At 35.6% G+C, this 72,089-nt stretch overlaps 1 pseudogene; it reads right to left on the bottom strand.

The window, feature by feature from the left end:
• Positions 1 to 51,344: 51,344 nt before the first annotated feature.
• Positions 51,345 to 51,783, bottom strand: LOC127550058 (mitochondrial import receptor subunit TOM20 homolog; annotated as a pseudogene).
• Positions 51,784 to 72,089: the final 20,306 nt, after the last annotated feature.

Raw genomic sequence — 72,089 nt, 5'->3', positions numbered from 1 at the left:
GATAAATGATTCTCTGAGTAGATTACTGAATATAACAGTAGATGTTCGGGAGTAGAATTTGGCCTCGTATATTAACATATTGTGGGATCTTGCAGAAAGTAGTCATGCTGTGAACCATATGTAAAATGGCTGTAATTCTAACACAGTTCTTTAAAAAGAAACTCTTGGACTGAAATTATTTTGCAAATTTAGTAAAATTCCATTAAACAACTACTTAATATTACATAGATTTGTATATACTTCAAGTCAAATCAAATCTCACTAAATAAACATGATCATATCAGTTTCCCAATGAGAGAAATGATTATAAGTAACCAATGATTTGAGGAAATTCAAATTTCTCTTTTCTTAGTCCTCATGTCAAGACCTCAGTCCCTGAAGGTTGAGCTAACCTCCTTTATCTTAACTCTACCCAGGCAAGGCAGCCATTGTGTCCTGCCCAGGCTTGGGGGAGGCATAAATTCTTTGAGGCTGTGTGTGTGTGTGTGTGTGTGTGTGTATGTGTGTTAGGACCATTTAGAAGTGGACCAAAGTTTAGGTCCAGTCCCTCAATGTGATATTTATTCTCTCCTTAACTGCTAACCAATTAGAGTTGATTGCTACTCTGGGGAACACCTACTCTTTCAAGAACATAAAAATTGTGAGCCCATTACACCATGAGAGAGATGGCCAAATGACCTTCCTTTTATTAAAATGCTGGCTTTATTAATAGAATGACTAAATTATGTAGAAATTATGTCTCTTGAACCGTTTTTACATGTCACACCACCTAGAGATGTCTGCAAATGGAATGAATTGCTTTGGAAAGTTGTGAATTCTCCATCATTGCATGGCCTCAAATAGGGGCCAGATAACCCATATTGGAATGCCATGGATGGCACCCCATTTTGGGGAAAGGGTTCAGCTAGATGACCACTGAAGTCCCCTTCAACCCTAGAATTCTGATTTGACATAAAGGATATTATTTTAATATTGATGTTGTAAAGGTCTTCCAGTGACTCATGGGAACTTTGGTACTTTCATTGCACTGTAAAAGATGCCAAATGCCATGCATTATTATCAGAATATAAGCAAACAGCCTGATATTTAGAAAGCAGAATGATACTGAATTTGAGGAAACTGACCTGGGCTGAGACAAATATTTTTACAAGTGTCTGACTATCATCCCTTACTAATCATTGCTATAACAATCACTTTTCACCACCAGGCAATTTGATGCCCCTGTTAGCCTTATGTGTTCTGCCTGCCGGAAGCACCTCTGGTGCTTGCAGCCCAGGCAGATCAGACAGTTGGTCTTACAACAATAATCTTTAGATCAAGAAACTTTGCTCCAAATGTTCCTAAAGCCAGAACAGTTCCCGACTCTACATTAAAAGGTTAGAGAAAGATCACATTGCAGCAGCTGTTTGTGTGGATTACCTAGTCTAGCCATCCTGCCAAGGCTTAAAAAAAACATAAACACACCCATACACACACACACACACACACACACACACACACACACACACACACACACACACCTGTCTGAGCTGCAGAAGGAAAACAAATCACTGAAATATCAAGCAGAAGCTTGCAGAAAGAGAGATGGGATTTCTCCAGCACTGATCCTTAAGACTCAGATGCACCGAATGTTTGTGGCAGCCCTCTTTGTAGTGGCCAGAAACTGGAAGCTGAGTGGATATCCATCAATTGGAGAATGGCTGAATAAATCGTGGTATATGAATATTATGGAATATTACTGTTGTGTAAGAAATGACCAGCAGGATGATTTCAGAAAGGCCTGGAGAAACTTACAAGAACTTATGCTGAGTGAAATGATCAGGGCCAGGAGATCATTATATACTTCAACAACACTACTATATGCTGATCAGGTCTGATGGACCTGGCCACCTCCAGCAATGAGATGAATCAAATCAATTCCAAGAGAGCAGTAATGAACTGAACCAGCTACACCCAGGGAAAGAACTCTGGGAGATGACTATGAACCATTACATAGAATTCCCAATCCCTCTATTTTTGTCTGCCTGCATTTTTGATTTCCTTCACAGGTTAATTGTACACTATTTCAAAGTCCGATTTTTTTTTTTTTTTTTTTTGTATAGCAAAATAACTGTTAGGACATGTATACTTATATTGGATTTAATTTATACTTTAAATAGCTCTGCCTTCAAGTTGGCAATCTTTGTGGACTCATTTGAGGGTTTTTTCGATAATTGTTATACCAGCAATCACCAGGTTAATATTTGATATCTTTTCAGCTCAGAATGACTTGCTAGTATAACTTTGAAATTCCAAAGTCATCTTTATAGTATGGTGAGAAATCATACCAAACCAAGCCATACTAAAATAGCTCTGTGTTAGTCTGTTTCTAGACCTTAAGAAATTGAACGATAACCTTGTAATCCTTCCATCTAAATATACAGTTTATTGATAATAGGCAAACTACCGAGGGGTACACATATATGCATATGTGTACACATGAAGAAAAAGGATACAAAGATACATCTTCTCAGCAGCTTTGTGGGTCACCCATCTTCTCATATTTTAATATCTTGAGAGGCAAAAAAGCTCACAATTTAGTTAAAATAAAATAATCTCTGCCTAGTAGGCTTCATCTGAGCATCCTGTGGCAATTAAGTTTAACACTATTTTATGCTCAGGAAGCACAAAGGAGATGGAACCCTCTTAAAATGCACCTTTTTTTGGGTAGTAGCAGTAGCAGCAGCAGCAGTAGCAGGAGGATGAGGAAGAGTAATAGTAGTGATAAAGACTCTTAGTTTCACAAAGTACTTTGCAAATATTATCTTATTTGATCAGCACAACAATCTTACAAGGTAAGTGGTACTATTATGTCCATTCTACAGTTCAGAAAATTGAAACAGATAGAGGTTAAATGACTGTCCAGGATCACAGAGCTAATAAGTATTTGAAATAAGTTTTTGAAGGGGAGGTGAGTTGAGATTGGAAGAAAATATGATGAGATTTGCAATGCATTTAGTAAAATATTGATTGGTCATCCCACTGGCTTATGGGTATTGCTAAGGAGTTCTTAGTTTTAGTCCCTGTCAATGAATACATTGACAATACTGAATGATAAATACTATAGCCAGGAGGTAATGTGGTATGGGGTTTGTGTTCACTGGTTTGGGGAAGCGGGGAGCCACAAAGGGGAAAAGGATTAGAACACAACTTTGCTTAGGGCACTGAACTAAAATCATATGTAGGATTTTATTATTTCTCTTGATGTTCTTGACCTTTTTCCCCTCTATATGAGTTTTGTTTCTATAAAATGCTATGTCTAATTCTATAAAATAATTATTTGTTATGGAGTTTTATCTACAAAAAATTTCAGTATTATTAATTATATTAGCATAATCCCACCAAAAGCAATTAATATCTCTTCTGTTATTTCTCTTCCTTTATTTCTAAGTAGTGAGTACCTTCTGGTCTTATTCTCACAGGACTAGAAAGACTCTATTTGTGCCTTAGGATTCTAGGATACCCTAAAGCATTTTGGGGAGTATTCTTCTGTCTACCATTGGTTTGAGTTTCAGATTATCACTGAAGCTGGCTTCTACAGGTTTACCAATTGTTAAATTTTCAGTGTAAGCATTTACATTTCAGAATTAAGCAAAATTAACAAATCAGGCTTGAATTATTGATTTGCTGATTATCTGGATTTAAAGTGATGAAGAAAATGGTGATAATGCAGATTTAATCCCAAAGTGTACAGCATACTTTCCCTTCCCCACCTTCCTCCCCCTTCCCGAGCTGGTTGTTAATTAAATCCTCCCAATACATCCCTATTTGAGCCTCATCGTTTAGTTGTGTTTGCATTCTTCCCTCACTATTAGGAGCAAATTATTATGCCTCAGTTTTATTCTATCACATTTACAAAGCAATATGTACTTCTGATATATAGTAAGTCAGTTAGTTAATCAATAAGCATTGTTTACTATTTATAAGACATGGTGCTAAGCCCTGGGGGATGCAAAGAGACAAAAAAAAAAAAAAAGGAAAAAGAAGGAAAAAGAAAGAAAGAAAAAAAGAACCTCCTCTCCAGGAGCTTACAGCAAGAACAAGACATTTCCTTGCAATGCCTTGGAGGCATACACTCCCTACACCACCTCAGTCTCTGGGAGGAGTAGATTCAAAATTTAGCTTAGTTCCTACATAGCATTGGTCCCACCAATTTCACGTCCAGATAGAGCATGACTGCCAGATGAATCCTTGTCTCAGTTTCCACTGGTCTAGGTCCAAAAAGACTGGTTTCCACTAGTCTGATCCTTACTCCTCCAGGCATTGATACTGGGCAGGCTACAAAACCCTGCCTGGACTCTGACTCTCAGAATTCTGTGGCTCAAACTCCTGACCTTCATAGTAGCCTCCTTCACCTAAAATGGAAAAGAACAAGCAGCAGCCAAAAGGCAAGATCTTCTCAGGGCCAGATGACCTTGCCAGGGAGAAGGCTCTAAAATGACTGAGGTAGAAGAGATAGTAGAAGCTTTCCAAGACTTTTGGAATGGTTTCAGAGTTAATCAAAGGGCCTCTCATTCACCACCTTTCAGTTGACCATTATCAGTTACAAAATGTCCACTGTCTTCCCACCCTATTTTTCACATCACTGTGACACTCTTGAAAACGGGCTCCTTAGTCTCCCCACATAGACACCTTTTCAAGTAGTCTGCACATGTATGAGAGCACTATTGAATCTATAAAGTGCTTTGTCATTATAATTATGTAATTCTAGTGTGTGTCTTGACAAGTGGATTCCTGGGTATTTATACATTTTGGAGTTATTTTAAACTCCATCCCCATGTTTCAATAGGTTTTCTTGATAATATAGGAAGACTAATAATTTTGGGGGGTTCCATTTTATATCTTGTTATTTTCCTGACATTTTAAATGTTTCATAAAATTTTTAGTTTCATCACTGGGGGTTCACTATCATATTTTATCACGTCATTTGAGAAGTTTACTCTTGGTCTATTTATTCTTGGTCTATCTTATTTCACTAATTTTCTTTTTATAGTCCTATTTCTGTAGCCAGTATTTCTAGAATTATATATCAAATTACAATGGTGACTATCCTTTATCTTAATCTTATTGATATCTATTAGTATTTTTTCATTGTAAATAATGCTAACTCTTGGTTATCACATATAATGTTAATTATTTAAATAAATTAACTGTCACCTTATTGAGTGTAAGAAACAAAATAATTTACCAATAACTTCACTGACTCACTGATGAATAAAGAAAAGATTTTTTACATTTTTGCAAGATTTCCTATCCTGAAATGCCAGTCTCTTTCCACCTCATTCTCCATCAATAGTGTTTACAGAATGTGAATCTCCACTCTTCATTACATAGTCAGTTCCTGTCCCCAAGAAGCTTACATTCTTAAGGGAGAAGATAATCCTGAAGGATAAGGGGACAAAGTCCAAAAGGTTCTTTTTTAAATCTGATCACCACCCTGATTACAAAAGCCACTTCCTCCTCCCAGGAGCCAACATTCTTAGTTTAAGCGGAACATATATGGGAATTTTGAGGCTATTGGCTTTAAGTGATCTGCCCAGGGTAACACAACTAGTAAGTATTGTGTCTGAGGTTGAATTTGAACTCAGGTCCTCCTGATTTCAGGACCAGTGCTCTGTCCACTACACTTGCTGCCCCAAGAACCTACATTCTTACATTCTTTTGGAAGATAACTCAAAGAGGTAAAGAAGGCAAAGTCCAGAGGACTCCTAGGGTCCTGATGACATCCTTTGATGGATCCCAGCTTTCCATTTCTTAGGCAAGTTTCTAATTTGAGTTTTCTTGCTCCAATTCAATTTTTTGAATCTGTGAAAACTAAATGACCCTAATTCTCACATTGAAGAAAAATGCATTTATTCCTATACCTTTTAACATAAATGTATTGTATTTTGTTAAAAACTTTCTCTGCTTTTATATGAAAAAATGCGATTATATTGTTTTATTATTAGTGTTGTCTATTATTTTACTATAATTTATATATTATATATATTATATAATACATAATATTATATAATTACATTATATAATATATATTATAATTTTCCAAATATTGAACTACCTCTGTATTTATTTTTATTTATTTATTTTAGGCACCTATCCTATTGTCAAATCCTGCTTTCTGATTCATTTTTTATCTCTTCTGATTTATGGGCAATTTTATCTTATTCACATTTACAGATATAATTGACTATTAATTGTATTTGTCCTCCATAATATTCTCTTTGTTATTCTCTTTAAGTTATTCATTGCTATCTAACCCACTTCTAATAATGGAGGAGATGAAAAAACTTGGTCATTGTGTATAATCTCTTAAAAATATTGTTACAACTTTTTGCTATTATTTTATTTAATATTTTACATGGATATTTGTTAGAGACATTAGTCAGTAATTTTATTTTTCTGCTTTCTCTCTAGCTTAGGTATCAGGACCATGTCTATGTCAGGTGTTTGCTAGTTTGCCTTCCTTCCTAATTTTTAAAGTAATTTATGTAATTTTAGAGTTAATTGTTCTTTGAATGTTTGATAGAATGCATTTGTAAATCCATCTGGTTATGTTTTTCCCCCTTTGGGAGTTCCTCTATGATTTGTTCTATTTTTTTCTGAGTTTATATAATTGAAATTCTCTACTTCTTGTTCTGCTAAGCTGGCTATTTTTAGTAACTATTTACCCACTTCATTTAAGTTATAAATTTGGTAGATTATAATTGGGCAAAATAGTTTTTAATACTTCCTTTTCTTTCTTCTTTACTTGTGATTTTTTCCATCAATTTTGATTTTTTGAAATTTGCTTTTTTTTCTCTTCTAAATAATCAAATTTTAGTTCAATACACTTTACTTTGTCATCTTCCTGTTCCCACAAAAACTCTTAATTGCATCGATCAAATTATTGTGGATTTTTTTTCCTGTTTTCAATTTTGTTTCTTTGAACCTTCATAATGTCTTATTTTGTGCCCAGTTAGGTTTTTTAATTTGTTGTATTTCTATTTTTAATTGAATACTCTATCAATTTATTCTTTTTCTCTTTTGTTGATGAAAGTTATAAAGCATAAATTTTCCTTGAATAATTGCTTTGGTTGAATCCCAAAAGTTTTGGTATGTTGTGATTTTTTTTTTGATGGTATTATCTACTCTTTTATGATTTATTCTTTGACTCACATTTTCCTTTCAATTTAGTCTCCATTTAAATTTGAATCCCTTCCCCTGCCCCCTCCTTCCCCTGCCCAAAATGCACTGCACTGATGATTTTTATTGTATTGTGGCTAGTAAAAGATGTTATTCTTTCTTTCTTTCTTTCTTTCTTTTTTTTTTTAATAATTGGGGTTAAGTGACTTGTCCAGGATCACACAGCTAGGAAGTATTAAAGTATCTGAAGCTGGATTTGAACTCAGGTTCTCCTAACTCCAGGGCTAGTGCTCTACCAAATGTGCCATTTTGCTTCCCTTAAAGGATGTGTTTAATATGTATACTTTTTTGCACATACACAACAAAAAAAAATATTCATACTTTTTTCTACTCCCATTTGGTAATTGCTAGAGAACTGTCACAGTTGGCTTTTCTAACATTTTGTTTCAGTCCTCAATTTCCTTCTTGTTTATCTTTTTGTTTGATTTGAAAAGAGCACATCAAGTTCCCAAATAGAGCTTTATTGTCTTTTTGTCTCAGCAATTCAATTAGTTTTCCTTTAAGTAATTAGATGCCATGCCATTTGGTAAATAAATATTCTGTATGAGTATTATTACATTATTTATAATGCCTTTTAGCATAATATATTTTTCCCTTTTATTTTATTTCCCTGTGTCTATTTTTATTGCTTCATTGTCTTAGATCATAATTGCCGCTCATGCTTTAATTTTTTTTTCTTATGGAAAGGAAAGGACTAAAAGGAATAAGCATTTATATGAAATGACTATGTGCCAGGCATTGTCCTAAGTATTATGCAAATATGATCTCATTTGATTCTTACAACAATTCTGTGAGATAGTTGAAAAAAACTCAGATAAAAAGAAGTTAAATGATTTACCCTAGTAAATGTCTGGGGTCAGAATTGAAATCAGGCCTTTCTGAATCCAGGCCCACTACCAATTACTTCTATGAGATTTTTTACTTCAATAACTTATTGTTAACTGAGCATGAACCTTTGGTTCAAGTGTTTTATCTATTTATTTACTTTAGACATCCTACTGCTACATCCTGCTTTCTGATCCATTTTTTACCTCTTCTATTTTATGATAAATTTATCTCATTCACATTTACATATATTATTGACTATTAATTATATTTTTCACCCATCATATTCTCTTTGAGTTATTTCTTTCATTGCTCTCTAACCCCTTTTTAATAAAATAGAAGGAGATGAAAGAAGTGGGGGGAAAAAGATTTGCAAGAATATACTATAATTCAAATAGTCTAATCCCATGCCATTGTCTCTCCTCTCTTTACTTAGTCCAAATCCTTCTCAATCATTCTTCAACTTTCTTTCTCCTTTTAATTTCCCTCTTTTTGATCTATTTTCTGCATAACTTATGCAGTTTGTTTTGCTTAAGTTCATTCACTTCCTCTTAAACCCTCCTCTCCATACTCTTGTCCCCATGTTTTCCCCATCCTTTGTCCTGTTTATGTATAATTTGGTTCATGAGTTGCCTATTCCCTCCCCCTTTTCATATATTGTTCTTCTCATGAATCTCAATGATAGGAAATAGTAAGTTGTTTCCTTGTTTCCCCCACTGTTTTCCCTTTTTAAAATCTCTTTTCTTCATTCCCTTAAAATCCAAAACATGCATTCAGTTGAGTATATCTTTCCCTTTCTCTTTTACTTTTCACTTTCCTTTTTTCCTCAACTATTTGTAAAGCCCATCAGATAGTCATTTTGCTTTCTTGATCTTCTTTTTCTTTGGAACGTTTTTTGTTACTCCCTATTGTACACAATAATGTGAACTTCTATCTATACATAATTCTTTCGAAATTCTATCTATCAGATCTAATTCCTTAAATCTATTTGTCATCTCTACTTCATAATCATAAGAGATGCATTTTTGGTTATACTCCTATGAGTTGATGGTTTTCCCTATCTTTAATTTATGTCTGGATTTTGCAACAAAATAATTCATAATCTGAACCAGTCAGTTCAGGTCTGACTGACTATATAGAGTTTCTTCACCTTTGACTGTAAAGTATATAATCAATCTGGTTTTTATATTGCCCATTTGATGATGATGTGTAGAGTTGTCTTTTGTGTTATTGAAAAAGAGTGTTTGCTGTGATCTGTGAATTACTCGACAAAACTCTTGTTCTCTTCTCTGCTTCATTTTGTGTTCCAAGGCCAAATTTGCCTGTTAATCCAATTATTTTTTAATTCCTTCTTCAGCACTCCAATCCCCTAAAATGAATGTGACAGTTTTTTTGGGGAGTGGTGTTATTTCTAGAAGATGTTGGTCTTCCTGGAGCTGATCACCTTTGACTTCTTTGGTATCAGTGGTTGGAGAATAGACTTGTATTATTGTGATATTGAATAGTTTGTCTTGAGTTTGAACAGATTTGTTCTGTCATTTTTGAGATTATATCCCAGTACTGCTTTTTGCATCCTCTTATTGACTGAAAAAGGCTACTCTCTTTCTTCTAAGGGATTCTTGTTCACAGTAGCATGTATAACGATCACCTTAATTAAATGTACCCATTCTTGTACTTTTTAGTTTCCTGACATCCAAGATGTTGATGTTTAATCTTTCCATGTCCTGTATGACAATATCCAGTTTACCTTGGTTCATAGATCACATTCCAGGTTTCTATGTAATACTGATCTTTACAGCAACATCCCTCTCAGCTTTGGCCAAACACTTCATTCTTTCTGGAGTCTCTTGTAGTTGTCTTCTATTCTGTCCCAGTAATTTGTTGGACAGCTTTTGAATTGAGGAGTTCATCTTATATCAATTTCCTTTTTATGATTTTGGTACTATCCATAGGTTTTCTTGGCAAAGATGCTGGAGTGATTTGCCATTTCTTTCTCCAGTGGATCACCTTTTGTCAGAACTCTCTATTATAACTTCTCCTTCTTAGGTAACTCTGCCTCATATATCTCATAATTTCTTTGAGCTATTCAAGCTCTTCTGCCACAACAAGGCAGTGATCCAGAAGAAAAAGATATTTATGATGCTTTGCAAATATCATAGTATTTAAAAAAGCATCCTGGTATACTGGATTGAGTATTGGACTTGGCATCAAAATGACCTGGATTCAAGTCCCATCTTTGATACATAACAATAATAATAATAATAACCTTAACAGTAATAACAATAGTAGCAACAACAACAATAACAAAATCCCAAGCATTTATACAGTTTGCAAAGAGCTTCACAAGTATTATCTCATTTTATTCTCACAATAACTGAGAAGTAGTGCTATTATTATCCCCATTTTACAGATGAACAATTTAAATCAGACAGAATTTAAATGACTTATCTAGGTATGTGGGACAGTAATGTCCACAAAAAAACAATCAGAGTCTCAGAGTAAGAAAAAGCAAAAAGGGATTTGTTACAATCTCTCAAGAAAGGACACCTTCCATCTGATAAGGTGTTTGTCTGCAAAGAAGTGCAAATCCTAAACTGCAAAACGCCAGATTAAATATCCTGAATGCAGGAGCCCCCAAGCCTCCCTCGGGCTGGTCTTTTCTTCTATTGCTTGGGGGAGTCCAGGTTTATATTTCAATCATGGAAATCTAATCTAATCCAGAAACAAAAGAATACAAGTCAATAATAATAAATTCTTAATTTAAGTTCCCCTAGAGAATTGCTATAGAAGCAGATATCCTGGGATAAATTTGAAGCCATCATCATGTTTTAAAGAAGTATTTAAATGCTAATTAAGAGGTGGTGGAAACCAGAGGGGACAAACACCTGCAACTTTTAGCTATAGTTCTATTTGTTATTACAAAGTCTCAAGTCACAATTAAGATATACTTTAAGGATATATTCCCATGAGAGTGTCTATGAGGTCAAATTTGAATTTAGGTCTTTCTTTTTTTTTTTTTAATTTTTTATTTAATAATTGCTTTATATTGGCACTCGTTTCTGTTCCGATTTTTTTTTCCCCTCCCTCCCTCCACCCCCTCCCCTAGATGGCAAGCAGTCCTTTATATGTTGGATATGTTGCAGTATATCCTAGATACAATATATGTTTGCAGAACCGAACAGTTCTCTTGTTGCATAGGGAGAATTGGATTCAGAAGGTATAAATAACCCGGGAAGAAAAACAAAAATGCAGATAGTTCACATTCGTTTCCCAGTGTTCTTTCTTTGGGTGTAGCTGCTTTTGTCCGTCATTTATCAATTGAAACTCAGGTCTCTTTGTCAAAGAAATCCACTTCCATCAAAACATGTCCTCATACAATATCGTTGTCGAAGTGTATAATGATCTCCTGGTTCTGCTCATTTCACTTAGCATCAGTTCATGTAAGTCTCGCCAGTCCTCTCTGTATTCATCCTGCTGGTCATTTCTTACAGAACAATAATATTCCATAACATTCATATACCACAATTTACCCAGCCATTCTCCAATTGATGGGCATCCATTCATTTTCCAGTTTCTGGCCACTACAAACAGGGCTGCTACAAACATTTTGGCACATACAGGTCCCTTTCCCTTCTTTAGTATTTCTTTGGGATATAAGCCCAATAGAAACACTGCTGGATCAAAGGGTATGCACAATTTGATAATTTTTTGGGCATAATTCCAGATTGCTCTCCAGAATGGTTGGATTCGTTCACAACTCCACCAACAATGCATTAGTGTCCCAGTTTTCCCGCATCCCCTCCAACATTCATCATTATTTTTTCCTGTCATCTTAGCCAATCTGACAGGTATGTAGTGGTATCTCAGAGTTGTCTTAATTTGCATTTCTCTGATCAATAATGATTTGGAACACTCTTTCATATGAGTGGTAATAGTTTCAATTTCATCCTCTGAAAATAGTCTGTTCATATCCTTTGACCATTTATCAATTGGAGAATGGCTTGATTTCTTATAAATTTGAGTCAGTTCTCTATATATTTTGGAAATGAGGCCTTTATCAGAACCTTTAACTGTGAAAATGTTTTCCCAGTTTGTTGCTTCCCTTCTAATCTTGTTTGCATTAGTTTTATTTGTACAAAGGCTTTTTAATTTGATGTAATTGAAATTTTCTATTCTGTGATCAGTAATGGTCTCTAGTTCATCTTTGGTCACAAATTTCTTTCTCCTCCACAAGTCTGAGAGATAAACTATTCTATGTTCCTCTAATTTATTTATAATCTCGTTCTTTATGCCTAGGTCATAGACCCATTTTGATCTTATCTTGGTATATGGTGTTAAGTGTGGGTCCATGCCTAATTTCTGCCATACTAATTTCCAATTATCCCAGCAGTTTTTATCAAATAATGAATTCTTTTCCCAGAAGTTAGGGGCTTTGGGTTTGTCAAACACTAGATTGCTATAATTGACTATTCTGTCTTGTGAGCCTAGCCTTTTCCACTGATCCACTAATATATTTCTTAGCCAATACCAAATGGTTTTGGTGACTGCTGCTTTATAATATAATTTTAGATCAGGTACAGCTAGGCCACCTTCATTTGATTTTTTTTTTTTTCATTAATTCCCTTGAGATTCTCGACTTTTTATTGTTCCATATGAATTTTGTTGTTATTTTTTCTAGATCAATAAAATATTTTCTTGGAAGTCTGATTGGTATAGCACTAAATAAATAGATTAGTTTAGGGAGTATTGTCATCTTTATTATGTTCTCTCGGCCGATCCAAGAGCACTTAATATTTTTCCAATTATTTAAGTCTGACTTTATTTGTGTGGAGACTTTTTTATAATTTTGCTCATATAATTCCTGACTTTCCTTTGGTAGATAGATTCCCAAATATTTTATGGTATCAACAGTTATTCTGAATGGAATTTCTCTTTGTATCTCTTGCTGTTGGGTTTTGTTGGTGATGTATAAAAATGCTGTGGATTTATGGGGATTTATTTTGTAGCCAGCTACTTTGCTAAAATTATGAATTATTTCCAATAGCTTTTTGGTAGAATCTCTGGGGTTCTCTAGGTATACCATCATATCATCTGCAAAGAGTGATAGTTTGGTTTCCTCATTGCCTACTCTAATTCCTTTAATATCTTTCTCGACTCTTATTGCCGAGGCTAGTGTTTCTAATACGATATTAAATAATAATGGTGATAGTGGGCAACCTTGCTTCACTCCAGATCTTACTGGGAAAGGTTCCAGTTTTTCCCATTGCATATGATGCTTACTGATGGTTTTAAATATATGCTCCTGACTATTTTAAGGAAAAGTCCATTTATTCCTATGCTCTCAAGTGTTTTTATTAGGAATGGATGTTGGATTTTATCAAATGCTTTTTCTGCATCTATTGAGATGATCATGTGGTTTTTGTTTGTTTGGTTATTGATATAGTCAATTATGCTAATAGTTTTCCTAATATTGAACCAGCCCTGCATTCCTGGTATAAATCCTACTTGGTCATAGTGTATTATCCTGGTGACGATTTTCTGTAATCTTTTTGCTAATATTTTATTTAAGATTTTAGCATCAATATTCATTAGGGAGATTGGTCTATAATTTTCTTTCTCTGTTTTCAGCCTACCTGGTTTAGGTATCAGTACCATGTCTGTGTCATAAAAGGAGTTTGGTAGGACTCCTTCAATCCCTATTTTTTCCAATAGTTTATATAACATTGGAGTTAATTGTTCTTTAAATGTTTGGTAGAATTCACATGTAAATCCATCTGGTCCTGGGGATTTTTTCTTAGGGAGTTGATTGATAGTTTGTTCTATTTCTTTTTCTGAGATGGGACTGTTTAGGATATTTACTTCTTCCTCTGTTAGTTTGGGCAAGCTGTATTTTTGGAGGTATTTTTCTATTTCATTTAAGTTGTCGAATTTATTGGCATAAAGTTGGGCAAAGTAACTCCTAATTATTGCTCTAATTTCCTCTTCGTTAGTGGTGAGTTCTCCCTTTTCATTTTTAAGACTAACAATTTGATTTTCCTCTTTCCTTTTTTTAATCAGATTTACTAAGGGTTTGTCTATTTTGTTGGTTTTTTCATAGAACCAACTCTTAGTTTTATTAATCAATTCAATAGTTTTTTTACTTTCAATTTTATTGATCTCACCTTTTATTTTTAGAATTTCAAGTTTAGTGTTTGACTGGGGTTTTTAATTTGTTCCTTTTCTAGCATTTTTAATTGCAAACCCAATTCATTGACCTTCTCTTTCTCTATTTTATACAAATAGGCCTCTAGAGATATGAAATTTCCCCTTATTACCGCTTTGGCTGCATCCCATACATTTTGGTATGATGTCTCATTATTATCGTTTTCTTGGGTGAAGTTATTAATTATGTCTATGATTTGCTGTTTCACCCAATCATTCTTTAGTATGAGATTATTTAGTTTCCAATTATTTTTTGGTCTACTTCCCCCTGGTTTTTTGTTGAATGTAATTTTCATTGCATCGTGGTCTGAAAAGGATGCATTTACTATTTCTGCCTTACTACATTTGAGTTTGAGGTTTTTATGTCCTAATATATGGTCAATTTTTGTATAAGTTCCATGAACTGCTGAAAAGAAAGTGTATTCCTTTCTGTCTCCATTACATATCTAACTTTTCTAGTATTCTATTTACCTCTTTGACTTCTTTCTTATTTATTTTGTGGTTTGATTTATCTAATTCTGAGAGTGCAAGGTTAAGATCTCCCACTATTATAGTTTTACTGTCTATTTCTTCTTGCAGCTCTCTTAGTTTCTCTTTTAAGAATTTAGATGCTACCCCACTTGGTGCATATATGTTTAATATAGATAGATAGTGCTTCATTATCCATGCTATCCTTTAGCAAGATATAGTGTCCTTCCTTATCTCTTTTAATTAGATCAATTTTTGCTTTAGCTTGATCTGAGATCAGGATGGCTACCCCTGCTTTTTTGACTTCACCTGAAGCATAGTAGATTTTGCTCCAACCTTTTACCTTTAACCTGCATGTATCTCCCTGCTTCAGGTGTGTTTCCTGTAAACAACATATTGTAGGATTCTGGCTTTTAATCCATTCTGCTAACCGCTTCCTCTTTATGGGGGAGTTTACCCCGTTCACGTTTATGGTTAGAATGACCAATTCTGTATTACTTGCCATCTTGTTAACCCCGGTTTATGCTTTTCTCCCTTCTTTCCCCTTCCCCCTCTTCCCAGTATTAAGCTTGTGAGCACCGCTTGCTTCTCACAGCCCTCCCTTTTTAGTATCCCTCCCCCCGCCTTAGAGTTCCTCCCCCTATCTTACCCCTTTCCCTCCCAGTTCCCGTATTCCCTTCCGCTTAGCTTATTCCTTCCCTTTTCACTTTTCCCTTCTCACTTTTCAATGAGATGGGAGAAGTTTCACCATAGATTGAATATGTCTTAAGATTTTTCACTTAAAGCCAATTCTGAAGGCAGTAAGATACCCACTATATTCATCCCCCTCCATTCTTTCTCTCAGATATAATAGGTTTCCTATGCCTCTTCATGAGATGTACTACCCCCACTTTACCCTTTTTCTGGTACAATGTCCTTTCCACATCAATTTCTAGAACAAGGTATACATGTATTCTTTATACATCTATATAGTCAAAATAAAGTTCCCAAGATTAATCTTTAATTTAGGTCTTTCTGAGTCCAGCTTTTTGTCCATTGTGCTACCTAGCTGCTTCTAATACTGTCTTCATGATTCTGCACAAATTACTTAGCCTCTGTGCTTCTCCTACCTTTGACTTTTGAGTGAATAATATATTTGGAGTAAGGGAGAGATTTGAAGTAGAAAGATCAATCAGCAGACTATTATGTAATCTAGGTATAAGGTGACCCTCCACTCTCCCGCCCTAGACTTATCCTGTCTATATTTTATATATGCTTCTAAATGTACCTGGTGTCTTCCTCTATTGAATGTGAGCTTTTTAACGACAGGGAAGTTTTTCAGGACTGTTTTTTACATTTCTGGTGCCTACCACAGTGCTAAGCACATGGCAGTGTTGAGGTTGGGAAAGGGGAACCCCAAAAGTTTGGGATCCTAGACTGGTGTCGTGAGGTGTCTCAAAAGAATTTGCAAGCTTGAACCCATCTCCTAGTCAAGGGACAAAGTTTATTGTAATTTTAATGCAAAGCAGACTGAATTGTAAGGGAATTCAGCAGAGAAACTGAAGTGTGGAGACACATTTATCCAGCTTTTTAGTATTGATATGTTAATTCCATAGCTCTTAGGTAGAAAGGAATTTGGTTCTCATTGACCAGATTATTATTATTGTTTTAGGAGTTTCTTCTTGAGACCAGAAACTATCAGACAGTCAGCAATGAATCAAAGTGGTCTTATTTGAAATCAGACAAATTGTTGTTCTTAGATTGGGAGATAGGAAGTCCCTGAAGCAGATTCAAAAAAGCTAGAAGATTTAGGATTTCTTGACTTATTGTTAAAAGCCCCCCTAAACTCAAGGGACCCTAAAATCATATTACATCAATAGGTTCTTAATAAGCCCTTGTTTATTGATTAGGTTGGTGGTAAAATGTGGGATGAGACCAGAAAGAAAGCTGATGGTGGAAAAATATTTTTGTGTACCAACATACCAACAAGAATACCAGAGTCATGACATCTGTGTCCTATGACAAAATTTTGATTGTACTTCTAAAAGATGTGGAAATGGCACTAAGGTAAATAAAAATGGGAGGAACAGTTAGATTAGAACAAGTAAGTGCAAATGAGGTCTGAGTTGGGGGAAACACAATTTTGAAGCATAGGGGAATTCATTCTTAAGGTAAATGAAATGAATGAAAAAAGATAAAAATGAAAAGGTATAAAGTATATGGGGGGAAATCTCATATCTCATTATTACCAAAAAAAAAAATTATAGGAGAAGGGATGAATGAAAAATCAGTTATCACCCACTCATCTCCCCGCTTTCTCATCTGTATAAAATTTTTACAAAAATAATATATTCTTGGAGGAAGGAAATCCTTGAGAAGGGTATTAAAAACAGATAGACCTCTCAAAAAGATATGCCACAAGAGACCACATTTTCACCATCACAAATATATAATAGACTATAAATATATAGAGAGTTCAAGATCCCACCATATTTTGTGTTTTATTTTGTTTTAAACTATAGAAAGCACTTGATTCAGGAAAAAAAAAAAAAAAAAAACCTGAAAGGCACTCTTCCAACAAGGTATCATAGTCACATGACAAAATTATACAAGATTTCTCAAAAGACATAAAAGATCATATTGTTTGATGACCCCATAATCATTAATATCCTGCAGGGTACAAACCATGGAGCTGTATACTTGCCAGAGGTTATTTCCATGGTCATTCAAGAGATTCAGGGGAGCGTTCAAGTTGAATAAGTATTCCATGTATATGATGAAGTCCTCCACATGCTCCTGTTTGTGGTGTTATGCCACAGTTCTCTTTAGCTGTCCTGACTCAGTTTCCCTGTGTGTTTCCCTAGTCTCAGTTTCCTTGACTGTTCTGTCTCAATCTCTTTAGTTGTGGGTCCCCCTCTGACCCAGTAAGACTGAGGACTATTTGTTCAGGGGTTGTGAATTAGCAAAATAAACAAGGGAGTGGGCCTACTGACTCTTTTGTGTCCTCAAGAATTTGCAATATCCCTCTAAAATATTCCAAAATAGCCCACGATATCTTTCCTTCTTTGTATTCAGACATCTTGTCTCTGGGTTTTCTAGGATTTATGGCCTCCCTATCCTGATAGAGGTTTTCCCTCACTTCTTACCCCTTCCTTTGTTTGGAGAAAAGGTATTTAAGAAGTTGGGATTCCTCCATTCATTGCTGGAGGCTGGCGGCTGACAGCTGTATGCTGGATGCTGGATTCTTTGGGATGCCAGTCTCCTCCAGCCCTGGGACCAACATGAATTCCTTGGTCCCAGTATATCTTTATATCTGTCTGACTGGATAATTCCAAATGAGAGTCTTGTCCAGTCAATCTTACTCTCCCATTAATAAAATATTAAAACTCTCTAATCTCTCTCCTGCCTCAGTTTCTCCGGCATTACAGTGGATGATATTGTGATGATTGCATCTCTCTCCAGAACATTGCAGATACCCCTAGTAAATGTAGTCCAAAATTGCTCTTAGGAGTTTTACTTAACTATTCACACAGGAAAAACCAAACATTTCAAAAATGCCTATTGTTCAGACTGTGATGTGCACTTGGGTAGACAATTTATTGTGTTCATCCATCAGTGCATAGATTTACCTTCAGTCCTGAGAATTAATTACAGTCTGGGCTCAGAATTGAACAAGAAAAGATGTGCCATGGATTACCTTTGGGAAATTTCAATTTTTAAAAGTGACATTAAGCTTCTTCCTGAAGCAAAGACCCATCTTTTAAATACCAATATTCTAGCGATATTATATGTCCATGAGTCATTAGAACACTATGGTCTCTGAAAGTGAACTGAAGTTGAGGTTCATCAACATGATGTAATATAATAATTATTTTGAAGTCCCTTGATTTTAGAGGGACTTTTGTTCTAACAATAAGTCAGCAATCCTAAATCTTCTGGCTTTGGAGTCTGCCTCAGGGACTTCCCACACTCCCAATCTAAGAACAATGTGTCTGATTCTGAATGGACCACTCCTCAGTTCATTGCTGACTGTCAGATAGCTTCTGGCCTCAGGATAGTCCCTGGGACCAAACTCCTGAGACAGTAGTGATAATATGTTGGTCAGTGAGAACCAAATTCCTGAGACTACTTCCTGGCCCTGGCTCTATCTCTGGGCCATAGAATTAGCATGACAATGATAGAAAGCTGGATGAAGGTGTTCTGTCTCTCTTAGCACTCAGCTAAATTCTCTTACAATTTAGTCCACTTGTAATGGCATTATAATTACAATAAAACTTTGTCCCTTGACCAGGAAATGGGTTCAAGCCTGCAAATTCTTTTGAGATACCTCGCACATGGGTCTGTGAGCCCAAACTTTTGGGAGTCCCCTTCCCAATCTCAACACAGAGAGCAAGGGAAAGGAACATGGTAAGTGTGGATAGGATGCCATATATTACAAACAAGGAATTATAAAGGAGGGGTGGTAAAATATATGTCATCAAAAAAAAATATGCTTGCTCAAAAGGTTAGATGGGATGGTTACCTGGCAAATGCAAATGAAAACTGATGAACCACCCACTTGTCCACTGTTGTTCCTCCTAGGAAAAGAAAACTCAAGGAAGATCTCCAAAAGATTGGGATTATATCCTGTATTAATTTTATGGAGGATAAAGGGTGTGGACAATAATAGGGCAGGCAGGGATAGGCCGTGATCAGTTCGCATCATTGGAGAGAGGATGCCTTATTGGTAGGAATCATGCATTCATTAGAGCATTAGAGTTAGATCTGTTCGCATAGATATTACATTGAAAATCACTGACACAAAGAAATGTTATGTTGTTACTATGTGTCGTCAAGAAAGAATATATTCTCTCCCTCTCATACACATTCACATAAGCTTTACATGGTATCTTAAGTATAAATACTTAACAAAGAAGCCAGAAATATAGAACTGGAAGGTGAAATCCACTAGGGCAGAGATAATTTTTTTTAAGTAATTAAAGTATAGTGGATAAGACCTGGCTGTTGCCTCTGACACATTCTGGGGCACTCTGGGGAAGTCATTTAACTCAGTGCTCTAGGCAAATCTATAAATTTTAAAGAAGGTGCATTGTGGAAGAGGGAGGAACACTTCACCTGCGTGTTCTCCCTATTAATGAAATTATAAACCTTTATTCTATTGGTCTCCTCATCTCAATGTCTAGCACTATGTTCTGTGCATAATAGGGGTTTAATAAATGCTTTTTGGATTGAATTGAATTCAAATATAAGTCTGACGCAGGAAACCAAGTTGCAAAAGGAGCCTGAACATTCCTCCAGTTTATCAGCTCAGATGTGGACTTGTCACTTGGCAATAAGGAGGTAACACTGGCAACAGAGACATCACATGATTCTGAGCATCTAATTCCTTCACCACTGAAAGGGAGCCAGGTAATGTTACTATTTGCAGATGAAAGCTGTAAAAGAGGTATTACTATTCCGAGTACCCACATCAAGGAGATCAGAGATCTATTGAAGTATCAAAGAATGGAAGGAATGCTATCCTCCCTGGCCCATGCTCTTTTGAACATCCAGACTTGTGGCATAAGCTGGTAATGGGTTCCCTCCATTAAAAATGATTCTACTTGATGCCCTGACTTTTGAGGGAATGTGACATCTAGCACTGATTTACTTAGAAAATGTCTGTGGCCACAAGGTTATATTAAAGGTACAGTGATAATCAAAATGTGACTTGAATGAATAGAGCAACAACTCCAGAGTAATAAAGTATTCAATATCATATACAATCATTTCAGAAATTGAAAATTTATATATATGTATATATATATATATATATATATTTACATATATGTTTATACATACATAGAGTTATATGTTTGTGGTTTATATCTATAATACACACGCTAATTTTTTTTCTTGATTCTTAAAATTATGTATATGGGTTTGGATGGAATCGTTTGTGTTTGAGTGTGGGGATACAGTGAGAGGAGAGGTGTTACTTACAAGTTTCTATTAATGAGTCCCTCCCTCTTTTCCCAATAAACTTGAATCCTGACCCAGGATCCATGACATATATTTATACTGTGCTCAGAGGGTTTCTATGTGTTTCTACCATATATGCAGCTTCTTTTATGTACATAAAGCATTATGTGACAAGATCAATCTGTCAGATGTGTTACAAGACTAGGGCACTATTTGGGGTGGCTTGCAAGCTGTTATCATTTTTCTTATTTACAATTCTAGATAAAAGTGGGAATCTGAAAAGGGATATAATGGTTTTTCTCCCCTTTTCTACACACATCAACCTTGCATTCTCAAGAACAGAGAATAAGGCAGTATGAAAGGGAGAATCAGATTTATTTAATTAGTGTTGATTTGGAGCCTTTTTTTTCATACGTAATCTGGGTTTCTTCCATTGAGAACTGTCTTTGTATCTTATGCCAATTATTGGTTAGAAAATGGCTCTTATTCTTAGCAACAGATCATTTGCATATATTTCTTGGAAATGATATCTTTATCAGAGAAACATGTAATAATTTCTTCCCCATACTGCACCAGGTAATTATTTCTCTTTCAATTTTAGCTTTATTGGATTTATTTATGCAAAAACTTTTTAATTTTTGTAATGCAAATTGTCCACTTTATGGTATGTGATCCTCTCTTTTTCTTGTTTGGTCATGAAATTTTCTTCTATCCATAGATCTGATAGTAAAAAAGCTGGAAACTAAAGGAATGTCTATTAACTAAGGAATGATTGTGGTATATAAATGTGAGGTAATAGCTGTAAGAAATGAGGAAATAGATTATTTCAAAGAGGCATGTAAAGAAATACGAACTAATGAGGTATCTAATAAGAACCAGAACCATTATTGTAATAAATGAACAAGTTACAAGTCTTTGTTAAACTAATGAAAAATCAAGTGATCAGACTCACAATTCATACAAAGATGCCATTTTAAAACCAAGAATGTTGGAATTATGTTCAATACAATGACTCCATGATTCCAGAAAAAATGATGACTATTCACTTCGTGACAGTTCCTCTACAACTGCCTAGTAAACCTCTAGTACTAGATATCCAGTAGATATCTTAAACTTAATCTGTACAAAATTGAGCTCATTATCTTCTTTCTCAAACTCTCCCCTCTTTCTAAATTTTCTGTTATTGTCAATAGGTTTGCCATCCTTCTTATCATCCAGCCTTGCAATCTAGCTATCATCCTATCCAATTAATTATCAAGACTTGTTGCTTCTCTTTTTATAACATTTTTTCTTCTAAGCCCCCATCTCTGTTTTGACAAGGATAGCAAGGTGGTACAGTGGGAAAGGTGTCTGGTTTTGAGTTAGGTTCATTTTCCTGAGTTCAAATCTATCCTCAGATACTTACTAGCTGGGTAGGTCACTTAACCCTGTTTGCCTTCATTTTCTTATCTATAAAATGATCTGGAGAAGTAAATGGCAAGTCACTCCAGTGTCTTTGCCAAGAAAACCCCAAATAGGATCATGAAGAGTTACACATGATTAAAATGACTGAACAACAACTCTACTGACATCTGTACAGCCCATCACTTCATGTCTGGGTCATTTGATTAGCCTGCCTCTCCCCATTCCAATTGGTTGTCTACTCAGTTAATGGTTATTAACAAGAAGTTAACATTTATAAAGAGCTTACTATGTACTAGGCACTGTGCTAAGTACTTACAATTCACATCTCATTTGATCTTCACAACAAAGCTGGGTGTTATCTTCAGTTATTATTATCTTCAGTTTCTAGTGAGGAAACAGGCAAAAAGAGGTTAAGTGACTTATACCGCTGGTAAGTGTCTGAGATGGGATTTGAAACTCGGTTTTTCTGAGTTCAGGCCCGGTAGTCTAATCTTTATACCACTCAATTGTTGTGTTGATCTTCCTAAAGCCCAGATCTGATTCAATATTGTTCTCTCCCCTGCCACCTTCACTTCAAACAATTCCAGCGCCTTCCTGTTTGCCTCCAAAATCAAATAAAAATTCTTTAGTTAGCTTTTTAAAGGCCTCAAAACCTGGCCTTTCCCCACTTTTCCAGTCGTTTTACACCAAAGTAGCAAAGTTTCTTTTTTTTTTTTTGCTAGAAACTTTTCCTAGATATTATCTCCTTAATCTTAATTCCTTCCTTTTGAGATTACTTCCAACTGATCCTGTAAATATTTTGTTTGTGTCTAAGTTGTTTGAGCACCTTGGGAACAGGGAATGGTGGGGTTTTATTTATTTTTGCTTTTCTTTATATTTCTAGCACTTGAAAGTGCAGAACGAACACCCTAGTTTGCCACAACTTTGTGTGTATAAGAGAGATGTGGAGATTGGTGGGGTGACTACCTCTTCTCTCCTCCCCAGTCCCAACTCTCAAAGCCCAGCTTCATGTTTTCACACTTCTTGGCATATAGCAAGCACTTAATAAATGCTTGCTGACTTAATATTCCATGATCTAGATATCTACCATGGTCAGTATCTTAGTCTTCCTCTCAATAAGGTTGCTCTTTTGTTCAGTTTGTTCCCAGTACAATTTGTGGTTCTCATTCTCTGTGCAAAAATTCTCCATTATAGCCCCAGATGAAATCATTTGAAATGACATTTCAAATTTGAAATGAAATTACCTTTGGCCCATATTTTAAGAATGAAGGACATTCTGACCTAAAGTCACTGTCTCCTACTTATTAGCCTCTTTGTTTTCAGAGGTGAATTCTCTTCTGAGATTTGAATTCTTAAGCCAAATTGATACCCTTCTGACAGGAAGTTTTGTCACTGGACCTTTGTCTTCCAGGTCCTGTCTTCTTCTCTTGTCTTTAATGAACATTTGTATTCCAGATTATTAGAAACTTGAATATGTTACTATATACAGAATGCTTTCTCTCCTCATGAAACAATAATTACATTGTAAAAAACCAGTGGTGTCTGTCTTTTTTTTTTTTTTAATTGTTGCTACTGTTACTTGTCTATCTGCAGTAAGTTTTTTTTTTTTTTTTTCAATCATCCTGCTCATATTTTGGTGTCACAGTTTGTAGATTACTCATTGAAACTGTCAGAACAAATAAAACTGTCTCCTTTTAACACTATTATAAGAGGGAAAAGTCATAAAGTACATCTCAAAAGGGAACAGTAACTCATCTTATTTCTTAAAGATTACAATTTAAGAGATAATCAGGAGTTTATCTTTGTGGTTGTGAAAAGGTCATGCAGCTGTTCAGAGATGTTGAGAGATGTTGGGTTTGGTATGAGGTTTATTCAGTAAATCACCACACCTACAGGATGCCAGGGAATTGATATGGGAGCATTTCTATGAATAAATTTTGTGGTTTTCAGATCTTCACATAATTCAGTAATTTAAGAATGAACTCTGAATTCCACACAGGTGGAATTCAGGTGGAGGGAGGAATACATGCTGTCATGAATCTCGCTGATTTCTGTTTTTGGCTAATCTTTATACAGTGGACAAATATGATTCTGAGATAAAGCTCTTCTTTGGCTCTGTGTGTATGTGTGTGTGTGGGGAGGGGGCGCAGAACTCCCCCTCATTTGGATAGGAAATTAGCGTATCCATCTGTTTGTGGGTGGCAGATGTAGACTGTGTACATGCCTTGCCTTCTTGATCAGATTGTAGGCTTCTTGAGAGCAGGGGCTTCTGATTATCCTCTGCACATCCCATTTTCCTCCTCTGAGTAAGACTAGCCCCTCATTTGAAGGTACTCCTCTTGACTCTAGGCTGGTGCTCTGTCCATTGTACTACCTTGCTGCCCCATCCAGTCTCTCCACTGAGGTCAATGGGAAATTGAGGCAGGGAAAGAGAGAGAGGGAGGAGATAAATCAGAACCACTTAATTTATAAAACACACGAGTTATATTCTTTAAATTATGTTATCATAATTTAGGAGAGAAAAGAATGTGATAAAGTAGACAGAAACGTAACTGGCTTTAAAGCCAAGATAATCTAGGTTCAGTGTGTTCTCTGAATTCTACAGGTTCTGGTATCCTGAATAAGTCTCTAAACTTTTCAGTAACTCTACTCTAGGCAACTCTTTAAAACTGTAAATTAGGAGGAGGGGCTTACCTAAATTCATAAAAGGAGTTTCTTCCTCTAATAGTTCCCTATACTAATAAAATCATAGGTCTAATGCCTGCCTTGTTGTTTGGGAACTTGTTGGCTAAGATCTTATAGACCAATTAGGAAAGAGTCTTTTAGTTGACTGTAAGGGTATTTGGATATAATTGTGAGTAGGAACTAAGGGGTAGTCTTTTCTCTCCTTTATACTCTGAAATCCAACATTTGTCAGCATGTAACTCAGAATCAGCCTAATTATACATATTAATTACTTAGATCCCAACCATATTGCATTTTTTCTCTCTAAAGCAAAGTAAAGCATCCATCCCCCAGGGGATCATATTAACAGTAACTGGCAAAAACTCTTTAGTCTATAAAAAATTGGCTCACAGGGACATCCAATTGTACTCTTTGACTCGAGAAATTTCCCCCTTAGGTTCCTTGCTTTGTTATTACCTTGTTAAATTAAAAATAATATGCGTACATATATTTATATTTATATTATTATATTTATATTGATGTGTATACATATACACATACATGTGTATATAGTAATATATACATTTATTATGTAGATAAAAACACATTTATTATGTAGATGCCCAGACATATATGTTCACACAAATACTGTGCTCTATATAACAAAAGTTCAGTTTTCTTATACAATCTTTTTTCCTGTTTTTTCTTGTATGTTAAATGTGTGTTTATTAGTGATATTAGTGATAATAAAGAAAATGGAAAATAACATTTAAAAATAATTTAAAAGGGACTTGGGTAGAGGGAGGAGCAGGAAAGTTTGAGAGCTTTTAAAATGCCATATAATTGGGAAATGCTTGATTCTTAAAGATAGGATGATAATCTCCCTTAGTCACAATTTAAGGTAATTATTACTCATTATCACATGTGTCAAAAAGATTATTACATAATGAAACCAGAATCCAACCAAAACTCACCTGCTTAGGATTTTGTTATAGCCACACAGTCGGTCTAATTTGTCAAGTTCTGCCAAGATTAGGAATCTAAATGAGTTAAAAGCTTGGCTGTGTTTCCTTGAACCTGAACTGAGCATTAAGGGTGCACCTGGCCTGAGTCATAGTTGGTGAATGAAGCTGTAGGTATACATAGAATGTCTCTAGTTCTATAACATCACATACCCACATCAAACACCACTCTTGCAAATTGCCCAAGAACCTCTTATACCCAACTTCTCAACTTTTTCCTGGTAGAACAGCCTCATTCCTACTTCCTACGATCAACTTTCCATCCCTTCTTACCCTCTCTTCTAAACGTTTAAAATGGAAGTTCACAACTTAAGAGAGGAAAAAACTTCTGGGAAAAATAGCTGAAAGACTCAGAAACTGCCAACAGCCTTGGTTTATACAGCCACATGGCCACATGATTCTGAACATATTTGTTCATAGACTCTGAAGGCTGGGAGGGACAGTAAGAGGTCATATAGTTCATCCTTCTGCTGTTGGCAGCAGCACAGCTGCAGGCCTGGGTACCTTCCTTTGGATCGCAAAGGTGATCACTCTCAATCAGAAAAACACATTTATCTTGGGATTTGCTGACTAGTGCTTTGCCTGCTGTTTAAACTCTGCTCAGCTGGATGAAGCCAGAGATGCCTTTTTGGCTGTTTATCAGTGGAACTAATTCACTTGTAAAAATTATTGAAATGAAATAGCAAAAGTTTTATAAGAGAAGGAGCATTTAAATTGACTACAGAAAGCTATATTTCAATTCTGATATTGTCAGTCAGTCTTGGCACAAGTCATTAGAAGATCTCAGAGCCATTGATCAAGAATTGGAAGGGATCTGAGAAGTCATTTAATTCAATCTCTTCATTTAACAGATAAACAAATAAAAGGCAATTTTTGGTCTCCAGAAATGTACAACCTAAAGGAGGAGACAACACACAGAAAGAGGCAGAAAAGTATGGTCAGGAACTCCAGAAGATAGTCAATGCAAGGATATCTTGTTCCATGGATTTGAAAAACACAACAGCAGAAACAAAATGGAGTGAACTCAGAGGCCAGTTTCTGACCTCTATTAAGAAGGGATTGGGAGGCATTTGGTGTTCTGTCCTACAGCTCTCTAATAAGAGAGAAAAGAATCTGAGAGAGTTGGTATCAGTCAAGGATTGAATCAATAGCATGGTAATGGGTTTAGAGATGATGAGCTTATTGTGGAAGGGGTATCTTGTTTCAAAACAGGTAGAACAATAGATGCAAAGTAGAATGATCCAGAGCAAGTACTTTTCTAGGAGTCCTTCCCCATTTCCTTTAGTTATTAATCCTCACTTCCCTCACAAATAACTTTGTATGTGTTTTGTATATTATTATCTGTGAACATTTTAAATTTCCCCAATATCCTGACAGTGGAATGTAAGCTCCTTGAAGTCTGAGACTATATTACTTTTGTATTTGTATACCTGGATCTAGCATAGAATCTGACACATAGTAAGTGGTAAAAAAAAAAAAAAAAGCCATGTTGCTCAATTAGAAGTTTCTCCATGTTTTAAAAATATTGGAATCAATTTGGAGCAAAATAATAATAGATATCCTTAGTGGCTGATTTTGTTTGTTTCTTGTTTATTTCTTTGTTTAAAACCAGTTTTAGGTCTGTGATCAAAGTGAATTTCTAGATTTATACTAGGGATGGTAGAGATAGAATTGTTTATTACTATGATAAAAGAAATGTGTAATCAGAAAAGGAGGTGGACTGATTTTAGGGCAGAGAGAACAGTTAAATGGATAGTTAAAGTGCTCCAGTGGTACCACTGAAAAAGAAGACTTGGAAGAGGGATCTAAGGGATGGGTAGATCACCTATATAGGATTGCTGGGACAGCACAGAAAAGAATGGCATAGGATAAGAAATTGGGATGGATTGTGGTGTATAACTATGCAGATGGATTGTAGTCTATATCTGTGGAGGAAATAGCACATTGATAAAGTCATGAATCCACAAGAGTAGTACATCACCGGGAGTGGGAATAATGGAAGATGTCAGTAAGGGAGGAGACTTCATTCTCCATGATAGGTTCCTGTCTTCTATTTGTTCAACCATGTGGACATGAAATTCATATTACTAGCAACTTTTGTATGACTCCTGGAATCTCTTTATGTCCCTCCAGTACATTCCTCTTATGAGCTGCATCACTATTCCCTCCCCCAAACATCTTTTCTTACCCTCTTGATCTGTTGTGGTTTCTTATCCAAAGACCCTGAAAGGCTGGAGAGTAGTAACAGCTCACATTTACTTGGATATTGTTATATCCACTTTAGAAATAAAGAAAATGAGACTCAGAGAAAATTAAGATATTTTCATAGTTATATGAATAGGAAATAAGAAAACTGTGACTCAGATCCAGTTCTATTCTTCTTCTCTGTTTTACCATTATCACAAACAGCCATAGCCTTACCTAGACTTAAAAAGCAACTAAGTGGCACCATATTGCACAAGGTGCTGGGCTTGGAGTCAGGAAAATAAGTTTAAGACACCTACTATCTGTGTGACCTTAGTCAAGTTACTAACTTTGCCTCAGTTTCCTCATCTGTAAACAGATCTAGAAAAAGAAATTGCAAAGCATTCCTGTATCTTTATCAAGAAAATCCCAAATGAGGTCACAAAGAAACACAACTGAACCAATGAACATACAACTCCTGACATCAAATGCAGTGCTCTTTCCAATATACAACACATTAGACAACATCAGTGTCTTTAAGTACTGACCGTAGAGTACTGTGTTAAATGCTGGGAGACAAAATCAATGAAGTTTGGTCACTGCCTCCAAGAAGCTTCTTGTCTAAGTCTAGACCTCTCTTTCTCAAGTACATAGTTTACCACCTAACAATTTTTGTAGTTCTTGTTATTGAGACCTGTTGATTTCACTGGAGAAGGGAACTCTGACTGAAAAAATTCCTTGTACCAACTGACATTTGCACCTGCTCTGTAATTTACAGTCTTGGAGAATTGTCCAGGAATTGTTCTTCAATGGTTTTATTCATCTCTAACTCTTCATGACACCATTTAGGGTTTTCTTGGCAAAGATACTAGAGCTATTTGCCACTTTTTTTCTGCAATAAAGAAACTGAGGCAGAGAGGGTCACACAGATAGTAAATGTCTGAGGCCAGATCTGAACTCAAGAAGACAGGTCTCCCTGATTTCAAGATCAGCACTCTATCTATTTTATCACCTAGAGAACCCCTGACTTATTAAAGCTCACCCAGTCAATGTGTCAAAGTCAAGATATGAGCCCAGGTCTTAATCTCTTTGAGGTTGCCTCTCTATTCATTAAAGCATACTGCTTTCCATTTGCTATTGAACTAGTCTACCACCAAGCAGAATGTGGCAGCCAAATCTGCTCCATTGTTGAAAGAGCCATTTACAACTGTCAAGCAGGGACAATCGGCAGAGGCAAGCAGAGTCCCAAGCAACAATTAACTCATAAATGGTTAATGACATTTGGTAAGAAAACAGTGCATGTGTTTCCAGTGTTCAGGATGCCAATGTCTTCTTTTTTGTAGGAAATCCAAAGCACCCACATCCTGTGTAGGGGAAACAAGGAGTGCAAGATGCCCTGCAGGCTTGCCTTGATAAGGCATGCTCCCACAAAACTGTTAACCCTGCGGCTCAGTCCTTTTGGCACCTAGGGGTAGACTCCAGCTTTCCCTGGTGAGCTGTAGGCTCCTCAAAAAATTCTTTTTGTCCCTCTGTTTTTAAGTTAATGGCAGTAAGACAGCTTCATTAGCTAAAGCTGATGAGTTTAGTCAGTTAGGGAAAAAGATTCTCAAGGACTGGGTTAAATTTGGGAGTGTCCCTGAAATGGAGGTTGTCTGAAAATTGGATGTTTTCCTGCCAAGCTGCTGGCTTCATGGTCCCCAAAGCTCTCACTTCAGTCTTGAAGGTCACTCCCCGGACTGCTTGAATTCCTGCAATAAATGAACAAATAAATAAATAAATACGAAGAAAGTCTCCTCATTTCTTTTCCTGAGGATGTATAAGTATTCTTGTTCTTCTCTGGCAGCTAGCTGATCTCCAGAGACACAGTTCTGGAATACATCCAGAAGCAAGTTTAGTGCCTGAGGAGGAACATTGTGAAATCAGTAAGAAAGCAACCTTGCCAGGCCAAGGGAGCCAGAACCCTCCTCTGCTTTGGTAGGTGCTCTGAGCAAAAGGCTTAAGAGGGTCTGACAGCTGAGCCTCCCATACCACTCAGATGCCGTTGCCTTTCATTGATTTGCTTTTCCAATGGGGAAAGTTTGAGGGGATTACTGAATTATGTGCACCATTGAGCCCAGAAATAAACAGGATAGGTAAGCAGGCTGCTTTCTCAAAGGGGACTACTTCCTCATTTCTTTTGACATGTGGGGAAAGAAAGTAGGATTGCCTAATGGATATTATCCAGCTCTTTCCATTTCTGGTCTCCATTTTGCACTAACATTAACTGACTTTGAATCAATTATTTCCAAGAATTATAGCAACTGGAAGAGATGGAATTCATGAGGCCACAAGACACTCTCCCTGGATTTTAGAAAATGCTGCTTCCTCAGCCTATCCCAGAAATCTGGTGCTTATACTTAGTGCAAAAGACTTATTCCCAGGAATGTTGTAGGGATAATTTCATAGAATCATAGATTTAAAGCTACAAGGGACTGGAAATGTAAGTTAGTAAAAACTTCTCATTTTGTGTATGAGGCCTAGAAAGGTTAAGTGGTTACTCAAAATCACATAAGTAGTCAGTGTCAGTGCCAGGATTCAATCGAGATGCTCATACCAAATTTTCTGCTTCTTAAATTATGTCACTCTGCTTTCTCAATTAATGACATAAGAATATTCTGAAGTATCTTTTGGGGGGCATCAATGAATATCTTGAAATACACTAGTGAAAAGGTAGGCTTAATAAAAACTTCAAACTATTCTTTCTTTAAAATATTTCAAAGATTTTAGATTTTGAATCATCAAAAACTTAAATCTTGAATGTGTCTCCCCCACCACTATATAGATTTTGTCAATGAATATTGTGTTTTGTAAGCCACTGAATCTTTATGTTACAGAATTAGAAATGAAGGACTCTAAGAAGCCATCTGATATAGCTTCTTTAGTTAATACTTGAAGAAAGCCCCAGTAAGGTAAAGTTACACAGTTAGAGGGGTGCTATGTAACTGATTCAAAAATTTGAATCCAGGCCCATAGATTGAATCTCAGAGTTAGAAGTGACCACGGAAGGCATCTAGCTCAATACAAATAATACCTGAATACGAATCTCTTTGACATTATTTCAGACAGATGGTCATTCTGCTTATGATTTAAGATTTAATAACAATACTATATTTTATTTATGTGACATCCTTTCCCTAGGGCCAAAAACAGTTTTCAGGAATCATTAAATAAGCATGATTTTATCCTTCCTGCATAAAGAGGGCATGTTGTCTTAATAATGTCTTAGAAACAGATGTAATGGGTAAATCCACAGCATCAATTCTTTCACAGCTATTGTGTCTCATTGTGCCTAAAGAAAGCAAGACCAGACAAGGGAGGGCAGCAGCTCTTTTTTGGAGCATTGAACAGATTGTTCTCTATCTTGACAGGAAGGTGTAACTTTGGCTGGAGGATTTAAGGAGGATTGGGGGTGGGGGGTGTCTGGCAGGAAAGTAGTAGTTTGAGAGCAAAAGGAAGTGGTAGGATGACTTAGATCTTTGGTATGAGAAAGGGAAGAGAAGATCTGACCTGAGAAGTTAGTCTTGGTAAGAGATTCCAAATACATTTATTTGGTGGAGAGTGAAACTAAGAAATGGAAAACTTAGTGATTTGCCCATAGTTATGAACTCTATGACACAGCCATGAATGGAACCCAGAGTAACTCATCACTTTCACTGCATGGCTAGAATCATCAGACCACATCCTGTAGAGAATAGCATTCCACATGCAATACCTTTGTGGCTAATAAGCTAGTTATGGACATAAAGGAGCTTGTGATATGATCTGACATATAACTGGGTTGTCTGGACAAGGTTAATGGAGAGCTTGTTTCTTGATAAATGTCATCTCTCTCTCTCTCTCCCTCTCTCTCTCTCTCCCCCCACTCCCCATCCCTGCCCTGGTTTCTAGAAGAATAATTCCTGAAACCATTCCACCAATTGTTGCAGGTAACTAGGAATGTGAGTAATACTAATTAGTCAGGATTAATTTGCATAGACATTTAGCAAGCAGAGGTGCTTTTCCTGTCAAGTTCCTGATAGTGTTTCTGTGTTGGTTAGTAACCATAAAAGTTAATAGTTAATACCAGATAACATTTCAACAAAATTCTCTTCGTCTATGTGGTTTGACTTTGGTACATACCAAGAAGATGAGTGTGAATTGCAGGTATTCAAATGTTCTAAAAGTTTTCCAGCATTAACCAATTGTTTGGTCTTTGTAGTAATTTTAGATTTCCCAATTGGCTTCTGGCCATTTAGCTCTGTGGGCAATACCAAATATTTATGGAAACTCAGTACTATGAAGATTAAATTCTTTGGACTTTGTACTGTGCAGGGTGAAATACTTCAAAAGTTCAAGGAGTTAATTTGTCAGTGTGGGTGCTCCTTCCACTGGTGCATATTGAGTTCCCTCTATAATTTACTCCCCCCCCCCCCATTACTATCTCAGCAAATTGAGGAGTTTAGATGAGATGATCTACAAGGTCATTTTCAGCTCCAAATCTAAGATCCTAGGCATGTAAGAAGGTCTGCAAGGATAGTGTGACTGAAAAAACAATAACAACCCATCATTCTGTGAAGAATCCAAGTCAAGCCTCTATGAACTTAATTAAGCTGGTCCTCTGGAATCAGTCACGTAAATCAGTTACTTGGACAGTGCCTAAAGTCCTTTTTAACTTAGTAGGATCTTTGAAAATTTGTGCTTAAATGGCATAATTCTTAAGAAGTCATCAGAGTCACTTCCATGAGCAAGAAGAAAACAGGCTATAATTTCAATTTTAAGTAAGATAGACCAGGGAAATGTGTTCCTAACTCATAAATCTTATTCAATTCTCCCCTATTGCTCCAAAAATCAAATATAAACTTTGTTTGGCATTTTAAGCCCTTTATAACTTGGCCCAAGCTATCTCTCTATCCTACACTATTTCACAAAGACAGTGAGCAGCCAACAAGGCCTTCTTACTCTTCCATCTATATAAACTTCATCTCCATTTCTTTGCATTGATAGTCCTACCTAGAAAATATTCCCTATTTACCATTTCTTATTAGGCTCTGGTTTTCTTCAAGGCTCAGCTAATTTTACAAGTTTACATGAAACTTCCCGATTTCCCTAGATACTAGCATCTTGCCTGTCAAATCTAAACTTTTAAACATATATATATATATATATATATATATATATATATATATATAGTCTCACTGGATTGTAAGCTCTTTGAGATATATATTTCATATAACAGTACCTGGCATAGAGTCACATAATAATCTGTTGAAGTTTGGGATACCAAGCACAAATATCTTGCACATAAAAGACACTTATCTATCAAATTTAATTGAATCTAATTATTGATTACTGAATCTACCAATTTGTAGAGAAGTTTCTTCTAGAATTAGATTTCTAATGATGTAATCATTTAAGATAATTTCCCTGATGGAGAAATTCTCAGTCTCACAAAGAAGAACAGAAACTTAAAATCATGACAACATATAAAAACCCATTTTAAAAAACCTCCAAATAATTTTATCAATGGATACCTTGGTTTTCCTATTGCTACTTTAAGATCTCAGTGATCCTATTATTTAATTAGCATGCATCCTCCCTTCACCAGAGGAATCAAAAAGCAGAGAATCTGTGTACAATACTGGAGGCTTTATTCTGACTCTTTCAATTGATAAAGAAAATTAAATTTAAAAAAATTAAAGAAAAAACAATTATAGTTTTTTTTTTTTTGGTCAAATAAAAATACACGAGGAATCTCATTACTGTGATTTTGTTTATAACCTTTTCATTTTCTCTACCCTCTGTTTCCCTAGGATAGCTAGTATTTATACAGTTTCTTAAAGTGTGAAAAGCACTTAACATGTTAGCATTTGATCCTCACAATAACCCTATAAGAGTTATTATGTCCATTTTTGTAGTGGAGGAAATTGAGGCAGTCACACAACTAGTAAACATTTGAGACAGGATTCAAACTTATGGTTCTTGATTGAATGCATGAGTCTATCCGCGGCATTCTTTCTGTAAAATATTTGCTCTCTATCTGCCTCCCAGATGTGTGACGATCAGTGCAAGGTTTGGGAGCATTTTTTCTTTCTTTCTTTCTTAAATTTTTCCCCTCTCCCCCTTTCCTACCTGGGAATACACTTTGCAATTCTGATGCCAAGAACAAAACTAAGCCTTAGAACTGAATGAACAAAAATATTAATAGATCACATTTGCATGATTCTTTTAGTCTTACCAAAAAAAAAAAAAAAAGGCAGTTTCCTGACAATATCCCATTGAGGTCATTATTGCAAGTATTAATCCCATTTGGAAGATGAGAAAAACTTAGACATGAAGTGAGTTTTTCTCATCACATAGCTAGGAAGGAAAGTGATTCAAAGCCATACTTTCATGGATTGTTCCATGCCTTCAATACTTCTATGATTTGTGATATCCTCTGTCTGGATACTCTCTTTACTAATGCAAATCACATTTTCTCTCCAACTTAGTAGATTCAATAAAATTCAATAATTAGATTAAATTAAATTTTACAATTATTGATAAAGTGCCTTCTATATGCAAGATACTGTGTTAAGTATCCCAAAGACTGGATCTGAGGCTGTCCAATTACAATGGTTGCACATTACAGAATAGACCCAGAGAGATTATATAACTTGTCAAACATTACCTAGCCAGTAAGTGATGGTACGGGGATTTTAACTCAGATTGTCTGACTCCAAATGGAGCACCCTCTCCACTATAGCATGCTGCCTTCTTGAGAGACAGAATGATATAGTGAATAGAGTCATGAAATCAAGGAGACCTGCTTTCAAGTCCCATTTTGGACACACATAGTGGTTTATAATACTTAATCTCTTATTATGGGCAAATCACTTAATCTCTCATTTCTCTCGGCATCTTTCTTAGGCTGTATGTTGCAAAGAAGTTGATCAGTTGCATTGGTTAGTGATGGGGGAGAAAAAAGAAATAGTTCTTGCTGATGGTCTTTCTGACTATTGCTATAGCTAAAGAGTACCAAACTAAAGATGAATTTCTCTGAATTTAGTTAGATCTACTTCTCTGATTGACATTGAGTACTTTGGAAAAATACAAAACAAAATAAAACCCTAACAATTTACCTAAGTCTCAGTTTTCCTCACTTATAGATTAAAGATTATTATACCTGTAGCACTTGGCTCATAGGATTTATAGAAGTTTTAAATGTAAAGTGCTTTATTTTGTAACTTTGAGGAATTATATAAATGTCATTTTTATTCTTTTGACACTGTCTAGAATCTTTATGAGAAAACACTCTGATGTGAGATACTTTATAAAGAATAACTATCCATTGTGATAATCGTGGTATTGCTAAAGGGGATGATGAAGGCAAAAGCTAGGAATAAGTCCTAAAGGGGACCACTATGAGGCAAACTTCCTGGGAAACTTTATTCTTCTCTTTTTTCCTATCCTCAGCCTTCTGGAGTCGTGGGATGAGCATATGGCCTGGTCCTGTGTGTGTGTGTGTGTGTGTGTGTGCTTCCAAGTTCAGTGGAACTTCCTTAAGTTACTTCCTGTGTCAGGAATGGCTCTGTGTACTTCTAGATAGGGGTGATTTTGGCATGAGCACAGAGATTTTGTTGTGATCTGTGGGATGAGATGGGTTCAAATATTGTGAAATTGTTATAGAATCCATTCTGTCTTTCTAAACTTTGAAGTGCTCTGGGGTCCTTGTTGGAGTTCCTTCAAAAATAGTGCTATTGCTATTACAAGTTTTAAGAAAACACAATATTAGAAAATGTAAACTTACTAAGCATGTAAGTCTTGATTTTTTTTTTTAATTTGACCTATGATTTCATTGGTGTAGGGCATTGGAATTAAACTCAAATAGAAACTGGGGGTCACTGAACCATACATAAGAATCCCTGCAGGTTGTGTATTGACTTAGAAAACCATTTACAGTCAATTCTCAACATGTCCATGCTTAACTTTCTCCACTTCAAGCATTTGTGTGATTTTATTAGTTAACTTCATTTTCAGTTTCATTTTGGTAACCATGCACATTCATGACTATATGTACAATATTGCATATGTTCATTGTTTGCCTTTAAAACTCAAGTTTTGTGTTGCACTTATGTCCCCAAAGCATAGTGCAAGCCCCTTGGGTTCCAAACCCAATCTTACAGTCAGTGATGTAGTTTAGTGAGAAAATAAAGGTGTTAGATAAACTTCATGGGAAAATGTCTGCTGCCACTTGTTCCAAGAGTTTGGTGTTAACAAATCAACAATTTGTTATATCGGCAAAAAGGAAAAAAAAGTATTCATAATGGTGTTCACAAATCCACTCCAAAAAGTTCTAAAGTAACCACACTAGAATGGGATGAGGGAATTAAAAACAAAAAACAAAAAACAGAATGGGATTATTTGTGGATAAATGAGATGGTGGTCACCTGAGCCAGTGTTCTCAGGGTGGATGAGGAGTGTTCTGTCTCTTAGTTGTTCCTATGTGGGCCTGCCCATGATCAGATGAGAATCCATCTGAGTGAGAGTTTTGATGGGGCCCCAGTTTTACCCAGGGGCATGTACTTTTCATTTGGGAACCATAGAAAAGACAATTAGAGATGGCAGTTTGCCGCCTTCTCTCTTTCCCTCCTTCCCTCCTTTCTTCCTTTCCTCCTTCCTTCTCTTCTTCCCTCCTTCCTGCCTTCTTTCCTCCCTCCCTCCCTCCTTCCCTTTCTCTCTCTCTCTCTCTCTCTCTCTCTCTCTCTCTCTCTCTCTCTCTCTTTCTCTTCTTCTTCTCTCCCTCCCTCCCCTTCTCTCTCTGTCTCTTTCTATCTCACCTCCCCCCCCCCCCCCCTTTTATTTCAGGCTTCTTTTAATGTCACTGTCCTGTCTCTCTCCTCATCCCTTTAGGGACTGTTCCCTCTCTTCTTCCCTGAATTTTATGGATTATTTCATGATTATTAAATTAGGAAAAGCCCATGTTATCAGAATTAATGTTTTGTTATAAAGAATTCTGTTAGAAAAGTTATCAATACTTCTTGCTTTACTTAAATGAGTCATCAAGAGTCAATGTAAAGAGAGGACCTGCAGGTTGACAGAGACAATGGGAGCCAGGAACAGAGAAGTGAGAGCTGGAAGAGGAACATGCAGGGTCTGGGGTCAGTCTCATGGGGATTTGGCCTGAACTGAAGGAGTGTGGGGGGTGCAGACATAAACACAGACAGGAGAAGATGGGCTACATGTGGAAGCCAGGGACAGACACATGGTACTTGAGCATGGACAGATGGAAGACAGACACATAGGGTGGATGGGCAGACAGGTGGTCAGAGTGGGGCAAGGTCTTCTCTCTTTGTCTGGAAGGTCTCAAGCTAAGCCCCCAATACATCAATTCTTCTGCTTTAACTTGGAGGATTGTTTTTTTGTTTTGCTTTCTTTTGTTTTTTGATGGGAGGGTGGGAGACCATGAAGCACTGAGCCAGGCAGGAGGTGAGAGAGCAAGCACAATAATTGTACAGTAAAATTAATATAGGTGGGGGTTTTTTGGAATGCAATTGTCTTTCAGTTTTCTTTAGAGAAAGTTGACTTTGCACAATGCAAATTTACTTAAAGTGAGAATTGTACTTTCAGTAGTCTTCAATGAAAGATACAGCTTTGGGTGGTAGCAGGGGACCTAACCCCTATTTCCATATTCATGTTTTTTACTTCTGTGCCTTTTTCTGGGAATATTACCCAAAGGAAAGTTGACTGTGCTATCAGTATCCATGGTATTTTTATTTATTTTGTTGAACATTTCCTAATTACTTTTAATCTAGTTAAAGGCAGGTGTTTGACACTTCTGATGTAGGGAGAAAACACTACCCATATAAATCCAGGTGTCTTCTCTGCAACTTCAGGTCTTGAAAAGCTTACTGGAGCACTGAAAAGTTAAGCACCTTGCCAAGGTTATGTAGGTAGAATGTATCAGAGACAGGACTTGAAGACAGATCTTCCTGACTCTCTCTGAAAGGATAGCTCTCTCTCCATCACCCTCTAAAATACAAATTAGGGATCAATTATTTAATCAATCAACAGGCATTTCATTTCTAATGGGTACCTGACACTGTGCTAGGGCTTAGAGATAGGAAGACAAAAATGAAACTGCCCATGCCCTCATAGAATTATAAGTAAATATATACATATGTTGAAAATATATTCGAAATAAAATAGAATGTAGAGAAAGTGTGTTGAATAATAGAAGGAGAACTGGCCTCTCCTTGAATCGTGGAAGATGCAAGAAGAGGCTTGCTTCTGCCACTGTCTTTTTGATTCTAGGCAAGTCATATAATCTTCCAGTGCTCAAGGTAGCCCTTTAAGACTGCATATTGCAGAGCAAGTACTGATTTACATGGATAAAGGGAATTAGTTCTTCTTCAGAGTTCCAAATATCAGTAAAATTACAGTGAAATCCAAAATTTAGAAGCATAAAAATAAGAGCAAGGTAGTATCAGAAGTGAGTTTCTTTCACAAAGTTTTTTACAGATTTCCTTAAATTGGAAAGACTCCCTTCCGCCCCTCCTCATCCCATTATATAAAATGACTCCATTAAAAATTATTTAAAGTCATCTTTTTTAGCAGCTTAGAATATTGGAAAGATCTCTGGACTGGAAGTTAGGAGATCTTGACTCCAGTTAGTCCAAGCTCTGCCACAGCATGGTTGTGACTTTTGGTGAGCCACAATTCATGACTTTATTTATGTGTCTAAACTATAACATTATAAGAATGCACTAGGTTATTTTAGAAGTTTTTTCTAACTCTAAAAATGTATGGCTATATGATAATTTTGTGGATATATGTGTGTATGTATGTGTATGTGTGTGTGTGTATATATAAAACACACACACTCACATATATATAGATTTTTTCTTAAAATTTCTAATTTGTATATAGCACAAAAGATATATAGTAAATTTTTTTTCATAAAATACCTGTAATGCAAGCAGTTCATAATTATTTTCTTTTGATAAACTTTATGATGGTTCAGAATAATATTGGATGAATCAATTAATTCAAAGTGCTTGGGAAGTATAAAATAAAATCTAAATCCAATTTTTAAGTGTCTACTACATCAAGGATATTATGAAGAATACACTATGGTGCTCATCTTTTAATATTTTTATACAAACCAAGCAATGAGAAACAATTGGGGAAAAGGGAAGGAGAAGCGTTACTTCTCAGTAACTTCTACTTTGTTCAAGGAGACACATTTTATTCCCCCTGTATTTTAGCATTGGATTTTCCAATGGGAGCCTTTGTTCCCAAGTATCTTTCCCTTTCTAGCCAGATGAGCAGACATGTTGTTTTACATCGCAAGGGTGTCGATGGTGTCTGAAAAGAAAACAATGTGATTTTTGAACAGATTGTTTTTTATGGGTCAGCACTTTTGTGACTGTAACAGACCGTGACTGATTAAGACAAATGGTTGCTGGATGGCTCAGAGGAAGGGGATGTTAGCGACTATCGAGGGTAATAACTCTGAAGCTCAACTTGTGCCAGGTTCCTCCAGCGATTGAGCACAAACAGTTCTAGCTGTAGAGACCTGGGCTTGGCAAAATGAGGCCCCATTTGGAAAACCTTCACTTCCAAAGTGAAGCAAATTCTGATTCTCAGCTTAAGGAATGCTAGTGACAGTCTCGGTGAAAAACAACAACAACAACAACAACAACACTAGCACCAGCAAGAATGCAGAAGTTTTCTAAAGGGGATATTTTAAATAGTGTGGCAAGCTGATCTCTCACTTTTTCACTAGGGCCTATCAATCTGGTGAACTTCCAGACCAGGAATTCAAGGATTTAGTTAAGAATAAAACCTCATAAGCCTATTGGTACCAAGAAACCAAAGGCCTCTCCTCCTCTCCTTACTCACCATCCCGACCAGTTCTTTTGTACTGTTATCCTTTGTCCTAATCCTTTGTCCTGGATCAGTCTGGGTAGGGGCTTGAGTTAATCAGTTCCACGCCTTCAGAAAGTCTTTCTAATACCTTGACCTAAGTCAGCAGAAATATGTGTAAAATCTCCCCAGGAATTGGGGAAGACTTCAGCATTTTTCAGACCATTGGGTCCTTTTTTGTTGTAAGCCAAGGTCTCATAGATTATATTTCCCTTCTCTCCTACCCCAGCTTAGTCTGTTCTCCCTTTTCTCACTGTACAGGGAAAAAGACAAAATCCTGGTTTTTGTGAAACCATCTACTTCAATGTAATGTAGCCCATTGTACTAAGATACCAAGGAGAATTTCACTAGAAATACGTATTGTGGAATTGGAATTTTTACATAAATTTGCTGCCCTCCAAAGGGTCAAAATGGGATTGATACAATGTTTTTTCCCTAAACTCCTGTACTGGAGAAGTCATAGAGATAGACAAAAAGAAAGGCTAAAACTTGAATGACTTTCACTTGCCTGAACATCCTCTTCCATTAAGATTTTTATGCTCTGAAATCGATGCCTAATGTAAGAATTTTTTTGATTTTATCTAGAATTTTTATTTTGAGAGACAGAAAGACACAGAGAGAAGCAGAAAGAGAGAGGGAGGAAAAGAGAGAGAGAGAGAGAGAGAGAGAGAGAGAGAGAGAGAGAGAGAGAGAGAGAGAGAGAGAGAGAAAGAGAGAGAGAAAAAGAGAGAGAAAAAAGAGAGAGAGAGAGAGAGAGAGAAAGAGAGAGAGAGAGTTAGTGCTTTGCTAAAAGGATGCTAGATTTTATAGTTTCCCACATTCTCCCTGTGAAATAGTCAACTCAAATCAACAGGTATTTATTAAGTGCCTACTGTGTACCAGGTATTGAGTTAAGCACAGAGGATACTGAAAGGTAAAAATGAAACCTATTTTCAGAGTTTATTCTCTAATGTAAGAGATAACATGAAGAAAACTGTGTACAAACAGGACATCTCTTTGGCTGAAATTGGCTAATGGAAATATCAGAGGGGTAAGTTTCTATGGTAGAATGTTCATTTAGTATAGAAGATAGTCCTTAAACTACATAATGAGGTCAGAGTGACATGTAAACGCAATATTCTCCAAACTGAACTCATTATTATTTCTTCTCTACCTTAATTTCTAAGTTCCCTCTTGCTATGGAGGGTAACACCATCCTTCTAATCACTCAGGCTTTTAAAATTATATCATGGTCAATTCCTCTCTCTCTCATCCCCCATATCCAATCTGTTTCTAAAGCTTATTGATTTTACCTTTGTTACATCTCTCACATATATCCCTTTCCTCCTTCTAAAAGACATTACCTTCTGCCTGGGGGATTACAGTAGCCTCAGTTTTGGTTTTATTGACACAAGTCTCTTTCCACTCCAGTCCATCCTCACTCAGTAGTCACAGTTATCTTCCTAAAGCTTAGGCCTGATTATCTCAGCCCCCTTTCCCCTCCACTGACAAACATATTCATTAAACTCCAGTGATTCCCTACCATCTCCAAGATCAAATATAAAACCCTCTGTCTGGTATTCAAAAGCAATTCACAGACTCACTTTTCCCCTTTCCACTTTTCCAGATTTCTTACACCTTTAAATTCCTCTCATGCATTCTACAATCCAGGGATTAGTCTCTGCTGTTCCTCTCACAGGACACTCCATTTCCTAAGTCCAGGAATGTTTTCTGGCTGTCTCACAAGCCTGGAATGCTCTCCCTCCTCATCTTTAATTCTGGCTTCCCTAGTGTTCTTTTAGTCATAGTTAAAAATCTCTCTTTCTGTAGGAAGCTTTTCCTAATCCTCCTTAATTCTAGTGCTTTCTCTTTGTTGATTATTTCTGACTTACTCTGGCTATATCTTGTTTGTACATAGCTATTTGCATATTGTCTCTTCTCTTAAGCTGTGAGCTACTTGAGGTAAGGGAATGGCTTCTATTTTTCTTTTTGTCCCCAACACTTAGCATGGTGATGGTCTTTAATGTTTATTGATTAACTTATATGATTGGATTCCTCTCTGGAGGAAAGTTTACATTGGAGTGCTAAGACTTGAGAGGTCTTCAGTCTTTCAGACACTGAGTGCGAGTCAGGACAGGTAGTGTTTTAGTAGTCACCTTCAGGGAAATAAACAGGGAATAACTTGTAGCAGTTTGCTTTGGAAGATGTCACAGCCCAACCCTAGTTCACTGACTTCACTGTCTTGTCTGAGAAGGGGAGAAAGAGCCTGTGGCCCTTCCATTTTGGTTCTTTGATTTTGGGTGCCAAAATTTCTTGTAAGGTATTCAGCAATATATTTCCAAGTTCCTTCCTATTTTCCTATTAATCAAAACACTGTCATTGAGGACACTGGCTTTATACAATGATTTTATTCCCAAGCAGACTTCCCATAAAGTTTATGTGATTATGTTTCTTCTCCTACTCTTTGAAGGAGATAGAGTCTAGGATAAATTACCTTGTTTATGTAAGTAGGTAAAATTGAATAAGATTTTTTCTAAAGCTGTCATGTATGTAATGGCTAGAGCTAAAACTAGAGTGCTTCTTACTTCAAGTAAGGTTTTTAGAATAACTCTTTTCTATTTTATTTTTGCTTTTAACACAATTCAACCTTCTTTTTTCTTCACCAAAGATTATTACTGACAATATTTTATTCTTGGGAAGGCACTGATAACACACCTAATGCATGTATGCATGCAAATACACATACCTATACATAAGTAAGCCATATTGTATAACAATTACATACACACAATCTGTTAATGGTTCAGTGACTTAATTGAAGTGAAAACTCCAACATTTAAAAGAATGCTTAGTAATAATTGGAGGAATCTGGAAAAAGATTTTGAAAGAGGCAGAGCTTTATGTAGAAGGAAAATGAAGGTTCTAGGAGGTAAAGATATAGAGAGCTAGGGAGAATTCCAGATATGGGAAATAGGTTGTTCAAAAGAAACAGAGATTGCTAATGAAATTTTATGTACAGAGAATCACACATAGACCAGTTTGGTTGGAGCAAGATGTGTAATCCACCTGACAAAAATAGACTAGAATCTGATTGTGGAGAACCTTAAATGCCAAACAGAAAGACTAGAAACCATAGGGAACAACTGAATCTTATTAGAAAGGAGAATGACATGGTTAGATATTAATCGAGTAGTTGTGTATATTATGGATTAGAGAAAGAAACCGAATGTAAGAAGTGTTCTACTGCAATTATCTAGGCAGTGGAGGATAAGGGACTGAAGTTAGATGGCTATGGTACTCATTGAAGGGCTGTTGAAGAGGTGGAATTGATAAGTTTTGGCAGCTGATTGCATATGAAGGATGAAGAAGGCAATATTGAAGATGCTAACTAGGATGTCGAAACAGTGGTTTTGTCCTCAACAGAAAAGGTATAGTTGGGAAGATTATGTTTAGAGGTAAAGCTATTAACTTATATTAAGGGCATTTTGAAAATTTGATACTTTGGGGTTAAAAAGATGGAGATTTTCAGTAGGGAGTTGGAGATTTGGGGCCAACTTCAATGGATAGTGAGAAACTTTAAGATGAAATCTTGAAAAGCATCTATGCCTAGCATTTATGACATAGACAATGATCCTTAAAGAGGATAAGAAAAAGTAGTCAGGAAAACAGTAGGGAAGTTTTCTAAAAACATACAGAGAGTTTACACAATGAGAGGATTATCAACAATGACAAACACTGTAGCAAGACTAAGAAAGATGAAGACTAAAGGCTATTGAATTTAATGATAAAGACATCATTAGTGACCTTTAAGAGAAATTTCAGTTGAATCACAGAGATAAGAGTGAGAGATGAGAGAGGGAAGATGAATGAGGACAACTTTTTTTTTCTTTCCTTTCTTAAAATGTTATTTTTTTTCAATTACATGTAAGGACAATTTTTAACATTCATATTTTAGTAAAATTTTGAGTTCCAAATTTTCTCCCTCCTTCTCTTCCTCCTCACAAGATAGTAAGCAATTTGATACGAGTTCTATATGCTAGGTATGTTTTTTAAATAATTGTTTTGTGAAGGGGAGAAGAGCTAGAGAAATCAATAAATTCATTAACAAGTACTATTATATACCCTGAGGATACAAATACAAATAATGAAATTATTCCTACTCTTAACATGCTTCCATTCTATGAAGGGACATAAGTAGTAATACGAAGTTTAGGAGAACAAACATTTCAGGCAAAGGGAAAGGGAAAAGAGTCATTGACATAAAAAGAACAGCTGGCATTGTCATCCTCCAAGACCAGCATAAGAGACAAAAGTTACAATAATGAAATGACTTCAAGTGTATAACTGGAGATGACAATGTGAATAGCCATAGATTTATTGGTGAAATGTAAGATGAAGTCCTCTGTTGAGGTGAAAAGACATGGGGGAAGGAATACTGTATCTGGCTTGTGAGAAGAAAAAGGCATGATGGAAAAATATGATGGGAAGAGCACTGGGTTTTGAATCATAGCACGTAGATTCAAGATTCCCTTATCACTTACTTTGTATGTGACTTTGAACACAAGGTTTAATTTCTTGGGGTCTAAATTTCTTTTTCTGTAAAATGAAGGGATTAGACTAGATTTGGAAGATCAGGGAGATATGAGCAATCAACCAATCAATAAACATTATTGTTTTATTTATTATTATTAGATCATTAGATAATGAGGTAGGCATTGGGGATAAGAAGACAAAAGTAAAATAGACAGATATAGGCATTTCAAAATTATGACTTGTGAAAGTCATATTTTTGTAATGATAAAAACATCTAAAGGGTAAATATTTACCCTGTCTTTCCTATCTATTGATTATTAATTATTCTCCTCATGTTACCTATACAAAATCTTAATATGATGTCCATACTATGTAGTGTAGAAATGACCTTGGATTCTCAAAAGCAATGTTAGCAAAAGATAAGCTACATTAAGTTCTTCCAAGTTGGACAGGTCTTGATTTTGTCCTTGGAAAAAAAGACTATGTCTTCCATCTGAGGACCAGTTGAGCTAAGTAAGCATAAGCATGTCATCAGCAGATTGGTAACTCAGTGACTAATTTTTTGATCATGATTATCATGGTCAAATCCAAAGCATGTCAATATTATAAGTCTTCAAATAATTCTAGATAAAAAATATGAATTTTTTGACAGGAAACCAGAAGAGGATCCAAGAAGCGAGGTCAAAGATCTCAGTGTTACTACTCTATAATCCAAGTGGATAACTCGCAGAAATGCTTAGATTCCAGTAATAAACCCAGCCCCCAAACTCTGAAATTGAGTCTTAGGAATCAATAGTCAGTCAACAAGCATTTATTAAGCACACCGTTACTTGCCAGGCACTGTACAAAGTACTGAGGATACAAAGAAAGGCCAAAAAAAATTCCCACAAAACAAAAACCAATTCCAGCTTTTAAGGAGCTCACAGTCCAATGAGGAAGATGACATACAAATAACTGTGTGTAAATAAGATATGTTTAGGATAAATTGGAAATATGCAAGAGAGGGAAGATGCTAGCATTAAGGGAAAATGGGAAAGAAGCCTTGTAGAAAATAGGATTTTACATTGAACTTGAAGGCAGCCAGAGAGATCAGGAGACAAAGATTAGGAAGAAAAGGATTCTAGACATGAGGAACAGTCAGGAAAATTTCACCAAGATAGGATATGGAGTGTCTTATGTAGGTTAAGAAACCTGGCCAATGTCATTGGGTTGAAAAGTACATTAGTCAAGGTTGGGGCTTGGAAGTGAAACAGAGAGGGAGTAAGGAATACAAAGACTAGCAAGGCAGGAGGGGATCAGGTGATGAAGGCTTTTAAAATTTTTTTATATTTTTATATTTTAATCCTGAGGTGATAGGGAGTCACTAGAGTCTATTGAATAGAAAAATAACATGTTCAGACCTGTGCTTTAGGAAGATCACTTTGATTGCATGGAACAATGATTGTAGTGGATTGTGAGGTGGGTAGAGGCGTCATCATTATAGCATCAGGGTTTGAAAAGACAGGGGAGAATATGAGGTGATGAAAATAGAATCAAGACTTGACAACAGGTTGTTTATAGAAGGTGGGGCACTGAGAGAAAGTGATAAGTTGATCAGGTTGATCTACTATCAAATAGATAGTAATAATAATAACAAGAATTCGAATTTATATAGATGATGCTTTAAGCCTTTGAAGGACTTTTCTCACCATAACTCTAGGAAGATGGCAGTACAAGTATGACTGGCCCTACTTTACAGATGAGGAGGCAAGCTCAGAGGTATTCAGAAAGATCACAAGTCAAGTAAGAGGCAGAGATAGCTTGAAGCCCTGGGCTCACCTTCTCCGAGTTCTGCCTTTTTAATAGCAGCTCAAGGATTCCTGTAACAACACACATTTATCATTCATTCATTCATTTTGGGTAATCCTGTATTGGAAAACAATAGCCATCAAAGCAGTTCTAGGTTAACATCTTAGAAATAACCCCAAAGAACTCAGATGTGTGATATTATTTCGAAAAGAGAAAAAAAAAACACTTTGATATGTATACTGCCAATGGATCCTGAGGAGGTCACTTACTGAAGATAAACAAAAGATGTCCAAAGTTGTGTCTGTCTTAGTTTGGAAATTATGTGCATTGAAAGAATCTTGGCAGAAAGTGCAAACTCTGGGCCCAATGCCACCCTTGATTCCACAAGGAAAATCTAAAAGCCTCTGCCTGTTGGCAGGGCAGAAGAATTGACTTGCTTCTGCCTACTTTTGATGTATCTGTGTCACAGAACTGGCTCTGAATTGAATCCCTACATTTCCAAAACCTGGATCCTGGCAACTATCAATTATTATGGTTAGTAAATCAATTCATAGGTGAAAGCACACAGGTGTGCACACAGGTGTGCACACTTGGATATATCCCCACACATTCACAAACAGTGCAAAGCCTTAACAAGTCAGGGCCTGTAGGCAACCATCAACAAGGGGTTGCCTCAGATGCATCAGAAAAGTGTCTTCAACAGGGGATGTTAACTTAAATCACAAGGATCTGCATGGAAAAATAAATTTGGGGACCACAGCAATTCAATGTATGAACAGTTATGCTTTCTGTAGTATTCACTTGCTAGCCAAGAGCAATGCTTAATTTTATTTTCTGCAACCTGAAAATTCAGAGTTATTTGATGGATTCTCTGGATATTTCTGGGGCCATACACTGAAATGTTAGTGCCTCTCAGCATATGGCATATGTCCAGGGCCATTTGTTACCAGATCTCATTGAGAAGTATGGTCTATTGAAAAGAATGTAAGAAGTTTTTTTCACTCATATCCTGCATCTGACCTTCCTACCTTCATGATGCCTGATCAAATTAAACTTCCTGACAATTTTCATATTTATAAAATCACCTAAAATTACCTCTCTTACCTACCTCGCCAGGTTGTTGGGAGAGACTCAAGGGCTTTGAAAATTTTAAATCATAATATAAATGAAATCCATTATGTCTCTTTCAGTGTGGAAATACCCAAATCTGGGAGCACAAAGTTGGACATGTGGTTTATGTTAGACTAAGAATGAGTTTTTCAGGTAATAATTCACTCATTTTGAATCTAAAATTAATTTCTCAAGTGTAGTCTAAGAAAAAGGCATGATGTAGTGCAGTGAGGGGTCAGTCTTAGAGTCAGAAATGACCCAAGTTGAAGTCTTGTCTCTGACACATAGTAGTTGTGTGTCTATGGGTTAGTCATTTAATCTTTTGCCACCCTCAAAACTAAGAAGACAATTTACAGACAAGATGCCAGTCTGATTTTGTGGAGAAAGTTTTCCCAATGGGAGTCCAAAATGAATCACAATTCATTGAATGAAAGCACAGGTATGTACTTGGGATTGTGATCTAATGTGCTTTAGGGAATATAAAAATCTGGTTTCTACACTGTCATAGAAAGAATGAGTATAATGTCCTCGATCTTCTTTCATTGTGTATCTCTATCTAAGAATTATGTGAACAATAATTGCCATTTATTCACTTACTTTTTAAAAATTCAATAGTATTTTTTCCAATTACATATAAGGCTAATTTTCATTTTTGTAAGATTTTGAATTCCAGATTTTATTCTTCCTCCCTTTCCCTAGTGTAGCAAGTGATTTGATATAGATTATACATATACAATCATTTTAAACATATTTTCATATTGGTCATTTTGTGAAAGAAAAATCAGAACAAAAGGGAAAACCATGAGAAAGAAAAAGAAAACAAACAAAGAAAGGTGAAAATAGTATTCTTCAATCCTCATTCAGTTTCTATAGTTCTCTCTGTGGATATAAATGGCATTTTCTATTTCAAATCTTTTGGAATTGTCTTGGATCAATGTATTGCTGAGTCTATCAAAGTTGATCATCACATAATCTTGCTGTTACTGTGAATAATGTTCTCTTGGTTCTGTTCACTCAGTTCATATAAATCTTTTCAGGCTTTTTTGAAATCAGCCTGCTCATCATATTTTATAGAACAATATTCCATTACATTCATATACCATAACTTATTCAGCCATTCTTCAGTTCAAGGCATCCACTCATTTTCCAATTCTTTACCATCACAAAAAGAGCTGCTGCAAACATTTTTGCACATATATGTTCTTTCTCCACTTTTATGATCTCTTTGGGATACAAAACCAGCTGGATCAAAGGATATGTACAGTTTTATAGCCTTTTGGGCATAGTTCCAAATTGCTTTCCAGAATGGTTGGATCATTTCACAATCCTACCAACAATGCATTAATATCCCAGTATTCCCATATCCCCACCAACATTCATCATTATCTTTTCCTGTCATCTTAGTCAATCTAATAGGTGTGAGGTGTTACCTGATGTACAGCATTTTTTTCATATGACTAGATAGCTTTAATTTTCTATCTGAAAATTGTCTATTCACATCCTTTGATCATTTATCAATTGGGGAATGACTCGTAGTCTAATAAATTTGGCTCAGTTCTCTATATATTTTAGAAATGAGGGCTTTATCAGAAATACTGGCTGTTAAAAATTTTCCTCCCAGCATCCTGCTTCCCTTACCTTGGGTGCATTGGTTTTGTTTGTGCAAAACTTTTTTAATTTAATGTAATTATAATGATCTATTTTGCATTTCATAATATGCTCTAGTTCTTTGGCCATAAATCCCTCTCTTCTCCAAAGATCTAACAGATAAACTATATCTTGCTCTCCTATTTTGCTTTTAGTATCACCTTTTGTGCCTAAATTATAAACCCATTTTGACTTTATCTTGGTATAGGGTATGATGTGTTGGTTTATGCTTAGTTTCTGTCATACTATTTTCCAAATTTCCCAGAGATTATTGTCAAATAGTGAGTCCTTATCCCAGAAACTGGAGTTTTTGGGTTTATAACACTAGATTACCATTAATTCACTTTCTACAGGAGTAAGAATGAAGAAGACATTGGGAAAATACCTTCAATTCTATGCAAGAAAGATTGTTGTAAAATGTTAATCTCAATGACCATGAGTTCAGGAACAAGGACAGAGGCTAGTCATAGACAACATTTCCTCCTCCTCTATGTATTGCATGATCAAATTTCAGGAGTTATTATTTAGGACCATGGGATTATGAATTTAGAGCTGAAAGGGACTTTAGCAGTCATTGCATCCAACATCCTCATTTTATAGACGAGAAAATTGAACTGAAAAGACTGAGCCAATTAAATTTTTTCACATTCTGAATTATTTTCATTTCATATCAGCAATGTTGTGTGGAATTGTCCTTGATCTAGTTGCAATGAATTACATATTAATTACCTTGTATTACTTATGTGAAAGACCCATAAAATCAAGTTAAACAACTTCTCTACCCCACCACAATCATAGACTCATTTCATTTTGCACACATAAAATATGGTCATTGATTTAGGAACAAAGACTCTCTTAGGGAATTTTGGAATCTGTGCTGCATCCCAGAGTGTAGGTCTATATTTCACATCCCCACCTCTGAATCAGCAGAAATGTGTGCAAAATCACATGAAGCCGGATAACTCCCCTGCTATCATATGAAGCCAGAACCTACATATGGGGGCTATGTATACTCTATTCCAATATAGGCCTGGACTATATCATTACCTCAAAATTTATTCCCAATACAATCATCAGATCGCAAGGTAATATAAGAATAGTTGAGGTATTAAACCATGTTTCACTGTCAGAACTGTTGCATCTGCTGTACAAGGCTTGAGGGCATTGCCTTCTTGATCCCAGAAGAGTCAGGATAGCATTGAAGGATTGGGCAGCAGGCCAGAACTATGGAGTCTGAAATGTCTAATCCTCCCATTTCCATTAGCCAGAGTGTAATTTTTAGCAAGTCACTTGACCTCAATTTACTGTCTTAGCTTCTTTTTGTGTGTATCCCCTGTATATGACTGGGAGACCTGCCTGAATAAATCACAGATATCAGACCTTGATTTAGGGGTAAGGTTAATCATTGTGCTTCATTCCAAAGCCCACTAATCATAAAGAATGAATGAGCCAAGTATTCCAATAAGAAGTAAAAGTGATTAGTTTCTACTTTGCCTGCCAAAATGGGTGTGTATGGGGGTAATGATAAGTATCTTGCTCAATCTACATTGTACAAGTAGGTAATCTTTTTGGTATAGACCCACAATTTATTCTGCTGGGCAGAGAACCATGTATTTGATATCTGACAGGTAACTACCATTTTAGTTTAGAAGTTATAGAATTATGTTTGCTGGATATTATCTACAAGATGATTTTGGGTATCTTTCTGGTAGCAGCATTTAGTAGGTAAGTGCAGGCTGAGTAGGTAAGGCAGAGAATTGAAAGCCAGTTATAGATTTCATATCTAAGATAAGGATTAATACTGTGGCCAGAGTGCTTCATCAATTTGTACCATTTCACTGGACAAACCTAATCATATAGGTGTTATTACCTTGTGAATCTGATATCTGGCTGATAGAATCTAGGATGGTTGATGCCATCCTGGGAATTGGTTTTGACAAATGGTCTTAGTTTCAGATTTGTTGGGAACTGATTTTCATACATCAAATCAGTTAGTTGTGCAGTTTATAAAAACCCTATATGGGACATAGTAGTGGGTATTCGGCCTTAAATGAAAGCAAAACAAATGTCTAATGGTGAAAATATCAAAGACTTGAAAGAATCAGTTTCCATCTAGCCCACTCTTCCTAGAGGATATGATGGGTTGTTGTTTTTTTTTTTTCCTTGCTTGTTTGATTCTTTTAAAAAAATCATTATTTATCATCATTCGTGGTGTATTTATAAAATAAAAAATTGCCAAACTATGTTACTGAGATAAAAAATAAAATCAAAGCAAATTTACATAAACAAAGTTATAATCAACTTTAGTATATTTCAGACTATACACAGTCCATAACTACTGCGTTTACTCTCCTCTCCCCCCCAATAGCTGCTCATCTTTTGGTCTAAGAATTATTTTTTAAAAATTATTAGGATTTTATTATATTGACACGTTTCTCATTTCACATCATCTTTGGCCAAGCTGTGTATACTCACAATTCTTTGGCTAATTGTTGGCAGCTTAGTCAGAAGCATCTGGAACATTGCTGATGGAAGAGTTTGCTATAAAACTTGCAACAACTGTTGTGGCGGCAGCCCATAGACAGCAATGCATTTCTCAAGTGGTCAACACCTTTTTCATATTCACCTTGGTCTAGTAATTCCTCATCAAACTGTATTTCTTCAAGGAAGAATTTCTGAACAGTTTCTGTATCTTTAAGATCAGGTAACTTGGAAAGTCTGATTCTCTATTTAACAAGTTTCTGTTTCTTTCTTTGCTCTTGAAATCTTTTCTTGAAGTTAAGGTCACTTGTCTCTTGTGGTCAAAGTAAATACAATGCCGATGAAGAGGGCTTCTGCCAGTGCTGGCAGCAATTGCACCGCTCCTGCCCACCATGTTTTGGGCTGCTGTTTGCTATGGAGGTAGCTGCAGTAGCACTATACCCCACTCACCCCTAAGCCAGGAGGATATAGTGTTAATGTCTATTATCAGTCAAACTTATTGTAGAATCTCAGAGTTGGAAGGAAATTTAGAAGCTATAACCCCCTAATTCTACATCATCTCTTGAATCCCTTCAATAAAGCTCTCAAAACGTGGTTACCTAATCTTTATTTGAATATTTCATTTCTGGTAAAAGAGAATTCACTGTCTCATGAGATATCCCATTCCATTACTTGATAGTCCTAATTATTATTTTTTAAAGAAGATCCTTATGATGAGCTGAATTTTTTCTCCCTATAATTTCGGGTCATTGGCCCTTGTTTGGCTCTCTGAAACTAATCAAAATAAACTTAATTCCTATTCCACATGGTAGATCTGTAGATATAGAAATCCAGGTAGTCTTTCTTTCTAAGTTCTTTCTTTAGAATAAACACCTTTAAAACATTTTTAAAGTCCCTACTATGATGTCTGAAGATGAAATGGAGATAATCAAGGCAATTTTGCTAACTGTGTCATCAAAGAAGCTGTCTAGGTTCTACCAAACTGGAAAAACTTCAACAGTAGTCCTGGAAAGATTTGTATTTAATGTCTGGGGACTTGCCTACCTCTTTATGAAGTTTACCACAAGCAGTTTGACTAGTCCCCAAACAGTAGACATATTCTTTTTCTATGACCATTTTTGAAATGGATCACATAGAAATGGACTCAAGAGTATTGAGATTCCCTTTACAATTTTCTTTGTTTTGTGGCTCTGGCAACCCATGAAACAAAAAACAAAAACAAAAACAAAAACTTACAAAGTAAACCTCAGTGTTATCCAGTTCTTGTCTATCACTACAGTGATGATGACAAAACTTTTACCAAAGGGGCATAGAATATTATGAATAAGTTAAAACTAACTGTTGGGACTCTGAGATGTACATATCTATAACAACCAACATGTTGCTATACAACTGAAACAGCAAAACCACATCAAAATAAATATTTTCCTGGGTACAAAACCAGAAGACATAAGAACATTGAAACTAAAAAGAAAAATAAACTTACAAGTTTATTCTTGGAGGGGAAAATAAAGGAGTTGATTTTAACATGCTCAAAGGCAATAAAAAGAATCATTTCATAGTATACTCAATCATCTGACCATAAAATATTGATAATGTGCATAAACTTTTTAAAAAGGGAAAATACTATCATAACTTCATTTTAAAGACCCAAAACTTTTAGAGAGGATGATTAAGTTAGTAAAGCAGAAATCAAAGCAACACAAAATTAGAAAAAAAATAAGAATTAAAAGATATTGCTTACAATTAATACACCCCTAACTTGACTTATTTGAAGAAGATGTTGATACTAAAATGGAAGGGGGGAGGGGAAATGGATAAACTTATAGACACTAGATCTTATTATCATTGTTTTTATAGAATTTTAATCAATGTAACATGGTTCTCACATGAAGTGGCCAAAAGAATACAGAAACCATATTAATCAGCAAACAATCTATTTCCTTGTGAAGTGAATTAACATAGCATCCAATGACATTTATTTAGGTCAAAAATTCACTTATAAAACATTTAGGATAATTGATGGTTAAAAAAACTCACAAAGAAGTATCACTTCACAGAACAGTGAAAACAATGACAGCTATATTCTATACAAAGTTTGACATAAGTTCTCTCCTTTTAAGAGAAAGCTATGTATGTGTATTTATGTAGGATCATGCAGGTATTTAATATGATGCATTTCATATGATGCCAATCTTGGTCATTTTGCTGGTTTTGCTTAACTGTATATATATTTTTAATTAATGAAGAATTTACAGCAGGGGAGGGGACATCTAGAAACAATTATGATACAAAACCAAATAAAATTATTTGGAAAAGAAAGTTTTGTATAAGACTCAACTAATCCAGATCATCCAATAAATTAAATTAGGAACCAAATAGACAGATATTGAAACCAACAAAGTAATTAGATTATGCTTAGAAGCTACCATAAATAATAACTCAATCAAGTTTTTTTTAAAATTTTTCCTCAATTACACGACAAGATGATTCTTAGCATTCATTTTTATAAGCTTTTGAGTTTCAAATTTTCATCCCTCCCTCCTCTGTCCTCTTCTAAAAATGGCAGGCAATTTGATATAGATTATCCATGTGCTATCATGTAAAACATTTCCATATTAGTCACACTTGTGAAAGAATAACCAGATCAAAAGGAGAAAAAATATGAAAAAAATATTCTTCAATCTGTATTCAGAGTCTATTAGTTATTTATCTGGATGTGAATAGCATTTTCCTTCTTTAGTTGTACTTATCTTGAATCATTGTGTTGCTGAAAAGCTGACTCATTCATAATTGATCATCACATAGTGTTGATGATACTATGTACATTTCACTTTGCATTAATTTGTACAAGTCTTTCCAGATTTTTCTGAAATCTGCCTATTCATCATTTCTTATTGTACAATAGTATTCCATTACATTTGTATACTGTAGCTTGTTTAGCCATTTTCCAATTTATCAGTACTCCCCCAATTTCTAATATTTTGCCACCACGAAAAGGGCTGCTATAAATATTTTTGCACATTTAAGACCTTTTTCCTTTTTGGTCATTTCATTAAAATATAGACCCAGTAGGTATTGCTGGATCAAAGGGTACACATAGTTTGGTTCCCTTTTAGGCAGAGTTCCAAATTGTCCTCCAGAATGGTTGGATCAGTTTACAACTCCATCAACAATGCATTGATGTCCAGTTTTCCTATATCCTCTCCAACATTTTCATTTTCCTTTTTTGTTGTATTAGCCAATCTAACAGGTGATAATTTTATTATTTTATTTTAGCGTGCATTTGTCTAATCAAAAATTATTTAGAGCATTTCTATATGCCTATAGATAGCTTTGATTTCTTCATCTGAAAACTGCCTGTTCAAATTCTTTGACCTGCTCATTTTCATCATTTAACAATTTGGGAACGGCTCATATTCTTATAAATTTGCAGTTGAGAAATGCTAGCTTTATCAGAGACATTTGCTGTAAAGATTGTCTCCCAGCTTTCTGATTTCCTTCTAATCTTGATTGCATTGGCTTTCTTTGTACAAAAGATTTTTATCTTAATATAATCAATTTACATTTCATAAAGTTCTCTAATTTCTGTTTACTCATGAATTCTTCCCTATCAATCAAGTTATTGTTAAATGTCTATGATATTTTCTCAGTGCTGCATAGAAAACTTTTAATTCTTCCTTTACTGATTTGATCTCCTTTTTTTGGAAATTATTTGTTTTTTTTTTTCCCTCAAGCCAATCTGCTCTTTCATAAAAAATTTTACTTTCCATTAACTCAAGAAGACAAAGACCATCCACCATCAGCTATCTTTTATTCTATATTTTAGTTCTTCAAACTTTGTTACATAATACTCCAGGCTTTCTATTCTTTTGCTTCATTCTCTGAAGAAGTATATTTTCATTTCAAAAAGGTCAAATCTACCACTAAGCCCTTGATTTCATCTCATCCTGCTTTCTCCAGGCATTTGTCAATTCACTCATTCTCTCTCATCTTCAGTATCTCCTTATTAATTAGATCATTCCTCATTGCTGAAAAACATGCCTGAGCCCAATCCTTAAAAAAAAAAATCCTGTTGACCTTGACATCATTATATCACATTCTAGTTCTTTTTCATTTTCACACAATCTCCTAAATAAAATTCTCTACATTCATTTCCTCCATTTCTTTACCTCTCAATCATTTGTAGTCTGACTTCCAAACTCAAAACTAATCCAAAACTATATTCCCCAAAGTAATAAAATATCTCTGAACTGATAAACATGATATCTAAGTTTAAGACTCATGTTCAAAGAATGTTGTGATGCAGGAGCCACCTGCCAGTGGCTGCTGGAGGTCTAATTCAGACCTGTAGAATGGATCTCTTCATGTGAGAGGATGCTGCTGCTGTTGCTGCTGCTGCTGCTGATGATGATGATGATGATAAAAGGAGACTAAGAGGCAGTTGCTGTTCTCTGACCTCTCTTTTCTTCCCTCTGCCTCCAATTTATTTCATTCCCAGTTCACAAGCAGTAACGTGTCAGTAACGGCTGCTTTGCAGCTCCTTTAGATGTTATAATTCATAGCTATGAAGGCTCTTGGAGAATTGACCTGCCCTTTCACCTAGGCATGGTCTTTAACAATTCCCTGTTTTTTGTTTTATGGATATTTCCCCCCAACAGCATGGTCAGTAAGCTTGTGCATTTGCTGTTATCTGAGTCTGCACACTGAGGAATACAAGCAGCACTATCACCTCTGGAGGGTTGTAGGGTGAAATACTATAGCAAGTGTTGATCTTATGAGATGTCATGGAGGCAAACTTTCAAATGGAGAAGAGGACTATAATCAGAACAGGCATTTAAGTCTATCAGTCTTCTGGCTCGGCCTTTTGATGTGTTGGCCCATTTAATTACCCCAACTAAAAAAGTCTTACTGGGTCTCTTCTCCCTTTCCTTCCCAGTGAGTTACTGAAGGAATTCTGGGAGGATCCTACTCACAAACAGTTCTTGGATGCTGCTGCTGCTTCTTATAATTCTTGTTTTTGGATCAACTATCTCTAATTTGAGAGGGATATTGATGGACAAGCTCCTATATTTTCATTTTTATGTTCTAGTTTTTAAAAAAAAGCATCAGAGTCTGTCACAGAACTATAGAACATTATTGTTGGAAAAATCCTTAGAGATCATCTATTTTGAAACCCAAATTTTATATATTATTTAAAAATCCCCCATTTATGTCATGGTATATTGTCCTATGGATGTTTTGGCATATTGGAGATACTTTCTCAGTAATCTGAAATTTGTAGCAGAACTAAATTTAGGAGAGTATGTAGCTATGTGTTGCCTCTGTGTAATATCTCCCTTCAAGAATTGAGACTAGGAAACTTCAGACTTTGTTTTTTCTTTTCCCCAACTTAAGGGAACTGTGTACTTAGTTGCTGAGTTTCCTATCCATAAATGATACCACATAATCATTGATGCTGTAGATCTAATCACAGTGGTATATTCTGTGATTTGCCATGGGATGTAAATATAGTGGCTATCACTATACACAAAACTATCTACAGTATTTTCATTCAGTATGTTTTTGTACTTTTGTTGTTCTTCCCTTCCTTGTGTATTCATATAATTCTAGAATATTCTGAAGGCAGTTTGAACCAGCTCAGGAAAACTGGCTCATTGTGAGCATTTACACCTTGGAAATTAACAAACACTACAAACTGGGGCTTGATTTTTTGCTTTGTTGGTATTTAGGCTTAAGAAAAATATTAATAATGCAGATTTAACTGAAAAATGTGTCATGTGTTATTTCACTCCCCTTCCCTGACCCTAGAAAGCAGTTTGTTAAACATTTGCCAGCATACCTCTTCACAACGTAGATCATATTAAAATTCAGGCTTTAATTCATTTTTCATTTATGTCAGGTGCTCTTTGATGCATTAGATTTTGAGTGATCTTGGTCATCATTCCACCATTCACAAACTAAAAGAATGAATATATTGTATAGCAATATATACATATAATATATATCAACAAGATGCCTTACTTCTCCCTACTGCCCAGTTTGTGTATAACAATATTGTACACCATTCCTCCCTGTCATACCAGTATCTACTCCAAGCAAACAAGATGAGTTTTTCCTTAAAAGATTTTGAAACCATCTACCACCAATAGATAAATGGTCAAAGAATATAAACAGGCAACTTCCTTTTTTTTTTGAAAAGATAATTTTCAAAAGAAATATAAATGTTCATTAACCATATAAAAATTATAAACATCATGACTCTCTTTGTCATGATTTAAAAAAAAGATATGATCAAGATGTATCAGGAACAGTGGATCAAACATTGATTTTGGAGTCAGAAATACTTGTTTTCAAATCTAGCCTCAGATCCTTACTTATGACTGTAGTCAAGTCACTTAACCTTTCTTAGTGTCAGTTTTCTCATCTGTAAACTGAGGATAATAATAATACCTACCTCTCAGGATTATTGTGAAGATTAAGTAAGATTTTTAAAATATGTAATGTAAACTTGAAAGTACTATATAAATGCTTTTTATATTTATATAAATAAATATTTTCAGTTTAAATTCATATATTCATATTCAGTTAAAATTCATATAAGAATGATATATGCATAATTGTAGGAATAGAAATTCCTTATATGAGGGGAATTTCAAAACCTATATTCTTTCTTAGAGTTTCTTATTCTGGCCTTGAATCTTTAAGTCAACACATATTGGCCTTGTTCTGAGGAAGAACTTGTATTCAAGGAACACTTGTCAAGTAGGATCCATGATAATTTACAGTTGTTATTCATTTCAATGACTTCCTGATAGATGGACTCTTTTTTTTCCTAAATGAGGAAATCCATTATTTGAAGGCCATCCCTAGCAGATATGGTGTCCAGCATATGTGAAATTTATTTGCTTGAGTAAATGTGATATAGTGAATAGAGACATGGCCTCAAAAGATAAGAGTCAAATCTCTGGAACATACTGGCTTTTACTTTTCAGTGTCTCCTGGGCAATTATCTCTAAATTGAATTTTCAGAATAATTGATAGTTTATTTTGATAGAGGGAGTATACTCATCGAGAGTTCCCCATACTTATAAATCAAATCAAAAAAAGCAAAATATCCTCAAACTAAAGAGCATTAGACAGTAGCAGAAGATCTGGATTTGAGTCTGATACTAGTTGTGTGCCTTTGAAGAAGTAATTTCATCTCTCTGAATTTCAGTTTTGTCATCTGAAAACAAATGGATTATTTAGTGGATAGAATGGATAGAGTTTTTTAAGGAAGACATAGGTTCATTCAAATTCCATCTCCAATATTCCCTACACGTATGACCAAGAGCAAACTACTTAATCTTATTAGGCCCCAGTTTCTTCAAATGAGGTAGTTGGAATTAGTGAACTCTAAGCTTTCTTCTAACTATAAATCTGTGATCTTATAATCTCAACTCCATCATCTACAGCTAAGAATAATAGTGATGTGCTACCTATTCTGTGGGGTTATTGTTAGGATCAGAAGGAATAATGGATGCAAACCACTTTGTAACCAATCACAAAGGACATTCCTCAAAAGCAAATTATGACAATGATGATAATGATTAGGATGAGGATGATGGTGGTAATGATGGTGATAATGACACAAATGTTAATGTTGATGATAACGATATTGCTTATGGGCATATTTCTTAAATATCCAGGTTCAGTGATTATGGAGTGTTTTCCTCTGATGCTTTTATTTCCCCACAATTTTGGTTTCTCTGTCTATGACTCACATCATTGTGAGACTTGGCTATTAATCATTCCTAAATTATAGCAGGCTGAATCATGAGCTGGTACTATGTTACACTAAAACATCTCCCAAACGAATGGAGAGCACTTGGTCAGCAGTACCACCACCTCCCTGCCCATTTTGATAAAGTAGTAGATTGCTGAAGAAAACCAACTGATATTGGAAGCGTATAATCCATGTTTTGTGATTCATTTCTCCTGATAGATAGAGAGCAAGTTAGAGGATCTTTGCGTCTCATATGAGTTTCCAAACCAGGTATTGCACAGATGTTGAACTGTCACCATCTAGAAACATTTCTACAACAGTCTTCATTTTAAAAAAGATATGATCAAAAATTCAGGTTTTACACAATAACTCTATTCTGGATAAAGTTGTTTTCATTTGCCTCCCACTTTCATCTAGTAGTGAATGTCTGTGTTTTATATCTAGACAGAAAACATGGTTATCAAAGACTCATGTTCAAAGTTTTCATCTATCTCATCAGATAATCTTACCACAGGTTACATTTGTTTTCATAAATTTATGAGTAACAGATTTGAAGTCATTGGGTGTCTTAGGCAGTAATACTATAAACTCAGGAAATCCAAAGAGGTTACTGGAAGGACATGCCATGGGTGGTCAATGGCTCATTTAATCCAAAGGAAGCATGCTACAGTGGATACAACACTGGGCTTTGTGTCAGAAAGATCTGGGTTAAGAAATTTTACCTGTGACAGGAGATGTCTAATCCTGAGACAGTCAATAAACATTCCTGATTTTCAGTTTCCTCATGTATAAAATGGAGGTGTGCTACTTGCAGACCCTTAAGTAATTTCTAGGTCCAAATCCATGATCTCAATTTCTATAGTCTCAAAGGCTTTTTAGGTCTTTATGAATTTAATCAAAAATTATTTAAAAAAATTTTTTATTATAGCTTTTTATTTACAAGTTATATGCATGGATAATTTTATAGCATTGACAACTGCCAAACCTTTTGTTCCAATTTTTCCCCTCCTTCCCTCCATTCCCTCCCCCAGATGACAGGTTGAACAATATATGTTAAATATGTTAAAGTATGAATTAAATACAATATAAGTATACATGTCCTAACAGTTATTTTGCTGTACAAAAAGAATCGGACTTTGAAATAATGTACTATAGTCTGTGAAGGTAATAAAAAATGCAAGCAGACAAAAATATAGGGATTGGGAATTCTATGTAATGGTTCTTAGTCATCTCCAGAGTTCTTTCACTGGGTGTAACTGGTTCAATTCATTACTGCTCTATTGGAACTCATTTGGTTCATCTCATTGCTGGAGATGGCCACGTCCATCAGAATTGATCATCATATAGTATTGTTGTTGAAGTATATAATGATCTCTTGGTCCTGCTCATTTCACTCAGCATCAGTTCATGTAAGTCTCTCCAGACCTTTCTGAAATCATCCTGCTGGCCATTTCTTACCAAACAAGAATATTCCATAATATTCATATACCACAATTTATTCAGCCATTCTCCATGGGCATCCACTCAGTTTCCAGTTTCTGGCCACTACAAAGAGACCTGACACAAACATTCCTGCACATACAGGTCCCTTTCCCTTCTTTAAAATCTCTTTGTGATATAAACCCAGTAGTAACACTGCTGGATCAAAGGGTATGCACAGTTTGATAACTTTTTGAGCATAGTTCCAAATTGCTCTCCAGAATGGCTGGATAGAGTCACAATTCCACCAACAATGTATCAGTGTCCCTATTTTCCCACATCCCCTCCAACATTCTGCATTATCTTTCCCTGTCATTCTAGCCAATTGACAGGTGTGTAGTGGTATCTCAAAGTTGTCTTAATTTGCATTTCTCTGATTAATAATGACTTGGAGCTTCTTTTCATATGGCTAGAAATAGTTTTAATGAAAAAATTATTGTAAAGCTAGAAGATAGATTCATATTTTATTTCTCATAGGTCTACAGTTATAAGGGTCATGAAAAGATATCTAGTCTAATACCTTTAGGTTTTAGATGAGGAAACTGAGGCCCAGTGAGAAGTACATGGGTAAATCATTTATTAAGCACTTGTAATGTAAAAAGCACTGTGTAGTACAACTAGCAGAAAGCACACTAAAGGGTTCCTATCCACCTACTTCAACTTCTCCAAACTGATACAGAAAATACACAAGACAGAATCTTGATGGGAAAGCTCAAGACCAAAATCACAGTGAACCATTTTCCAGTCCAGAACTGCTTAGGGAGACAGACAAAAAAAAAAAAAAAGTCTGTATATTGGGGGTGAGGTCTGGCCAAGGACATACTCACATGAACATTCTAGCCTTTGGGGAAGGGCTGTGTGTTTGGATAAGTGGAGGTCCTGGATCCATACCAAGGTATCCCCCAAACCTTTATGGGGGGAACAGATGCTAACTGGCCGCTTTATCATCTACTACAGTTTTCAGTTCCAGGGTTGACCCATATGCCTTGGGTTGTGTGCTTAGAAAGGAGCAAGTTCAGAAGCAAGTAGGATTGAAGCAAGCAAATGGCAAGTGGACAGTAATTACAGACCAAAGGGAAGTCAGCAATTTTGTTTCTCTGAACCAGCAAAACTTCCTAGTGGCAAATACTGGCACATTCCAACAGCAGTTTTCTACTGCCTAGACCCAAACCCAAGTCAGGAAGTTGCAGAGCCCAGACAGGGAACAACCATCACATGCTACCTTAGATCATACTACTTTGGGAAAATTAAAAGCTTGCATCAGGTCCCCAGCCTGAGTTGTCCCCAAGGTCCCTAAGCTCCAGATATAACATTTAGCATAACAAGAAAGAAGCCAAAGGATAATCTCCCATAGCTAGTAATGGATTCCCTGTAATCTTCTGACCAGTTGAATGACCTATTAATGATCTATGGACTGAGAGCACCAGAAACTACTGCTGCCTATTCAGTTATCTAGAAGAATTTCTGGGGGACTGTGCTCTACACTCACCCCAGTAAGAAAAACTTTTCCTACAAACCTTCTGAGTTGTCTTGAGATGGAAAATGATTGCATCCTATCTTTTTCTTTATTCTGATGCTCCAGAATGCATTTTGAGGTTTGATTTTAAAGTTATTTGGAAAATTTAAAGTACTCAAGTAAGTCCATGCCTTTATTCCACCATCTTGGTAATGAACCAAGAAGTCAGATTTTTACTACTACAAACAAACACATCAGATATACATCAATAATATATATCAGCAATATATATTATATGTATGTATAATATGTGTGATATATATAGTTATATGTAAACACATAAGTATATGAAAATAAATATATAAATGTATGTGTGTATTAATATAAATATATTAAGGAGTTCTTCAAACACTAATCAGCCATTGGAAGGAATGCCCTTTAACCTTTCACAACCTCAGTTTTATCATCTGTCAAATGGCAGATATATGCTGGAGCCATTATTAAATTATTAAATTCTCAGTGTGAAGTCCAATAAGATAAGAATCACAAATTGAATAAGAAAACAAACCCTCAAAATCTGTTGCTTATTGGCTTTATTAAGAGTTGCTTTTCCCCTGTCATTCTTTTTTTTTTTTTTTAAACAATCTTTGTTATATGGAGTGGGTCTCAGGAAAAGAGAGGGATACTAGAAGAAATTAGGAAATGTAACAACAAATTATATCAATAATATTTTTAAATGAAAAAATCAGTGTGAACATTTATGCCATGGAAATGAGCAAATGTTGCAAATTGGTGCTTTAATTATTGTTTTATTGATTGCCTAGACTTAAGATAGTGATGAGAACAATGTTAATAATAAAGATAAAAATTTAAAATGTGTTGTGGGTACTTTTTTGTTCAGAGATCCAATTGCTAAATACGTAGCAGCAAACAATTTTAAAATGAGGCTAATAATATTATACTTGCTTCATAGGGTTGTTATGAGGAAATGTTTTTGTAAACTTCAAAACGTTGTAGAAATATGAATTATTACAATTATATTCTAGATCCTAGAGCTTCATTTCACATTGCTCAGTCAGGCACTAGAAGAGTAATTGTAGGCTATGTTCCTTTCAAGTAAAATGAACTTAATAGTATCTAAATATGAATGAATGTGCATTTATGTGTTTATTTAAATGTTTGTTTGCCTTTGAAAGGTATGGGATTGGGGTGGGGTGTGGGGTGGGGGGGGACAGACAGAGCAAAACAGAGAGTCAAAGACAAAAAGAGTCAGAGAGAGATTGTCAAATAAAATATACTTAGTTTTTAGACTAATTGTAGCTTATTTTCTTGAAAAAGACTTTGTAAGTTGAAAGCATGGAATCATAAAAATGTTAAAACTGGAATAGATTGTAGCAATCATCTCTTTCACCATCTACAAATGAAATAGCGATCCAGAGGAATTGCCTAACATTGAAAAAAATACTGGATCCAGGTCCTGAAACCTGCCCAGTGCTCTTTGCATTGTAACATGATGAAAATTATCTCTGATTTCCCCCCATGTAAACACTTTTTTTTTTAAATGAGACTATTTCTTAAGAAAAATGTAGTCCTAAAAAAAAAAATAGCTCCCAATTGTGTAAAAAAAAAAAAAAGACTACAAATGCCTTATTTAATTACAAAAACTGATATACCAACATGCTATATAGTAAAATATTTTCTAAAGTATCCAAAATTTGTATTTATGATTTAATCAGCATGGGGAACATTCTGTGTGGAAACTTTCCATCAATAGAGATGGGCAATTCTTCTGCATCTTACTGACACCCCGTTTAATGGGCTGCCCTAAGAGATTAAGTGATTTATATATAGTCACACAGCTAATGTTCATGAATAGGACTTGAATGTGGGTCTTCCTGATGTCATTCTGTCATATTCCTTCTACAGTTTGGTTGTCCCTGGGGTCTGTGAACTTAAAAAAAAAAATCCTTCATAAATTGAAACTATTTATAGACATATGAAAATATGCTCCAAATCATTATTAATCAGAGAAATTCAAATTAAGACAACTCTGAGATACCACTACACACCTGTCAGATTGGCTAGAATGATAGGGAAAGATAATGTGGAATGTTGGAGGGGATGTGGGAAAACAGGGATACTGATACATTGTTGGTGGAATTGTGAACACATCCAGCCATTCTGGAGAGCAATTTGGAACTATGCTCAAAAAGTTATCAAACTGTGCATACCCTTTGATCCAGCAGTGTTTCTACTGGGCTTATACCCCAAAGAGATACTAAAGAAAGGAAAGGGACCTGTATGTGCCAAAATGTTTGTGGCAGCCCTGTTTGTAGTGGCTAGAAGCTGGAAAATGAAAGGATGCCCATCAATTGGAGAATAGTTGAGTAAATTGTGGTATATGAACGTTATGGAATATTATTGTTCTGTAAGGAAGGACCAGCAGGATGAATACAGAGAGGACTGGTGAGACTTACATGAACTGATGCTGAGTGAAATGAGCAGAACCAGGAGATCATTATATACCTCAACAATGATACTGTTTGAGGATATATTCTGTTGGAAGTGGATATCTTCGATAAAGAGAGTTAATTCAGATCAAAGATGGACAGAAGCAGCTACACCCAAAGAAAGAACACTGGGAAATGAATATAAACTGCTTGCATTTTTGTTTTTCTTCCCGGTTTATTTCTACCTTCTGAATTCAATTCTCCCTGTGCAACAAGAAAACTGTTCAGTTCTGCACACATATATTGTATCTAGAATATACTGTAACCTATTCAACATGTAAAGGACTGCTTGCCATCTAGGGGAGGCGGTGGAAGGAGGAAGGGGAAAAATCAGAACAGAAGTGAATGCAAGGGATAATTAAAAAAAAATTACCCTGGCATGGGTTCTATCAATAAAAAGTTATTAAAAAAAATAAAAAAAATCCTTCATAACCATTTTAAACATAACTATTTTCTTTATAATCCTGTGCAATTTTTATGCTTTTAAAAACATTATTCTGAGAAGTGGTTCATAGACTGATATCTAAAGTATATAGATCCATGAAATAGGGTAACATAATAATCAATCATACTTTAATATGCTACAGTATCAAATAATTCTACAGAAAATTCTTATGTTTCTTCTAGTTTCATTTATACTTCCTGCCTTATTTTTACTGCAATACATCAGAAGATGAAGGATCAGTTTTATAGAGCTAAGAAGTTCAAAAGAATTTTTTGGAGTAGATTGTGATGGGTGTCATTGGGGGGACTTTTGAGATGATGGTTTGGGTTTTCTGAGAAGCTGACCCAAAGATGTTTGGTTTTCTGCCTCTCCACACCCCCTCTTACACATTGTAAATACTCCTGTAGCAAACACAAATGCTAGCAATTAAGCTGGTGGACTTTCTGCTGTTTTTGAAGTTGGGACCCATTTCCTTAAGAGTAGCTGGGCAACACATGTGCCTCTATGTGTTGCCTGCTGCAAGTATTGTAAGTCATAATGAATGGGTAATTGTTGAGTACTGGAAATAGTAATTGTGGCAGATTGCTATAAATGGAGAACTGATTCTCTGTGTGCAAATGCACACATATATCTACATCTCTATTTCTATCTATTTAGTCACATATATCATTAGCCATGCCTCTTCTCTCCTCCATTATTCTGCGAAACCCAGAACTATAATAATAGTTCATCTAGATTCTATGTCTTTCAAGAAAAATAATAAGTTATAAGTTGAAAAGCAGAATGGAATGCTGTGCCAGGGTCAAGAGAATTGAATTCAAATAAAAATTTTGACATCTCTTATCTAAGTGACCATGGATACTTTATTTCCTGGGAGCCAGCTTACTTACTTGTAAAATGGGAGCATTTTTCAGGAAGGACTGGCAGCTCTGATATTAGGGTTTGGTAAGTTCTTTTCAGGACGGATTATTCACCTTTGATGTCCACCTTCATCCAAGAAGTTTTAGCATGCCCAGTGTTTGCACCTCAGTAGAACCATCTCAGTAGCTCTCAGAAGCTAGGTTAAACTAGGGTGAAGACCTCAAATCCTTCACTGACTTCAGAGGATATTTACCTCAAGAATGTGTGGTTGAGAACACTCTCTTCCAATAGCCATGATAGTGGCTGAAGCAAGTGATGTAGAATGCTTAGAGATTGGTTAGGCATTGGCAAGTTCAATCACTGCATCCCAGCTCATTGCTAATCAATCTGACTTTTGTCCCACTGGATTTCAATGACCCTGGAAGAGAAAGTGAAGTTGATAACTTTGCTTAGTTTAAATACTACACATTTAAATGTATTTAAATTTAAATTTATTTAAATATAATTTATGTGTAAGTCACGACATCATTCTATAATATCACTGGTCTTCAAAAACAAAGGATGAATAACAGCTTACTTCACAGAGCTGTTGTGAGAAAAATGTTTCACTAACTTTGTCATGAATTATATTTGAATTATATGAATTATGAATTATAATTATTCAAAATCAAAACATCATCATTTCCATCGAAAGAAATATCACTGACTTTTATTATAAGTTCAGACACAATGGGTATTGGATTTCTAGATTTCTTTGAGGCACAATGGAAAACAAATAAGCATATAATGTGAGATCTGATGGTGATGATGAAGATTCATTCTCAATCTGAATTCTCAGTCTACAATTTCTGGAATGGATGACCTAGATGGAGAATATTGGAAAAAATAGGGGAGAGAGGATGCCATCCTTTTTTTGGTATAAACCTCAAAATCTAAAAAGTCAGTGACTATGGGAAATTTCAGGAGGAAAAATGGGAGAACCACATTAAATTGTACTGTGGACTTTTAAAAAATAACAATAGGAAAATAGCTAACATTTGCATAGCATTTTAAGCTTTACAAAATGATTTACATATATTATTTCATTTGAGCCTCACTACAACCCTATAAAGTAGGTACTATTATACCACTCCCAATTTACAAATGGTGAAAGTGTGTCTGAAAGAGTGAAAGGGTCAGCTAGAAGATGTCAGACACAGGATTGAAGCCCAGATCTTCCTCTGTAAAATGAGTTTTCGATCAAACAAGATTATCTTTTCCACCATTGCTTCCAACTAGCTAGCTATGTCCTTTTGAGCTCATAGCTCTCACCATAGGAGTTTAGAGACATTTATTTTGGTTAACTTAATGGAGAAAGTTTTCTATGGTATTATTTTGGTAACTTGGAATCAATTACAATCACATACATGCTTAGTTAAGCATCTACTATGTGCTCACCATTGTGGAAGATGGAAAAAAAATTCTTTCTCTTTGATTATTTTCCCAAGATTATTGTGATATTGTCCTGCCTTCTGCAGAAGGCAGAAGAATGAGTTTCTCCCTTAAGTATATGGTTGGAAGATTTTTTTGATTTAACCTGTAAATGGGGTCACTATTCAGCTCAGGTTCTTTTATATCAAGTGAATATCACTTTCCATTAATTATGACATATTTCTATTAAATAAGGGTGAGGTCCACAAAAGATAAGAAATCATGAGACTTGCTATAATGCCAAAGGAAGAAAGAGTCCTTTGGCCAAAAAAAGTTGGGTATTTCATGTGCTTAGGAATGGAAAAACATATAAACCTTCACAGTATTGCATCATGTCTCTTTCCCAAAATGATTTATTCTGCATCATTTCAATTTATCTCGAGAAATCAGTAGCTTCATTGGTTGAATATTTTTATGAAACAACAGATTATCAAATGAAGGTATTACTCATTCAAATGCCTATAACTGCCATTCATTCTGTCTTGTGGAAATTCCATATTATTAAGTAAATTATGATTTTTATTATCATTTCCTATCAGTGATGTTGCAATTTAGGCAATTACTAGTCATTAACAGTTTTACTTTCATATTTATTCTATCTCATAGCAATTTAATCCTTTGAGGCAAACATCAATTCTAATTGGCACTATGTTTATCTGTGACAGAATATTGTTTTCCATCCTTTTATTATAAATTCTCTGGGATCAGAGATTCTTTCTTCATTTTTGTAGCTTCTCCCCTGCCTGGCAAAGGGCATTGTATTATAATAAGCTCTCAACACATTTTTAAGATATGAATGTGGAATAAAATAAATGGGCAAGAAATAGAATTAAATGTAAATAACATTACTTTTACAAAACTTGAATTGATAATATATTAAAACATACACACATATATACATATTCATATATACTCATACATACTTACAGACATATTCATAATTATTTGTAAGCTTATACAAACATCTTTACTTTAAATATTGACACCCTGGTATGGCATAATAGAGGGAGCCCTGACCTAAAAGTCAGGGGATATGGATTCTAATCCTGATCACCACTATCTGTGTGGTTATGGACAAGTCTCTGTACATTTAAAGTCTCAAATTTCTTCATCTGTGAAACGGGAGCAGAATTATATGGTCTCTAAGGTTCTTCTGAGCTCTAAAATTCTGTTGGAGCTGAAGATCAAAGACTAGCTAATATTTGCAGAAAGAAAAATCAACTAACAAACTCATAAATTATGTTTCATTTTATATTCCTTCTCCCAAATGAGGTTGCTTAAGAAAATCTTCTGCCCTAATTAAAATATGCTTGCATTTCATAAATATGTTTGTATTTCATAGTAAGGATGAAGAATCCACTGAAATCTTCATGTAGATATTATCTTACCTTAACTATGCTTTCTCATATTGCATGATTCTTATCTCTAGAATTCACTAAAGTTTGAATGGATCAATGGCTCAATGTCCCATTGGCGTCTTTCTCAAATTCTTTTAATATTTCATAGATACTGGTACAACATTCTCACTACAGGACCACTGACTCTCCCTGTTTTTTTTTTTTTTTGCCATATATGTTCTTCATATCTTTTATATCACTTCTAATAATACAACTCATAGTTAGAGTTATTTGTGACATACTACATGTGGTTTGCAACCACTGTGTGTTCCAAGTCATCTATAATTTTCATTCTTTTGAAATCATAATGTTTTATAGTTTACAGCTATGTAGAATCAACAGGCTAATACTGGGATCAAAGAGACAGAGCAGCTGGAGATCATCATAAGCCTTGTGATATTTTCCAAATGATCCAAAAGTTTTTTTCCTGTTGTGCAGTCCTGAGTCCAGTTCATGGTCCATCGTCAATGATCTGTGTCTGTGTCTGTGACTATATCTGTCTATAACTCTATTTGTACTTGTTTCTCTATTTCTGTCTCTATTTCTACACACACACACACACACACACACACACACACACACAAATACCACTACTAGATACTGATAACTCTATCCATGTATATCACTACTGATATACATAGTCATAGAGATATAGATATAATATGTATGCAAATATATGTGTATGTATTCATCTATGTCTACATATCCACATATACACAGTTAGATATCGTTGTTATTCACTTGTATCTGATTCTTCGTAACCCCATGAACATATTACAACATTGCCATGGTGTTTTCTTGGTGAAATTACTAAAGTGGTTTTTCATTTCCTTCTCCAATGGAATAAGGTGAACAGAGGCTAAGCTTTGTGACCAGAATCACAAAGCTAGTAAATGTATGGGCCTAGATTTGAACTCAGATCTTCCTGGTTTCAGGCCCAGACCTCCATCCACTGAGCCATTTAGTTGCTATGATATGGATATATGTATGTATGTATTTACACACACATACATATTATGTCTATGTCTATCTCTATATTTCTATCTCTATTTATATCCGTCTGTCTGTAGTAGTCAACCAATTCAATAGAGTGCTCATCAACTAGCTTTTTACTTATTTGAGCAATGATGCAGTCTTTATCTACTTAGTTTTTCTTCAGGGTATTTCTAGTGCTTCATTGAGGAGGCTCTATAGAGTTTCAGGACTTAATGCAATCAATACAAATGCCATTTACAGACAAAAGCCCTGGGTGGACCATCTATTAGCAATCCCATATATACTGGCACTTTCTGCATGTCATTGAATGACTCATGACTTATAAAGACTCAATCAACCTTCATTTATGAAAAAATTGTAATTAGTACAAAATGCTTTTCTCAAACTATTATGTTTTGTAATAAAAATACAACAATGAAATTTATGATTATTAATATTCTTACAACTTGTTTTATTAACTAAAGAAAATAATTTTTCTTTGGACATTTCCTTCATTTTTGAATTCTTATTCCTTTCTATGTTATCACTTTTTGTAGGGGCTAACACAGGTTTGTCCATATTCCTCTAGTCCTTGGAAGGAATTAGATTTAACAAGGCTTAGAATTAGGAAGATGAGAAGTTGGTGGGCAAAGGCCAGACCAAGGTTAGAAGTAGCAGCTAGAATTTCTCCCAGGAGAGGTGAGTTATACTGACAGAGACTTCCCAAGCAATAATGCCTTTTAATAGCTGAGTCAGACCAGAGCTCTTCAGGAAGATCTATCCTAGGAGCTGGTGATGTTTCCCAGACTTAATAGGACCTAAGTCACCTGAAATGATTCTGGTTCCATTAGGAAATTACCTTTGCTTCCCTCAGTCTAGCCTGAGATGGTAGATCCCTTTTCTACCCCAGTTCTGATCTCACTTGTTCCCTCTTATGTCATTATCTTTCAGAGAATCAGTTTACTTCTGTTTGGTAGGTCACCTCTTTAAGAAACATTGCCAAATTTTCCTCCTTGGTGGAAGGCAATTGTACTTTAGTCTATAGGAGACAGGCTTGTTTTCTCCATTTTGGTAACATAGCACAAAAGTGGAAGGGGAAATAAAATTTGATGGTATATGCATTATTGTCACCATTTAGAAGAATTCTAAGTCAGATATGGGAAATCAGTGGTCTTCTCCAAGATCCATCCCTCAAAAACATAGAGATTTCTATTGGGAATGAGGCAGCTAAGTGGCAGTAGATAAAACACTAGATCCAGAGTTAGGAAAACTCATCTTCCTGAGTTCAAATGTGGCCTCACAGACACTTATTGAGTGTGTGACCCCTGATAAGTCACTTAATCCTCTTTTCCTCAACTTTCTAATTTGTAAAATGTGTTAGTGAAGCAAATGGAAAACCACTCCAGTATCTTTGTCAAGAAAACTCCAAATAACTCAAACATGACTGAAATGAGTGAACAGCCATAACCCTGGGGGTCAGATTAGTTCACTTTGGTATTACAGAGTGGCTTAGACAATTCAGCTAGGTTTATTTCTGTTTTTGACTGAAAATTTGTTTTTTTAAGCTTCCCAAAACGACTTAGTGACATCCTCTCAACTCTTCTCCAAAGAATTTCCATGCTCTTGTTTCTGTTATTATTCAGTCACATTATGACTTTGTGGACATTAATACTCCAGTAATAGTAGTGAGGATTTTTTGGCAAAGATATTAGAGTAGTTTCCTATTTCCTTCTCCAATGGATTAAAGCAAACAGGATTAAGTGGCTTGTTTAGTCACACAGCTAGTAAATGGATGGGGTTGGATTTGAACTCAGGTCTTCCTGATTCCAGGCCTAGCACTCTGTCTACTGAGCCAAATCACTGTCTAAATTGCTCTAAATTTCAAATTTCCTAGGATTATGCCCTAATGACCCAATTTCATTAAGTGATACTTGTTTTCATAATTTTCCAATCCTTTTTCCTACTAATTTTCCTTGCCATTGAATGACTTAAGTAAATCATCTTTTTAAAGCGCTTTCTGAGGTCCCTATCCTCCACCCCCTTGTCACTATCCTGAGAATATCTATTTTCCAGTCACCACTTCCCCCTTAAGGTAATTGGGATAGGTTTTACTACGTTTTTTAACTCTTCCCACTCCACAAGGATGTTATGTGAATCACTGAACCAACCTAAAATATCATAGGAGGTCTCCAAGTTTCCAGGGCAGGTGAAAAACATGGGAAAATGAGTTTCAGGTCAAGTGCTAAACACACACATACACCCACACCCACCCACACACACACACACACACACACAGGATCCAAACAACTCTTTCCCCATGTCATCCTCATATGTGCACA

Source organism: Antechinus flavipes, chromosome 1, assembly GCF_016432865.1.
Source record: "Antechinus flavipes isolate AdamAnt ecotype Samford, QLD, Australia chromosome 1, AdamAnt_v2, whole genome shotgun sequence".
Taxonomy (NCBI): domain Eukaryota; kingdom Metazoa; phylum Chordata; class Mammalia; order Dasyuromorphia; family Dasyuridae; genus Antechinus; species Antechinus flavipes.
The sequence above is the reverse complement of the archived record's forward strand: the minus strand, read 5'-3'. Positions and strand labels throughout refer to the sequence as shown.